A 72,089-nucleotide genomic window follows, 5' to 3' on the forward strand; every position below is an offset into this window, starting at 1 on the left:
CAGTTTGCTCCACACCTCACTTGGTGATATTTGTCAGGCATTTGCACACAGAAGCCTACGAACGGCACGCTATTACCTCCCTTACGTACTACTTTGAGTAGTTTTTGCAGAATCAGCTTTTCACCGCGTTGAGTATGGCACTCTTTCCATCGGAATTAGACACGCTCCCAAATCCAGCAACTTCACTTTAACTGCGTACGAACGGGATGCGGCGAGGGCCGACGCAACCTGCCCGGCCGTGACCCCCCGGCGCTGCGCCGTTCCTCGGAGCAAATCGTCGTCGGCGCGCGGCCGCAGGTGCTGCCGGCGGGGCGGGAGCGGACAAAGCGGCGGTGGCGGGGCGCTGCCCCGACGGGGCCGGCCCGCGGCTGGGCGGGGTGACCGCCCCATCCCTCCTCCGCGCTGCCGGGCGCGCACGCTCCCACGCGCGCCCAGTGCCACGCGCGGCGCTGCGCGGCAGGAGGATGCGGCCGCTGCGCCCCTGGGCGCTGCTGTTGGGCGCGCTGCTGGGCGCCGCCGCGGCCGCGGCGCGGAGCTACCCGCACGTCGCGGTGCTGGACGGCGCGGCCGCCTACCGCCTGCTGTGGGGCCGCCGCGGCAGCGCGCTCGCCTTCCGCCTGGAGGTGCGCACCCGCGGTTACGTGGGCTTCGGGCTCTCGGCCGGCGGCGGCATGGCTTCGGCCGACATCGTGGTGGGGGGCGTGGAGGGCGGGCAGCCCTACCTGCAGGTAAGGATCCGCATCCCGCGCCCTTTGTCTACCGGCCGTCCCCGCTCCTCTTTCTCCCCGCGCTGACGTCCCCTTCCCCGGCCCCGCTTCTTCTACCGGCGCACCGCTCCTTCCTCCCTTCGGTTTTTCCCATTGTTGCGCGCCTCTCCCCTCCTTTCGGTCCGCGCCCCGCCAACCTTCCTTCCAAACTTCTGCACGGTGTTGTCGGAGGTGTCGGATTTCCTTCATCCTAAAGCGCCTCAGCCTTCGCCCGTCGCCTTGGGCGCTCTTTCCGCGGGTGCTGCGAGCCTGGACCCGGACGGGACGGGAGCGGTTGGCCTGAACGGATACCGTCGGGGCGTCCGAGGCGCCGGCCCGGCTCCGTCCCTGTGACCAGCCGACACGGGCGGACGGTCCCGCTGCCCTCCCGGGCTGCTAACCTACCTCTCTGCCGTGTTCCTCTCCTCCTCACCTAGTGGTGTTCTGCCCTCGTTACTGAAAAGGGCTCACGGGTAACCGCTGGAACTCACCGCTTACTCTTTGGTAAAACAAGCTCGCGGGAGCCCAACCCCACGAGCGTAATTCTCTGGGTATTTTTCAGCGCTTGTCTACGTATCGCCGTGGCTGGGACGAGCGTGCGGGACAGCGGCTCACCCGCTCCTGGCGGAGTCAGTGGGGGGATGGGAGCCTTTGGTCCTCTCCCAGCGCCCCGGGCCCCATCCTGGGGGCTGCGTGGGGCCGGGCAGCGGGATCGGCTGCGGGGGAGCTGGGCTCGGCGTGGCGGCTTGTCACCCCTAATGACAGCTCTCTGAGATTGGATCCCACTCTGCTCCTATTGTTAAGAGGACAGGCTGGGAGATGTGTTAGGGCATTGAAACTGCCGCTTCTATTTCAAGAGGGGTTTTGTTTTGTTTTGTTTTGTTTGTTTTGTTTTTTTTTTCTCCTCAGTAGCATAGTAGCATGGATTTTTACTAACTTTTCCCGATGAGGAAACGAAATGCTTCATAACCTCTCTTTGCTGTTTGTCAAGGTTTTATGAAATCAAGCTTTTTTCTAGAAAAAGGGTGTCTTTTTAGTATATATATATATATATTCCTTATTAGTTTGCTATATCATGCTTAGGCAAATATTTGTCTTATTTAAGTTCAAAGTTTTTCATAGTAATTCTTCTCATATTTCAAAGTGAAGATCGATTTTTTTTTTTTTAATTTTTTTTTGAAAACCTCAGTCTAAATAAAACACCAATAATAAAACCCCCATTCTGGCCGGTGAGCAGCACAGCTCTCAGAGGTGCAGGGTGTGCGCTCACCGGAGCCCTGCATCACAGTACATGCACCTATTTAAAGAAACCCAGACTTTCTGTCTGGCTGATTCATGGACATGTTCATGTAAGGCAAGCCTTGTGGAAAGGCATCCAGAGCTGATGTAAAGGCACCCAGTGATGGAGAATCCATCACATTTTTTGGTAGCGCACAGCAATGGTGAGACTTTGCTGTTCCTTATTTCCAGTATACATTTGGCTGGGCCCAAATTCCAGCTATGTAATTTCTCTATTAGATTTAAAAGCCTACTCCCCAAATCCTGCCCCCATAAAGTTATTTATATGCTGTAATCAGGTCACTCCTCAATTTTCTTTTACATAAAATAAATAGATGCAGCTCTGTAAGTAGTCCACTGCATGACTAGGCTTATGAGCAGGAAGGAGACTGATTTTTGACACTTTCCAACAGTGACAGGACAAGGGGGGTAGTTTTAAATTAAAAGAGGGGAAATGTAGTCTCCTAAATTAGATGTCAGGAGGCAATGCTTTACTCATGGTGATGAGGCACTAGCTCTTCTGCCTGGAGAAGCTGCGGATGCCTCATCCCTGGAGATGCTCAAATCCAGGTTGGATGGGCCCTGGGCAGCCTGAGCTGGTGGAGGGCAGCCCTGCCCATGGCACGGGGTTGGGGCTGGTTGGGCATTGAGATCCCTTCCTTCCCAAGTCATTCTATGATTCTATGGCATTTTTTTCAGCACTCAAGCAACTTTTGGCTCTTTTCAGCACCCCTCTCTGGTTTTCAGCATCTTTAAAAGTGGCTCTTTTAAAGATTTAATTTACTGTCACCATATGACAAATAGAACAGAAAAAGAAAAGGAAGGACTGCAGTGATTGCCTCCTGTCACGGAACAGCTGATATTTGTTCTGAAACACTGATTTAACGCGTAAACATCTGCTAGGCAAAGTGCTATGAGTTATTATGTTACACTCTTGAGCAGATAGAGTGCAGAAGAAATCCCTTCTATCCCTGAAGCTTGCTGGTAACCTGTGGCTTTCACCATCCTCAATTCTTCAGTGCTAGGCAGTAAGGTTTATTGGTAAAGTGGGAAGAGGTCTTTTATGAAGGGCAGACTGCTAAAACACTTCTATGCTTGCCCTGGAAGAAGGAGGGGTGACATATGAAGAGGATGGAGCAACCCCCTGAAGAAACAAAATCCGTCCGGAGTGTTTTCTGGACAGGCATCACAGACTGATACAAAATGAGTACCTTGTCCTAGAGCCCTACTTTAGTAACGTCTGACTCTTCCCTTTACTGGTCACAGAGTAAACATTTTAAAAACACTTCATTTATTAGTTGCATATCATCATTGTTTACATTATTTATTATGAGAAGGAATTTCTCATAAATAATGGCCTTAGGAGTACGTAGGTTCGTGCCTAGCTGCACTCCATGAAGTACGTGCACTGTAAATGAAAGAACTTACTTTTTGGTTTCAGAAATATGTTTTTAATCCATGGTCATCCATTGGGAAATGTGCGTCGTGTCTAAACTCTTAGGAGGGTTTTTTTTTTATTTCTTTGAACATTCTGAGATGCTTGTTTATGGCCTGATTTTCAGAAGCCCTTCTGAAACACCTTTACAGCCTTTCAAGCGAGCATTAATGTGCTGCTCTCTGAGGAAAACTGAACCTCTTTCCCCCAACCTCCTTAAACTCTCTTCTCCTTTCAAAATAGGAAGTGTTCTTGAGGGGAAGAGTCCTCTCCTGGGAGCAAACAAACGAGTGCAGTCAGACTGCAGCCCTTAGCAGAGCTATGGCAGGTGCACCGCTTTGTGCAGCGGTGTACTGAGGTAGAAGGAGAATTCCAGAGAGCTTTTAGAGAGATGTTTCCTCCAGCATTTGTTCTTCATCCTCTCACAGCAAGTTGGTGCCATTCCCACCATCAGCAAGCTATGTCTCCTTCAGAAAATTGGATGACTGAAAGTTCTGGACATCTGAGATGGGATTTTATTTCTCGTTTTTTAATATGTTTGGTGAACTTAGGTGCAAAGTGTACCTGTTTTGTTTTGCTTTTCCATTTTGGAGCTGCATGTAAGGAATAGGAGGTCTGGGATAATGAATAAAAAGCAGAAAGATTTGAAAGACTTAACTTCACTTTTCTCTAAATACATCGAGGTAAGAAGTGGTACAAGCACCAGAGTGGTTTTTTGAAGAACTTCTGAATGATACATGAATTACACCTTGATTATCTCAGTCTTTCTGAAGCTTCGTATTTGGGACAGGAACACAGACTTACTTTGGGAAAGTGTAGAGGATACAGCATGCATGTGTGCATACGTCCATAGCATTGGTGTATTTTGAGGGAGCTGCCTGTACTGAGTTTAGGGAGGGAAAGAGGGAGGTGGAGGAGCGAATTAGCAGACCACACTGCCAAGAGCCTCGTGCTGTGTGTGGCTGAGGGCTATGCAGGTTTGGAGCAAACTTAATGAGAAGAAGTAGAAGGTACCGTTGGGATCTGATGTCAGACAGCCATGACCTGCCTTTAACTCTGCCGGGGTTGGCTTGGGTGGGCAGTTTGTACTCTGCAAAAGTTTTCCTGCAGCATGACTGTGGCCACTTGCAGCGTGTGCTGCTCTTCATGAATGTTTTTGGACAGCTTCAGCTATGGCATCGAGTGTTCCTTCCTTCTTCTTTTTCTACTTTTTTTTTTTCTTTTTTTTTTTTTTTTTTAATGTCCTTTGTGCTTATGAATTGACACAGCGTGCATTTTCATCGCCATGCCTTTTCCTTGGTCTCCACCCCTGTCTGGAATTGTGCATCCCCACCCACAGCACGTAGCTGCAGAGAGCCCCATTTTGGGGCGAGTAATCCTCCTTGATGAATGGCTATTTTGTGCAAGTTACACAAGAGAGTGGCATTGTTGGAGTCTTCTGTTGAACTTGCACAAAAATAGTCCCTCCTCAGGGTGAATAGGGACTGTGTGTCACTAAAAAGTACTTTATTATTCATTACTGCCCCGCTTGTTAACCATCACCCGAACTAAAGAATATCTGTTATCAAATGTATCCCATGGAGTTAGCTTAATTGCTCGTAGGGAAGTACTTGGAAGAGGTTTTAAGGGACAGAAAACAGTGAGCATTCTCTGTACTTAACGATATGCTGCTTTTAAGTGCACTCATGCCAGCGGCAACAAAAGAAGTGTTTAGAAAACAACTTGAAAGGCACCAAAAGAGAGATGCAAAGCGAGTGCCACGCTGACATATCTCAGTCGGCGCTTTGTTGGAGGTATTTCAAGCCTTCGGGCATTGTGGCGAGATTTCCCGATGACTAATGAGTCCTCTTGGCCTCGGTGCGGGGCTCAAAGGGACGCGTTACGAACGTCCCCTCGGGCCGGGCGCTTTGTGCTGCCCTTCAGAGGGATGGTGGGGAGGACAGGGCAGCGACAACCGGCGAACAAAAGATGGAGACCACTCTGGAGCTCCCGTCTTTGGCAAGGGTCGGGGGTCTGGTTCGCAAGTTGTTTTTTTCTCGTGCTTGTGGTATTTTCGCTTTCAGTTTGGATTTTGGCAACTCCAAGAAAGTTAATTTTTCCACTAGAGTAAGTGTCAGAGCTTCACAGCCTGGGCTGGATGGAAATGCAGCCACCGTGGGCAAAGCAAAGGCTTAAAGTAACAGGGGAATGGTTTCGTTCTCCTTATAAGCAAATATATAAGCAGGAGAAGGACTAGGAGAGATGTTCTGTGGCACAGATAGCAACTTTGGGAACAAGTATCATTAATAGTTGTGCTCCAAAATCCCTGCAGTGTTTAGAAAACTTCTAATAATTGAAGCAATTAAAGTAATTAAAACAAGAAAAATTGTGCTGTTTGAATGAGCTCCTGTATAAGGAATGTTCCTTGTGATAAAGTGCAGTTGTGAGATCGGATCGTGCAGCATCTCCTAGTTACAGGCTTTCTTCCCCTTAAACACATAGCTACATGTTTAGTCTAGTCTGTTTGTGTAAGGATAGTCTTTAATCTAGCTCTATAGCTTCTGATACAACTGGAAAAACACTTCTAAAATCAACATTTATTGTAATAATGTCCAGGTCTTTGGGACTCCTCTGCAAAGTCAAATTCTCCATGCTGACAAGCGATGCCAACTTCGCAACTGCTAATGCTTCTTACACCTGTGTGTGTCAAGCTGGAGAGCTTATGATGCTTCAGTGTTTTTCATTTCTGTGTATAGAAAATTATGTTTTTGTATCCCCCAGGAGAGCCACAGGAACCAGGGAGTGTCACCGCAGAGTATAGGCTGCTGGGGAGCAGCTCTGGGCAGACAGAAGAGTCGAATACAAGAAATACACCCAAGCATGTTCAGATGACTTACAGCTTGAGGAACAAAGATGTGTCTCTCAGTAAAGAATTGTTTCATCTGTAAAAAATGCTTTATTTTCTCAAAGACAGTGTAGGTACGTGTACACACAGATGGGGTATCTGTGCAAATACACAAGTGGAAAATGGGAATCTTTGTCTATCTGTGTGTGCATTTCAAAACAGATGCACCCCAGTTATTTGTTGTAGATAAAAATGTTCAGTCCTTGTTAAAGTTAGTAGTATAGTTGCATTAAGCACATTGCCATGCTGATTCCAGTGTAACTCAGCCAGTTGATGCAGCTTCCATGTGACAGAGAGCTGGGCTTCTCAGCAGGCAGTGAATCATCTCATACTCATCTGGTGTGTAGGTTAAAAAAAAAAAACAAAGACGACAGCAACAAAAAGTACCCAATCAATCAGTAACTTAACTAGGAGCAGTCAGTTCTTAGGGCCGTGGCTGAACTTGCTGATCCCACTTACTTTAGGAACTTCTTGCAACTGATTGATTGCTGCCACCAAACCTTTTGCTGAGGATATTTTTCCATTTGCAGACCAATCCCAAAATCAGATCAGTCAACTGGAATGCTCTCAAGGTGTTCTTATATTCTTATAGTGATGCATCAGTGATGCTTTCAGACTCTCACTTTGTGTTAGTTTTCTGTAGGTGGGCTCTGCTTTTCCCTGACATGGGAGTATGGTAGCATCTTTACCTTAAACTCAAGCTGAAATTTATTTGAGGTTGAAAAAAGGTTGGTTTTCTTATTTGTAAACCCATGCTCTGTTTGCTTCTTGCCAAATACAATGTAAAAACAGCTTTTTAAAATATATTTTTTGGTGGTTATATCCAGTGTGTGCTGGAACCACAAGCAGCAGGATTCCATCTGAATTAAACGCAACAATAAAAAAGAGAAATGCTAACCACAGCTATTCTTCTGGAAACCCAGAAAGGCATAGCTTCGTGCTGATTTCATTCAGAAGTTTTGGTCGATTCTTTTGCATCCTGTAGCAATTTATCCATCCTATTTAGACTAAGATAGATCTTCTCCTGCACCAACTTTTTTCTTGGTTGCAGCTTCCCAATTCCTTTGCTATACTCTTCAACCCTGTTCTTAGACACAGGTTTGGGCACTCTGGGAATGTTCAGTGTGAGTCGGCTGTAGACCATAGGTTGGGACTGGTTGAGACTTAGCTCATTTTTCCCCCGTTTCCCCTTCCTGGTTTGTCCCTTGGCTTGCTTCTGGCTGTTCCCACAGCCAGGATGGTCAGGAGCTCCTGGCTGAAGGGCAGCTCACAGAGATCCCAGAGACAGAGCTGTGCCAGAGCCCAGCTGTAGGTGATGGGGTCGCAGCCTGGGAGCTGTTGGCGGCTCCTTTAGGTTGAAAGGTGCTGTATATAATTTAGCATGGGAAATGGATACCATAAACAAAACGAGCTTGTACATTGTAAAAATGTGGGGAGGAAGCCTTATAAACACCTGTTCAAGTATGCGATGACAGCTGGTAGTGCTTTTCTCGTGAGGCTTCCTTCTGCAGCTGTGCTTACATTCTCTGAGGATAAAAAAGCCCAGTTGCGCCTATTTTTTACATCCTTGTGAAATTACCCTGACTGTCTTTTGCTGAGCAGCAAACAGAAACCATCTATGCCACAAAACATTTTCCTAAGAAAGTGAGCGATTCATAGGATCTGAAAACTGTGTGATGTGATCAGCCACACTTCTGGAAAAGAGCAAACAATGTGCAATATCAGGAAGATTTCTCTTTTCAATCTGTTGATTCAACTCCTAGGTACCATTAGGGATGATTGCACAACGTAGCCCAGAGTTCTAAATGCCAGTTTATGCAATAGAATTAATAGGAGTGCAGAAACTGTAAATGCTTCTAATGTAAACGTAAGTAAATTTTGAAGCAACACTTTGTTATTATATAGCATGACAACACTGTCAAGTCTGTTTTATACAATAACCAAAATAAGATGTTCCTGTCAGAAGAATAGTCATTTCCCCCTTATCTTCTCTCTGTAACTACTAATGCTTCTGTCAAGTTCATGAAAAACTTAGCAACTTTATCTTCATTTAACCATATAACATATATTTTGTGTATATAAGAAGTTGAAGGACCTGAATTCAAAGGCAAAATCAGTAAATAAATCACGTTTTCAGGTTCTTGCTAAGTATTTAAGAAATTCAGTATTAAGGAGTTGATAGTTACTGCAGATCTGTGCTGGAACTCCATGAAATTCAGAATGTCTTGCACCAGTTTAATCCTGCCTACGAAAGAAACAGGTTTTCTGACTGCATGGGGTGTTAAAACTAAATCTGTGTAAAAGAGGTGTCCATGTTAGAGTCTTTTTTTAATTTGGTTGGAATAGTAAGTTGCTCTAAAATAAGGCAAATTTCAGACCATCTGCAATAGTTACTGAAGTACTGTCATTCTGTTGATGGAAATGTCACCCTTCCTTCTCAACAGAATTACATGTGTGAAGCTTGTAAGTTTAGGTGAGGTCTGTATTATGGCAGGCTCTCACTGGGGGTATTTGGAACCATATTTGGTGAATGGAGCTAAATCCAACTGGTGACCTCTCAAGAATGGTGTTCCCCAGGGGTTAGTGCTGGGGCCTGTGTCTTTACTGTTGACCTGGATGAGGGCATTGAGTGCACCCTCAGTAAGTTTGCGGATAACACCAAGTTGGCTGCAAGTGTCGATCTGCGTGGGGGTAGCGAGGCCCAACAAAGGGATCTGGAGAGGCTGGATAGCTGGGCTGAAGCCAGTGGGATGAGTTTCAACAGGACCAAATGCTGGGTCCTGCACTTTGGCCACAACAACCTCAGTCAACGCTACAGGCTTGGGTTGGAGTGGCTGGAAGACTGAGTAGAGGAAATGGACCTGGGGGTATTGATTGACGCTCGGCTGAACATGAGCCAGCAGCATGCCTGGGTGGCCAAGAAGGCCAATGGCATCCTGGCTTGCATCAGGAACAGTGTTGCCAGCAGGAACAGGGAAGTGATTGTCTCCCTGTACTCACCTCTGGTGGGGCTGCACCTTGAGTACTGTGTCCAGTTTTGGGCCCCTCACTGCAAGAAAGACATTGAGGCCCTGGAACGTGTTCAAAGAAGGGCGACAAAGCTGGTGAGGGGTCTGGAGCACAGGGCTTATGAGGAGCGGCTGAAGGATCTGGGATTGTTCAGTGTGGAGAAGAGGAGGCTCAGGGCAGACCTTATTGCTCTCTATAACTACCTGAAGGGAGGTTGTAGTGAGCTGGGGGTCGGCCTCTTCTCTTGTGTAACTGGTAATAGGACTAGGGAGAATGGCTTCAAGCTGCGCCAGAGGAGATTTAGGCTGGACGTTAGGAAATACTACTTCTCTGAAAGAGTGGTCAAGCACTGCCCAGGGAGGTGGTGGAGTCACCGACCCTGGAGGTCTTCAAGGAACAGTTGAATTTTGTGTTGAGGGACATGGTTTAGTTAGAACTATTGATGGTCAGTGGATGGTTGGACTGGGTGATCTTGTAGGTCTTTTCCAACCTTGGTGATACTGTGATACTGTGATATTTAGATGCCCCCCATGCTGCTAAAGCCCAGACATCCCCTGTTTGACTTTTCGTGGGTGCATCCTCTGTGCTGTCCCTAGGCTTTGTAAATGACATTCAAAGCCTACAGAGGTACCCAGCTTTCTCCTAACAAAGATCTGAGTGGAGTGTGGCTGCCCAAATATGGTGTTTTGATTGGATTTGTACCACAGAAACAGGAATTTCCCTTGTTATGACTTTTTTTTCCTCTGAAAAGAAACATCTCTAGAGACGCATCTTTATATGTCCATAATATCTGTGATGGTACTGACCCAAATTAGTAGGGATTTAAGGGAGCCTCACTGTGTTACAAAAAAGTTATCTGAAGTATATGTGTCTTCTATTCTCGTGAAAGTAATATTTCTTTAAAAATAATGTGCTTTACGTAGGTTTAGCTTAGTGAGCATGAGAAAAGATGAGTGAAACTTCCAGCCACTTCTTGTTACTTTTCCTTTTTTGATAATGTTCTGTCATTTTTGCACAGACCTCTATGTGTTTCTTAAGGGTTTTTCAGCTCAGATGGATAAATTGACCAAAGCTTGCTTAGTTCGACTTAAAATCTGTTCTGTGAACAGAAAGAGATCAGAATGTTTCCTTGATGACGTGTCCTTCATTTGTTCTCAGTTTGGCAAACAAACAGTTTTCATGTCAGAGGTTGAGCAATCTAATCCTGAGCTGTTCAGAAATGTTCTTGCTATATTCTTTGATTTTATTTTTTGTGATGAACAGCTGGATAATTTTCAGCAGAAGGAATAAAAAATAGTGATAGAGGCAGTTGTTAACTTGTAAACAGCTTTTGGGAAATGTATTCACACTTGATTCCTCTAGTGCAGTCCGATTGCACTCAATGGACTTGTAGGGTTTGGGATGCAAAGGAATACCTCTAGCTCCCAGAAACAACGTGAATTTGCTTCCCAGATATTCTCAGCACCCTGATATTTGAGAGATGTTTCATGGGGCTGTATATCAGGCAGAGGAAGCAAGCAGAGCCAGCGACGTCATTACTCTGCAGAAATTTTCACATGGGAAAGATTAGCATTAGTCAGTCAGATTAAGATCTGCCCGCAGGATGCTCTTGGGCGAGTCGGGGAGTGAGGTGCTGCTGGGGGCTGGTGGTGGGCAGGCAGTGAGCCCCTGGCATCGCAGGGCCTGGGAGCCCCTTCCCCAGGGCACGGGGTGAGCCCACAGCGAGTGGGACTGCGGCACAGCTATCACCCAAGTGAACAAAGAGTTCCACCAACAGTCACCGTTTCAAGGCATACCCAAGCAAGTACCCTTCTTTACATCACTTCTTCCAGTTGTTCTTGCCCACTCCCTGCAGGCTCATAGAAGCTAGGGCTGTTCTACACATGGTTTTTATACTTGCAGATCACCCAGAAAATACTGGAGTGCACACATCCGATTTGGCTTCTCATTTCTGAACTGTCCTTCCTAGGTGTTTCAGGCAAAGACTCCCAACCTAATTCCACAAGGAGAAGCTTCTCTTCCATTTCTGTTCTGCAGTACTTCACTATCTGGTTGCTTATTTTAATACAAGGATGCTTTCCTCCAATTTAATGTAATATCTCAAAAAAGATACCACACCTTGGTCAAAGTTGATGGTCAAAAAGTTGCAAGAGAGGCATTTACTATTTTTAAGATGAAAATAGATGTTCTACTTATATAAAGGTGTTTTCAGAGGAGGGATGGTTTTTTGTAAAGACATACCTTGTCTCTGTCTGAGCTCTAACGTAGAGGAGAAGTGGAGCACTTTGTTCCCACAAAATATCCACCTTAGAATACCATCCCAGAACAGGTCCAGTATTTCCATCTGGAAAAGGAAATCCAAAGTTCTTTCTATGAACAAACATAGCTCATCACTACTCTTTTTTTCAGCACATAGCTTCACCTTCCATGCCTCCCTTTTCTGTTTTTGGTGGTAGTTTTCCCAGGTATGTGTTCCTTCATATAAGTATTCATTCACTTCTAGTTGCAAAAAGTGCTGACAGGAAAAGCATTACTCTTTTCAGTACCTTTAAAATTTGGATTTGTTTTGGAAGTGTAAAAATCAGAACTGTTTCAGTAGTTTTGGCAAGACAGAATATTTTTATCCTGATATAAATGCTCTGTGTTTACCCTTTTCTTCCTTGAAATTGTGTCCCGACTGAGATAATTTCATAATTTTCATAATCTAAAATAAAATATCTTAGTGAGGTGTTTGAGCATGAAGTTATTCTCACACCTGTAACAGGTGTGCTTGTAGTCTCTTGTACACAGAAAGATTTCTCAACTGCGATTAAGTTCAAGATTATGACTTCCAATTGATCCTTTTGTGAATTAAAATGATGTCAGCCACTTTTACCAGTGTCACGGTATTTGAACGTAACATTTTGTGATTTTTCAGCTTTGTTGCCTCTACTTGAGCAAATGGATATGAAAACTAAAAACCTCTCTAAAATTAAATGGAGGTTCAAGTAGCTTCAGAGGTAAATGCCTTCAAAAAACAGGTGTTGGTATGTTTTGCTAAAGATGCAACACAATTCATGGTGCCCACCAGTAACTGCCTGCCATCAGGGAGGAAGGTGGCATGTTCTGGAAAAGAAAGGTGTCTAACCAAGCTTAGAGGTTCTGCTCTAGACTTGGCTGCGCAGAGCAGCGCTCTCAAACTTCCTCTTACCCCAAGCAGTGCAGAAATAGCAAAAAGCTGTGCCTTGGCATGGCGGTGGAACAGGCCGGAGGAGAGGGAAGAGGATGACACTGGGACACGGCACAGCTGGCGGTGTGGCAGGAATTTGGGGTGAGGAAGTTAATGACCTGGCACTGCTGCACCGTTCCTCCATTTTACTGTACTTCTGCTGATCCAAGGATCATCTTTCTGAGCGTTGCCTCCAAGAGCAGCCACCCAATCCCAAACCACCAAACAAGCCCCAAAACCCTCCAGGCAAATTCTGTGTGTGCCAAGTGCTGTTCCTTCTAGTTCAGCTGTAGGATTCCTGGTTGTGATTGATTTTACTCTGGGAGATTTGCTGTTCATGGGGAAGGAAAAACAAACAAAAAGTTGGGAGAAAAGAGAAGGGCAATTCTGTTGGTTAGAGTATTAAGTGAACTTATTTCTCTCAGTAATTTCTACAAAGTCCACAACATCCCAGTTATGATAATTTAGGACTGACTACAACCTTTATTTCTGTAGTTATGTACAGGCAGTGTATGGTTAAAGTTATTCAAACCATTTTTTAAGCTGCTTGTTAAGGAGACCTGCTTTCCTTAAGATTTTTAATCAAAAATGTTTTTAATGTCGCCAAAACTATGATCCTTCAGTGTTTTACATAAAGACAACGCTTAAGGGTATTCAGTATTTGAGGAAAAGGTTATTGCTTGAATATTAGATTTTAATAATGGCATACCTTTTATTTTCAACAGGATTATCATACAGACGAAAACAGAGTACTGAAAAAAGACCCACAACAGGATTATCGCCTGGAATATGCCATGGAAAACAGTACTCACACCATACTGGCTTTTAGCAGAGAACTGCACACTTGTGATCCAAATGATAAGAGCATAACGGTGAGACACACTGCCTATATGTGAAGAGATGATATATTTAACACAGAATGAGTGTATAGCTGGTTATGATGCTGGCTACTAAAATCTCATTGGAGAAATTCTCTTAGGATACGTGCTTATTCAGCTCTCAATGCACTTTCCAAAGCATCTATTCTATCAAATAGCTGGATAAAATACTTGTCTAGATTTACTGAGTTCTTATATTTTATTTTCAACTTTCTTTGTTCTTCCACTTCAGTGCATAACGTTCTCTAATAAGTCACACACCATGTGAACCCAAGACTGAAACAGGAACCCCTGTTCCCTCAACTCCCATATCCCATGTTTGCAATCATTCAGGAGATGTCAGCTTGTGAAATACTTTTTAGGTCTTAGACTAATTTGTAAATGATGTTAAAGCTGGACTTTTAGAAAAGTTTGAACATGTATAGTTAGAATGTATTTTTTGTTTCATTTCCATATTAAAAATGAAGAGGTTGAATAATCTTGTGATACAGCTTTGTGATACAGCTCTTTCTATGCATGGTAAATATTTTTCATAGGAAATTCTTCTATTGTCCTAATGACTGCTGTGCTTTATAAGCATAATTTTAAATTATATGAAGTTGATTATTTTCATATTGGAAATGACAGGCTGTCATGATTTGAAAGACTTTTCATGCTTTGGCTTGTTTACTACTATTCATTTTGGAAGCATTGCAGTAGTAGTTTAACATGATTGTCATTTTCTGTGTTTTCACGATACATGCAATAACAACAGCATGAGCTAAAAGATAGAGCAAATGGACAGCTGTATAAACTGCCAGATTTCCATCTGTCAATGGTTCTGTGGTTTTTGCATCTGCTCCAAATTGTCTCAGCATAATTTAACTTTCTGAGACCCTTCAGCATTTATTATTTTGTCTCACTGGGTGATTATTGCAATTTGAGAATGGTTTACAGAGAACTGATCTGCACTGTAGCTGCAAACTGATTTTTAAGATGTAAATCTGCTCTATAGCTGAATGTCTATCTTTCCTAGTGTATAGGGCCAGCAGTTCACAGAAGGTGCCCAGACCTTTACACAAGCGAGCCGGGAAGCTGTTTTGGGAGGACAGCTTCTGACCGCAAGTCAGACGAGTGCCATGTCTAGAAAAAATGTTCCGTGTGCTTAGTTGGTTGCCTCTTTATGAGTCTGTTCTGCTGTTTTCAGATATGATTCAAATTTGCCACAATTCTGATGGAAGTTATGAAACAGATTCAAATTTTGTAGATCCACATTGAATATAAGCGTGATTAATTTTTGATAAAAATTTGTATCACAGAATCATAGAATATCCTGAGTTGGAAGAGACCTGTAAGGATCATCAAGTCCATCTCCAAGATGACGTGTCAGCCCATAAGAGCTTGCTAACATACTTTCTCATTCTCAAAAGTACAAAGACAAAATCCGCATACCTCTCAAATTCAAAATGATTTATTTTTTCTAAGTTCTTTGCAATTGTGTCAGTAGCTGTTTTCTTCTCATTATTGTTGTTCAAACGCATCATATATATCTTAGGAATTGTATGAACTATGCAAGAGCATATTGTTCCCATTCCTTATGTGTTTTTTTTTTTTTTTTTTCCAGGAGAGCACAGTGCGGGTAATATGGGCCTACCACCACAAAGACTTGGGAGAAGCAGGTCAGAATTACCATGGGTCTACCCGTGGTACAAAGAGTCTACGTTTACTGAACCCTGAGAAAGCAGAAGTCTCACCTGCCTCTTTGTCATACTTTGACCTGACCAACAAAGACGTAAGTTACTCTGTGTTTTGGGTTTGTGTGGGCTAAGGTGGCAGCCCAACATCTGAGCTTACACAGCAGGACAGTATGACTTTTATAATATTGTTTTCTTTCCCTTTTCATTAAGACAGGTACCCGTACCAGACAAGGATACAACATATTGGTGTCAAATGTTTAAGATCCCTGTACAACACGAGAAGCACCATGTGACAAAGGTGAGGGATTCTGACTGTGTGAATCCAGGTTATATATTTGTGCTTTTGTGTTTAGAGGAGTTCGGGTAAGAACGATGACTCTTCAGATTCAGTAATTGATTGGACTTTGAAAATTTGTTTCACCACTCATGGGTTAAACAAGACCTCTTATAGTCTTAACAAACATGGGGAAAAAGTATACGTGTGCTCCCAGGACCTGGTTCTGATGCACCCTTAAAAATCAGCACAGAGAGTGGCAGAGATGCTTTCTTTCACTTTTTCATGTCCTCTCTCCCTTAAGAAAATACTGTTGAAAGTTTTACCACTGTTCATAGAAGTGTTTGGCAAAAACATGCTTGTCTATAAATCTTGTTCCATCAAGTTTTTCCTATACATAAGAATGTTATGGATATCTTTTAAAGGAGAGTAATTTTAGATTAAAAAAAATAAAATGCAGAATTTTGTTAAAATAAAGGACCATGTTACATCATCTGAGCATGGAGTTCATTATCTTCAGGTGCATAAAAGTCAAATATTACAAAAAGAAAAAAGAAATGCATTTTATAGTTTATTCAAAAATTAATGTAAATGGTTCTCGCATTCCTCCCAAGGAGCAATATACTAGAAACCTAATCAAGGAACAACTTCTTATTCTTCAAGATTGCTTGAGATAGCACAGTGATATAAGTAATTAAAATAAATGTACAAGCCTTAAGGTGCTTTTTCTATTCATTCAACATTAATTGAATGCTTTGTAGACAGTAGCCTTAAAATTGTTGCATATATATCAATAAAGGTCAAAAGAATAGAGACAAGTGTTATTTTAGGCTTGCATGGGGAAAATGAAGAAGAAAAGACCATCTCAGAGGTGGACAGTGCAATTAGTGCATTTGTGTAACTAATTGTGTGAACCTGGCTGTTTAATCATGGCCCTCATTTTTATGTTTCTTTGAACTCATTAATGTATTCAATTTTATTATTTGTTATTGTCTGTCATGCTTCTCTAATGAATTGAGTAGAACTGAGATTTCAATTTAACTCAGATAATTTGATGTGTGATCATTAGCGTATGTCTGAGAAGTACTCATTCTGAAATATTGTGGGTTTCCTCAGTTTATCAGAATAAAGGTTAAAATTTCCACCTTCAGATACATTAATTTCATTTGAAAACTGATAGGTAGTTTCAACAGATCAGTATGAATGAAGAACAGATTTTACTTGTAATCAGGTATACATGATGTAAGTCCTTGTTTTCTGCTCTCATGTGACAGAGCTTTGAAGTCAGAAATATTGGAGTCATTATTTCCATGTTATATTTGGTGGACTATATACATGCAAGCTGTTGTGTTAATATGTTTTCTGGAATTATTTATTATTTATATTTACTGATTGTATTTTTAAATGTATTGCCTGACTACACATGCATGCAGGCACTCTTTAAAAAAAAACAATGCTTGAAGACAAATCATCCTTTTAATTCACAGATGATAACTTGATTAATTTTTAAGAAGAGTTTAATATTTTTTTACTATAATGTATAATGCATAATTTATAAGAATCACATTTTGAAATAAGCAATTTGTTTGTTTTAAAGTGAAAACGAGATTAGAATCCCCAGCAATTTTCCAACTACAGAAAAGCCAGCAGATATGGTTAGAAAGAGAAAAATGATTATAGAAAAGAGAAGCATTAATGTAGAAACATTTCTTAGCATATCTTTTCAGCTATTGAAAAGACAGCTTGTATTTTGTGACTTTTATATATATACATATATATAAACATATATAAAAATAGATACATTTATATATATATACATATATATGCAACTTCTGTAGATCTTAAACAAAGGGTTTTTGTGAAATTGTATTTATGTGCAATCTAACTAAACATTTTCTAAAGCCTACTGATAGACTAAGGATTGGGCTTATGGGTACTTACATTATCTGTGCAACAAAGATTGAATTTCACAAAGGAAAAGGCAGATGAATTATTTGACTCTAAATACCTATGTAGATGCTGATACTTGGTTCCATTTTGTCTGTAATATCACTTTCATACAAATCTACACATCTTATAGGCAGAAAAAAAGTTAAAATAGTACAAATTCATCTCTGATATAATTCAGTCTACAGAAGTCTTGTACAAGTGGCTTTAGCCATTTCTATGCTCCATTATGATTTTGTGGAACACCTTGCAGTTCAGCTTTTGCTGAGCAATGCATGTCAGCAGCAGCTTATGTATAAATCTACTGGATTGTCAAATAGGTTTAACAACCACAATCAGACTTCTTTTTTTTTTTCATCTTGTTCAACTGTTCTCTCTCATTCCTTTGGTCTTGCAAATTTCTTTGTTTTTCATAGTAATGTATTTTTTTAAATGACAGTTTCCTCAGGAAAGCACAAGATTTTAATGATGGCACATATTTTAGGAAAAAGTTAGACTTAGCAGCCAGGATAGAGGCTAAGACTTCAAGCCAAGAGGGCAGTTGTCTCTAGTTAATGAATGCCAGATTCTGAATTAAAAAGTATTTTTAACTTCCCTTCTGTTGTTAGGCAGAACATCTTCAAAGCATTTCAAAATGTCTACGAGCTAATGGTATACTAGCTAGATGAAGTGATGATGCTTGGTCTTAGGATGTATCTACAGTGGTTTGGATTGGGAGCTTTCACTTTTTCAAGTGAAAATCTTCAATTTGTTATTCCTCACTTTGGCATGGTTGCTGTCATTAAACAATTGCGGAGATCATGAAACTGAATAGTAAAGCATGTACCAGGAGGACAATGAAAGCACTCCAGGCAGAACCCATGAGAAACTTCTGATTCTGGATAGTGTGGATGCCACGATCACATTGTTTTCCTCTTCTGTCCTTTTCCTCCTTCACATTTTTGGTGTTGATGGGGGGGAAAAAAAAGTAAAAAGAAGAAAAAAAAAAGCAAACACTGAGCAGAGTGACTCTCTGAGCAGTGAGAAGCTGCTTGCAGATTTCCCAAAGTGCTGCCTTTGCTCTCCAGGGAGCCTTGGCACAGTCCTCTACCCGAGTGCCCACAGGGGTGAGCTATGATTGCATCAAAGGGCTTGTTGGAGTGGGTTTTGAAGGACTGGGCTTTCCCCTTAGCAGAAGATAAATAAATAACTAGCACAATATCTCGAAATCAATAGAAAATAAATTATGTAAGTTCTTACATGTTTTTTTTTTTTCTCTACATAATATTCACGCTACTTTCCAAGAACCTCAGGTAATGTGAAACAGAATATTTTCATTGACTGTTCTTGATCAAGCACTACATGACATGTAAATTCTGCAGGAGATAAGATTGTAATCTTACATTCATCTCATAGGTGGAATGAGGACGTGGCTGAGTAACTTCTCCTTCTGCTGCATTTTCCAATGGAGAACAGCCTCAGTATGATAATGGGGCACTCAGCCAGGTTTAGGATGGCTCTTTTAAATCTTCCTTTGTTTCATAGCTCTGCAATTTCTTCCCTAGGGAAGAGACTGCATCTTCCTACGTGTCTCTGCAGTGCCTTCTGCTATGAGATCTGGTGCCTTCAGGAACTCTTGGAGAAACAACTCACAAAGCTGGTTGTAAGGACTTTATGTCTCCTAAGAAATAAAGTGAATTAAGATGATTTCTCAATAGCTGGACATAACAGTGATAAGGGTTGTTCAGATTGCAACTGATACCAGCTACCAAGCTGTTTTTATGAGTCTGATGGAACACATTACTCCTCATATTCAAGCAGCATACCTGGTGGAGAGGTGGCTACTTGGGAAGTTCTTAAACTTCCAAAAGTTTTCGCTCTTCGTATGTGTTTGTGTTAGCAGAACCAGTTATCAGGGTAACAGATCAGTATTGAAAACAATGACATACAGAAGAAATGAAAGGGGTTGCTTGGATGTAGTAGCTGACAGCCATCTTCCTTCACATTAGCTCCTTGCAGGATGGCACCAGAGCAGTCCCAAGGTGCAGACACTGGCAGCCCTTTGTGCGACCTGGTGTAGGGAACCTGCTTTGGCAGGGGGGTTGGTCTCGATGATCTCTAGAGGTCCCTTCCAACCCCTACAATTCTGTGATTCTGTGATTTTGTGTAGCAGTATGCTCTGCTTCCTGCTACAGAATCCCCCTGCAGCTACTTGTGCATTGGCCTGTTCGGCTACTTTGAGCTCCAGGCTGTGGTATGCACGTCAGGCTTACTATCCTACAGGGATTTCATTTTCCTCACAGATGGGAGTTAGCTGTGAGCTTTCTCAGAAGCAGCTTTCTTAGAAGAAAAGCATTCTGTTTATTAGTCCACACTTTTTGGAGATGGGCTTTAGGATAGCTCTTGCTGGGATCTTTGCCGTGCTCTGTAAACGTTGTTTTGCTTGGTCCTGAGTGTGCCTCTTAATCATATTGCTGAAGCTTTCTGGATTCAGTGACTGCATCTGGAGAAGGCCTTCGGCTCCAAGAGGACTTCTCAGAGGGAGGGAGGGAGGGATTCATGAGTGAGACAGGCATACAGACAGACACACAGACAGGCATGCCCATGTACCGGCCTCCCCATGAAAAGCTGTCTATCTCCCTGCACAAGCTGCATAGAGAGCAGCTCCTGTGGGTGTGGTTAGCCCTACAGACAGACAGACAAACAGTGCTGTGCAGGGCTGGGAGCAGAGACCTAGGGAGGGAGAGGCACTTAACCGTGGGGCATGCACTGCAATGGTCCATTTTGAGTATCGTTAGCATTTTCCTTCCAGTCCAAAAAAAAAGAAAAAAAGAAAAAAAAGAAAAAAAAAAGTCAGTAGCAGCACACTCACTTCTGAAATGCTTTAATTTTTGTCTGTTTTTCATGATTTTTGATGTATGCATTGACACATCTGTGATTGCTTTTTTCTGCCTATTTGCTGAATCTGTGTTTTGCTTAACCGTGAGCTGGCATCATGTAGATGTTTACCAATGTCATGAAAGTGAAAATTTGTTTTACATTCATAAGAAACACTTCTCAGTATTTCAGTAAATACAGCTCTTGCTATATTTTTGAAACTTGCGTTTAGTGCTGTTTCTGCTCGTAATTCTAAAGATACAGCTCTTTTGTTGCAATCTTTACCTTTGGTGCCAATACTCTATGTCTTCCATTTGCTTCATTTAATCGTATTACTTATTAATATTACTGCCTCTGCTAAGATTTGTTGCTTTTGCTTTTTGTTATCTCAGGTGTCTGGTGTGCATTGCTGTTTTTCCCAATGCAATTTAAATAAGCTTAAAATGTGGCAATCCTCTACTGTTGCTAGATTTTCTGCAAGTTCTCCTGTAGTCTTTCTCTGCACCTGACATATTGTGTAATGGGATGTGTGAAGTTCTGAAAACGCCCGTTACTCACTGGTAAGGGAAAAGTGCGTATAATCTACCTGCCAAATGAGCTGTAATCAATTTACGTCAAGTTTTTCAGCTGCAATGTACAGCATGCCCATGCTAGTTTCAGCACTTTTTGTTTTCCCACTTTACTTTCTTCTTTGAAACAGACTATGTTTTCCTCAGGGAAAGTAGTTCCCAAGGCTTGAGGAGTGATAATCTCATAGACAAAGCATGCCTGACATTGAATTTCACTATTAAGAACAGGAAAAACACTTTATGTAAAGTAACAAATGCTATAGAGTACTTGGGTCATTTAGGTGTATCTACATACCTTTTCCCTTAGAACGGCTTATTTCCCTATAGTTCTGAACTCTCTGATTTATTTTTTTTTTAAATCAGCATTAGGAGTAGAGGAACACTGGCAAAAGGCTCAAGAGCACAAAATACTTCAGATTCTGTAGGAGAATTTTTAATGGAAAGCCCAGATTTAGAGGGCATTCAGAACTGGCTGTGAGGACAGTAGGTTGCATTTTGTAAGCATTTAAACTATTGAATTCCATGTTGGGGATTTGATGGTATCTTTTCAGTATGCCTCATGCATATTAAATTAAAATCAGCCAAGTTATTAAAGACAGAAGATTTCCAGTGATGAAGATGGGCTGCCTTTCATCTAAGTTGACCAATCTACTGGTCTGAGCTAGCTGCTGAATGCCCTTAGTAGTCAGTGGCAAAAATAGCTGTTTATGTCATCCCAGAGTAAATGTCTGAAATAGATGAGCTCAGACATCCCCTTTATGACTCAGTCTCTCTGCATTGACTAAGAAGAGAGAACCAGCCTGTATTACATACGTAGCTCTCAGATGGTTGAATCAGAGATGTGTCCCACCAAAATGGTCAGGGTTGTGATGAGAGAAAAAAAAAAAAAAAAAAAAAGACCTTTTTTTTTCAATTTGCCCTTAGGAAAAAAATGATTTTTCTCAGCCACAACTCTGTGTAATTTTTTGACACTGAGCTGAGTATATATGAATAGCGAAAACAGGCCAAACATATAACCAGAAAAAAACCTTGATTATTAAGCATGAGTTTAGAAGTGTAACATTGGGCATATTTTTATACAAGCACCAAAGTTTCCCATCTCTGATCCCTTCAGAAAAGGGACTTTCTTTTCAGTTAAAGAAGGGACTGTATTAGAGCACACCAGCAGCTGCCAGTTAATCTTCATGTTCAGAGCAATCTTCCGTTTCAGAGCAATCTCTGATAAGGAAGTAAAAACTCCAAAAAAACTTGTTGCCAAGGGTAACTTTGCTTTTTGACAGTGGAATGCTCTAGTAATACCAAAGACCCCAGTGTGGAAATACAAAGGGACTCCAGTTTAAGAGACTGATTGATTGAAAGCCAGAAGGGCAGCTTGTAGCCTTCGTACCTAAATGAGGGCACTGATTTTTAACTTGAGTGATACCAGACAGTAACTGCTTGTTGTCCTCTGGCTTGAACTTCTACGTTTTGCTAAATGTGATAGATAATTCAAGCAAATTGCATCATGCAGCCTGAAACAAACAAATGTTCTGTGTTGTCCCATATGTCCCCCTGCAAAGCAATTTCAGCCTTGGTAAATGAGATTGAGAATGAAATGATATCTTATGCTGCAGAGCTTGCAAGCTCTCTGTCCTTTGGTCTGGAGGGCTCTCTTCAAGCCTAAGTTGGGTTTGTAGTGTTACAGACTCACATATGACTGAACTGATTAGAAAATGCAATTTTCCCAAGCATCTCTCTCAGGAAATAAAAGAACTGCTGTCTTCTCTCATATTCTGCTGAATTATTTCATATGTAAAATTATTTCATACATTAATACTGTGATCAAAGATGAAATTACATATTACCACAGATTTTACTGTCAGACCAAACTTATTATTTCTTAGTGGAATGTATTCTTGTTTTGTGGTATTCTTCTTTCATTTGCCTTGTATATCTTTACAACAGGAAAACTTAAGCTATGCAGCTATTGCTGCATTAGTTATTTCATATTTGGTATGCAAAAATAATCTATTTCATTTCTGGCATCAACAAACATGAACATCTAGTTAATTTAATATAGTTTTTTCATTTTCTTTTTTTTTTTTTCTTCCTTAATTAAAACTATATCTGTCCATCCATCAGGCCAGTGTGTTCACTAGGCATGTATTTTCTGTTAAATGAAAGTTAGAATTTATGGAAGTTCTGGTTGCATATAAGCGTTAGATGAAAGGAACCTTAAGTATGACTAAAGGTGAGAATGGAGAACAGGAAAGTGCTGATTTTGTGAAATCTCTCTGAGATCCACCTCCGTTTCTGAGGTGCTTAGTAGAGAATTGCTATTGATTTATCCCACTATGTTTTGTACAGTGTCTTTTTTCCTTCCTCATCTTTAGCTTTGGTTTTAAAGTAATGTTAGGTAGCACACACAAGATAAGAAAATCTTGTCTAGCAAATGTCTGCAGTCATCCTTTCCACACTTCTTATAGTAGCAGCTAATAAAATATTTCCAAGAAAAACTGAGCCTCAGATGAATAGTTGTAAACGATCTTCTGTGCAAATGGTAGAACACCGGGTTCACAGGCATCAAAATCTGATTTGGTGGAGCTTACGCAGTATGAAGTGAGCATCTGGGTGGATCACAAAGCACATCTACTTCTGTCCTATTAGCCTCTTGACATTGTCTCTTATGATTAACTTTCTAATTCAGGTGAGTCATGTAGTAGCAGTATCCAAACCAGATTTTCAGTATGGCCATACTGAATGGAGCCAATGTAATTTATATGGAGAAGAAATTTCATTCTAACAATAGGAAGTGTTATCTTTTCAGGTCCCACCTCTCTCTCTCCAAACGTAGATTTAGTTACTGGTTCAGTTTTCAAAGAATAATGCTGGGATATCCCCTCCATTTCTGCTTCCACATCTATACGCAGCAGTTGCAGTTATGTCAAGAGCACAGATTCATGGACTCCTGGGGGCAAAATAATAATTACAATTAAATAATTATATCTTACATATATAATTATATAAATAATTATAATTAAATTAATTAAAAATAAATAATAACAGTGGAAAAATAAGTTAGTCAGACAGTAGCACTCCACCGTGTCCCCACATAGCATGTCAGTTGACAAAGATGACAACTGAATTGCAGTAGATAAATTAACAGTTTCTATTTGCACCATGGCTTAAGAAATTTTAGATGGTATAGAAATAAGTGGTATCTTGGCCTAATTAAAATTTAACAAACAAACAAATACACAACCCTAACCTGAGAAAATAATACGTTATAAGTGAGTTATTGTAAGTGAGTGCTCTTCAGTCTTCTTTCTCTTTCCCCTCATTTCAGTGACCTTGCCTTTGCTATCTCCAAAGTTCCTTAGACTGAAACTGTGTCTTTCTGTTTTGTAAACTGCCAGTTACAGTTGTGGTTTTTAGAGAATTATGAGAGTATAATTTTAATATAATATTCTTACTTAACTTTCAAAGACCATGTCATCAGAAAATTGCACTTGTTTCGTGACTTTATCAGGACTTGGATTAGGGTCAGAAAATGTGGAACTCATGATATTAATGGAGACATAACTTAACCTCTCACAGTACTCAACAAGATATATTTTACAAATCATCTCATGTCTGTCTGTATGTATGTAAAACCTCTAAATACAAAATTTAGACAGTATGAGCAACAGTTCCTGAGATGTGTTGTGCTGACTCAGGAAGCTGTGCCAAGTCAATGTCGGGAGACATGCATAGTTTATCCCCTTCTTTCATTTCAGTAGACTTGAGGTTCCAGAGAGTGCAGGCTGGCGACTGCTGAACTCATTCTGTATCCACATGCTTAAAGTCTTTCCCGTGTGCGTTCCTTTTCTTCACTTCTTCTGAATAGAAATCAGAATTTTGTTCACAGAAAACACGTTTACCTATGTCTGTATATGTCTGTATTTGTAAAACACAAAGCAGACATGCTGGAAATTCTCATGCATTCTTTGTTCAGTAAAGTTTCTTGTTGTTTCCCAAGGAGGAAGAGAAAAAGTTTGATGTTATTAAGTTGTGATCAAAGGGAAATTTTTGCAGTTGTACAGTAGAATTAAATCTTTTTCCATTGCTAATCTCAAAGAAACAACTAGACATCGCTGTGTATTAATAGTGATTTCATCAGAAAAGGGAATACAAGCATTACTTATATGTTTATCTGGGATAAATACAAATACTTTATAGACTATTCACCTTGGCTTTAGATCTGAAAAGTATTTGGTTACATATTACTTTATTATTATACTGTTTTCCCAAAAAAGTGGTGATGTTACTGATTAATTGATTAATTGCTGTTCTGTTTGGTGTATATCAGCTTTGTTGAGAGAGTCTGATCGTACTGAATACCACAGCCACTCTGCCCGTGTTCCTGTTGCTTAGGTGTGCAATGAATGTATTGCTGGAAAGCGTAATTGAATGAAACGTGTTTTTTCTTGACCCAAGCTTTTTATCAGATTGCTCCTCAGGGTTATAATTTTTAATTGTTGCTAAACGTGTTATCTTAAATCTTCAGACATTCCTCAGGCGGAAACAGTTTTTTAATGAATATTTCTTTTGAGGCATATTTCTTTTGGATTTAGTCTAAATTACTGTGTCTTTCAGATCTGAACTCTTTGTGAGTGGCAAAATTCCAGGCAATTCATTAGGAATAAGAATTTAGGAATAAACTTAATGGCAGAGAGAACAAGGAGCCCTAAATCCATCCCTAATTCTCATTTTGAAATGCTTTGTTTTTCATGGTTATTGTGTTGTTTGATTCCTTTCTCCTAATTAGAATATTTAAGTTATTCTGCATACTAACCTATAGAAATTCCAGCTGTACAGTGCAATCATTAGCATGTCTTTAATCATGGTAATATGTGAGAATGGCAGGAATTGTGTGAATTCAAAGGTACAGCCTCCTCTCCAACTAACAGGAACAGTAACTTTTGTCGTGAAGGTCTTATTCTCTTTCTATAAATATTCTGCAGCTTAAAACTGCAGTATGGTAATCAGTTCTTTATGTGGTATACTAATAAAACTTAAATAAGAGCCTTCACTGAACAACACAGACACTGAGTAAATAAATCCTTTCTTCTTTACACCAAGAACAGGAAATATCTGTTTTCTGAATAAGATTTTCCATTCATGTGGTAAGGACTTGTTTCTCCACACTGATGCTAGAATTTTTATGTGCTTTAAACCAACTAAAATAAAATGCCAACAATATAACTTAAATAAGTAAATAAACAAGTCAGCACTGTTATTTCAATTTTGGATTATATCCTGTATTTTAATCTTGCTTTGGGGGAAAAAAAACCAACACAGATATATTAAGGACAAATCATGCAAATTTAAATGCCTTAACTTGTATGGAACCTCTATTTTTGGTCTGGAAAATTTCCATCCTCCAAGGAAACCTTACCTAATCACATTATTAAGGTGGGGGTGGGGATGGTTGCTGTTGCCTGTGCTTTTTTCTCATTTGTATCTCTTTTGTCTTAAAATACAAGAAGCCAGATATATCAGTAGCATCACTAATTATATTTTCTCCAGCTTAAAGCTGTGAAAATAATTTGAATAAATATTTTTACATTTGGAAAACAATTCAAGATAAGCAATAATGCTCATACATGGAGAACTACCAGTGAAACAGGAACCGTGGCTTTGCTAAGGTTACTGCAAGTCATTCACCAAAACATACAACTTTTTATGTAAACAGCATGTTTAAATTCAGATCAAGATGAATTTAAAGGATTTTGTTAGTAATTACTGAATTTAAGATCTGAATTGTACAGTGAGAAAAACAAACAGACTCTTGGCTGCAGATGATAGGGCTGATCTCAGTAAAGGTTAGGCAGCTAGCCCATGCTTGATTGCAGCCTGTTGAGCATTTGAGGTATCTCTTTCAGCCCTAACTGCTCTGTGACATTAAATTAATGCTTTCTGACAGATGGGGTTGGGGGCTGGGAGGGTGGTCCCTGCATGACCTCAGGATTCCTGAACTTGCGGCTGAAAGTCTGCAGCAGATTAGTGCTGCAGATATGATGCTGACCTAGACAGGCTTTCCTCCTGACATGAGATAGCTGTTGGGGTTAAAATCTTGGTCGTGGACTTAGATTTCTCTCCTGGCTCTAGGGCACATTTCCAGCTCTGGGGCTTTTGCTCAGCTCACCTTTTAGGATGTGTGCAAGAATGAATGCTATGCAGAAGGCAACTAGTGTTTTTTTCTATCAGAAAATGTATATGAAAATCAAATATTGAGATTTTTTTTTTTTTTTTTTTCTGGAATACACAGAGTTTTTTGCCGAAAAAGACTCAACTTTATTGAGCCAAGTATTTCTACATGTTTGCTTTTCTGAAGAAAAATCATAAACCTTCAATGAGATGTCCTAGATAAATATTTGTTTTTTCCAAGACTGCATTTTTGAAGAAAAAAATTCGGAAAAATCTTGATGACATTTTGAACTTTTCTAAATAGGACAATTACTTAAATATATGTACATGGTATATATTTGTGTAAGTACAAATTCCAGAGTAATCAGTAGAAAGGTGATAGTTCTTCCCAAGGTTGAGTACAGAAAGCAGAGAGCAAAAACCTTGGCCTCTGTTTCAAAATTTCTCTACAGCAAACTCAGCCAGCCCTCAGTTTCAAAACCGTCACTTTTTGGTCTGAGTTTAATCAAGGACATGGCAATCTCAATAAAATAACCAACCACAGACTAGAAACAATCTTAGATATAACAGTGCCAGGACAAAATCTTGTGTGAAATTTTTATTCTCAGTTTTCAGATGATAGAAAAATGTTTTTCCTCTGTGTTGCCAGAGGCTACATTCACACGGTGTTATATAAGGCTAAGGCAGACATTTACAGTGGCAATATGCCATGCCATAGTGTCTTTCAGTTAGTAGAGGTGACGGTAGGATGCTTGGTGCTTTATGATGTTCTCCAGAGGGAACAGGAAATCTTAGTAGCTTGATAGTTGTGTTGCTGAAGTCAGTTTGTTGAAGACTCTGGGCTGAAGTGCATCTGCTCTTTTCTCAAGCCCGTTCTCTCTCATTTTCAGTATCTCAGCCTTAGTTGAGGATTGCATACCTTCTAATTTGTGGCACATTTCCTGGCATGGTTTTTACTACTGCTGAACAATTAATGCTCAGGTACGGTTGAGGCAACTCTATCACCAATTTTTAAAGAGTTTAGCTCTATGAATATATGAACATGGCATCACAGGTAGATTCAATGCTAAGAATTGTCTGTGGTTGGTATTTATTAGCGTACATACGGCTATAGGAGATTAGAATTCACCATATGATTATGTAATAGATTAATGGAAGCAGAATTTATAGGAACATTTGAAATGTAAAAATAAGTTGAAACTTGCTTTTGAACCTGAAAAACTAAAATTACTTTTTTAAATGACATTTCTGTGTAGAATTGTCATTGGAACAAGACCAAAAACCTGTTGCCATTTTTCATATATTCATAAATACAGCATTTTGTTTTCTTAAGTTCAGTGAACTATATTTTGTAAAATGGACACTATGGAGAGATTTTGGAGATAGTTTACTGATTTTCATCATTCACACAAACAGGCACGAAGAACAAACCACAGCTGTAACATCAAAGTAAGCAAAACAAATAAAAAAAGGGAAAAAGAAGAGAATAAGCAAAAAAGACTTCCAACTTTCTGGAGATATTTTTTCCTTGCAGGAAATGTAACTAGATTATGCTCTTGGGAATGCTGTTTGCATTTTCATCCTGTTCAATGTGTCTTACATTAGAATCTTGACCCTGCTTATCAGCAGCCTGAGATGCAAGCCTCTGTTAGAATTTTTGCCTGCTTTTTTTTAAAAAAAAAAAAAAAACAAAGACATGTTGTATGTTCAACTTGTATAATAGGTGAAAGGATAATAGAGAACAGAGAAGAGAGGAATTAAAAGTTGAAGTTGAGTAATGCAGGCATTGTTTGTTCATGTGTTGTAGACATGTTGACTAGAATATGGTTTCTGTTAAGTGAACAGTGGGAAACAAAAGTCTTGACTAATTTAACTTGATAATGAATTGAAAATTTTTATTTTGTATTTTGAAAATCAGTATTTTGAGAAGTGCTGGGGGATATAGTAATTACACAAGGAGCTCCTTAAAACCTCTCGACCTGCCCCATCAGTCATGCTACTCAAACTCCATAACCATAACCCATAATTTTGATTGTAAAAAGCATTGTCTTTATTTTGCATGACATCTCCTTCTTTGGGACCCTGATTTGATGTGGTGGGTGAGTATAGTACATCTATTGTTTTTTACCTCTGTCAGAGGGAGTCAGGTTTGTTCATGTATGTCAGTGTACTCAGTTAGAAAGATGTTTCATCCGAGCTTTCAGAAAAGGTAGAAAAGATCTAAAAAGCGAATTGTTATGAATAATACAAGAGCAGCTTCTTTTTGCTGGTTTCATGAAAAGCAGGGGAGGGTGATTTTTGGGTGTCTGCTTATTTTTCACAGTTCCAAATGCTTTCAGCAATTGGTGGACACAGGGCTTTTGTTCACTGAGCCCCTGGCAGTTATGAAATGTCAAGCAGAAAATGCACTTTGCCTGCAGGTGGAGAAGTCACTGAGGTGCCTTGGCAGTAGTGCACTGCCTCTGCAGGCTTATTCATGGCATGGCAAAGAGATGAACCCTGACAGCTGGTTCTTCCTTGTGTTGCAGCTACAATTAAGGCACCACAGATCAACATAAAAGAATGGAGTAAAATGGGAAAACTAATGTTTTAGATAATTATATGCATATTCACTTTAAGTCTTTTTAGATATTTTCCCTCACTGCCTTGGCTAACAGGAGGTGAAAATGAAGGGCTGACTTCCATTTTCACTACAACATTCTGATTTACTCAGGTATTGATGGATAAAAGTGTCATTTGAGTGTCCCCTTACACTACAAGTACAAAGTAACCAAGCCCGTATATAAACAAGATATCAATAAAAATGAATTCCTTAAATCTGTAGAGTTTATTGACTACTATATAATATTCCAACTTTTATCACATTTTTTTTCTGTATTTCTCTCTGCCCTAATTTGCCATAGTAAGTTACTGTCTTTTCATGAATATTATAAAAGTAGCATTATGTCCCAAGACAAGCGTACAAAATAGTTATAGTGACTTACAGCATGGGGTCATCATTGTTGCGTCTGGAGACCTGCAAAAGTAACCCTTAGCTTAGTTTTCAGTTCGGTGGTTTGGGGATAAAATACTCCCAAAACCCCAAAAAATTTATGCTTAAAAAATTCAAATAGACGGAAACTTTGAATGTGTGCATAAAACAGTACACATTTTATAAATGAATGCCTGTTCGAGACTGATATAGAGCCATTTGTATTGGTAGTAGCTTTGTAGAGATGAGTCCAACTAATTGTGTTATCATTCATTGGGGCTGCAAGTACTCTGGAAAGAAGGCCACCCTCATCTAGATATTTAATTGTAGATACATACTCTAGTAGCTGATTTTAAATCTGGGACTACTTATGTGTACTTTTAAATGCATTAGTGGTTTGTTAGATTTGGCGTCATGTTTCAGGAACTCTGTCATTGTTCATCATCCTTGTTTATAAGGCAGGCCAGAAAACAAGAATTCTGTTTGTTGAAAAAAAAGTGAGATTTGGGAATTTCTTTTCTGCTTGGAGCAAACTAAGCTGTACAGATGATCTTGTGGAAAGAGAAAGAGAAAGAGGGTGGCAATTTAAAGAACCTTCTCACACTATAAGCTACAGTGACAAATGGCTGAGTAAGTAGGGCAGCACTCACCTGGGGTGTAGAAGTGGCATGTTTAAATCCCTTTTCCAGTCACTAGAATAGGGGGGAAAGATAAATGCTTTTAATATTATTTTCTGCTGAAGTTATTCCACTAATTAACCATAGCTATCTATTCACTGGGTCAGAGAAAGGGAACTTAGCACAACAGCAGGATTTGCTCGTCTTCCAGATCTCATTTCAGTCAGAAACAATGCTTGTGAACTTCAGGGAGGTGACCTAAGTGAGCAGTATCTACTAATGAGATTTTCCTACATTTTTTATAAGGTTTTTGATCCACTCCTAGTAGTTTCTATTTATTTATTTTTTTTCTCCTCTCTATTTGTTGAAAAAGAGAGAAGCTGGTACTCCTCTAACCAAGTTATTATAAAAATGTATGAAAGGTCTAACTTCATTGCTGCTTTTCATTATTTCTTGATGCATCTGAAGAATATGAGATGTCCTACAAGATACACTGGAAAGATGCTCAGGGATTGTTTGGTTTTTGTTTTTCTTTTCTTTACTAAAGAAAGCTGAACAAAACTGTCTTCTGTTTTTATTTAGGTATCTGACACTAAGAAATCAATGACAGGATATGAGTTTCTAATTTTGATGATGTCCCATTGTTCTGAGAGGAAGTTAGTTTTAAACAGCGACTGTATGCACAGCAGGTGTTGGGATCTTATAGCAGCACACAGAGCTATCAAGTGTTTGGACAAAAATATTCTTTTTTTCTTGGTAGATACAGAGATAGCATTCCCATTATCAACTCCCTGACTAATCCATACATTATGTGGAAATTCTGAATTCCCGTGATATATGCTGCTATTTAATGTATAAGGTGCCATGATATGATTCTTCAGTATTTGGATGAATGTGCATGTATATGAAAAAGCAGAGGAAAGAAGCAACATCAATCTGAATGGACATCTGAATCTCTGTCAGTCAGCCTCACATAGTTGAGTATTAATTCTTATATCTGATGGGAAAACTGACTCTTAACATCTTTTCAAAAATACTTTTACTCTCGTGGAAAAGTAATTCATGAGAATTGTATTGTTAACTAAAATAGGGATTACTGAAAACAGTACTGAAGATTTCTTGTGAAACATTTCAGTTTTGCCATTAGAACAAAACTTTGGTGTGTCAATGCAAGTTGGCACCCTTCCATTGACTTCTGAGCAGTGAAGTGGGTGGTTTGGGGTTATGCACTTCTTGGAAGACGTACACATACTCAGCAGCAGCTGGACTCCCCAAGTGCATGACTTCAGTGGTACTTTGTGGATTTATATCAACAAAGGTGGTCTTGATATGCACTTCTGCCTGTCCTTCCTCTTCTGTAATTGCTTCAGTGGTTTGAAGAATATACAGAGATAAATTTCTGTGACAATATTGAAAATGTTTTAATAAGGTAAGAAATTCTTACCCTGCTCTTGTACCTGGGATTTGTGTTCAAAATAAATAGGCGCAATTTTAGGATTTATATATGTTTTTTTTGTGTTTGTTTTTTTTTTTTCCCTCTGCTTAAAATGCCTTTGCTAACAGTAATGCTAATCCTAACAGTATTAAAATGCAATACTGCACAGGTACCCGCATCTTCAGTGCTGCATTGTTAAGCTTTAGATTTCTTGTGAAAATATTTACAGAGAATGTTCAGCTTACTCAACTTGAAAGTTGATATGACAGATTGGGATGCAGTCTTTGAAAATAGAACAAGAGAAAAACTCTTTTCATTTTAATATAGTTTTCTATATGCTGATGTTTTGTGGAATATTATCTTTCTGAAAAGCAAAGTAACTTTTTTCAGAAGTATTCATGGTTGCCTCAGGGGTGTCATCACTGACAGAGATGATTTAACATCATCCATCCAAAGAGAGAGCAAGCACTGGTATTTGTGCTGGTGTATGGAAATTTTGGGCTACCCTAAAGTTCAGTGGCCAAATTATACTGGGGGCACCCCTGCACACCCAAGAACCCTCCAGCTCCTCACTGCCACAAGCAGACTGGAGCATCCAGCCTCTGAGGAATGTCTTAACAAAGTCTTTACAATTGAGCAAATTATAAATTCTACATTTTCATAGATGTCTAAAAAATTTGAAAGTCCATCTTGAGCTGCTGAGAAATGTGGGGTTATACCTCCAGGCTCCCCCTAGATGTACAGAATTAATAGGCAACTTTAGTTCAAAGTAGTTCAAAAGAGGCTGAGATGGGGCTGAAAAGCTCTGCGCAGTTCTGATACCAACCTGGTTTAGCTGAGCAGACATTCAGCTGGCTTATATCCCAGGCATGCTGGACTGTGGCTAAACAGGGCTGGACAGACAAGTGACAGTACAAGGGGTGGGAGAAGAGAGAAAAGACAGATGGCAACATAGCTTTAGTCAGGACACAGGTTTTCCTTTCTGTTCCCTGTTGATGCACTTAAATGAAGATGTTTTTAATGCTTGGAGTTGGAGAGTGCTGAAGTAGCATCTCAATGTAGCAACAATCTAACTTCGAGGCTTCTCTTTCAATATAAGTGCACAATGTACTTTGTAGTTCTATCTGTACACTTGTATTGAAACAATCATATCTGAGATACATTTTCTTTTCTTTTTCATTCTCCCTTTGACAGGTTGAGCCGTTGATTCAGAAGGGCCATGAGAACCTGGTGCACCATATCTTGCTCTATCAGTGCAGCAGCAACTTGAATGACAGCGTACTGGACTACGGGCATGAGTGCTACCACCCCAACATGCCAGACTCCTTTTTCACATGTGAGACGGTCATTTTTGCATGGGCCATTGGAGGAGAGGTAGGAATAGCTATCAGTATGCTGCATGAAGTGGGCATGAGGAGGATGTGTATCACAATGAAGCTTTCTTCTAGTAGTGATTTCTTTATCTGTCTTTTTTTAACGTTATACAATCAATCTCTAAATGCTTCACCACCAAGTCCTCATCTTGTTGGCTTTTTAAGTGCTAGATACAATGAACTTTTTGAATGACAAGCTTAAAGTGATGAAAAAAGCATAGACCAAATCTATGTTTTAAGTAAAGAAAGATGACTGGGAGCATGGAAGTCTGTCACCATATCATCTTGTCCTATACAATAAAGGAATGCACTGCTTTCATCAATGAAAATAGATATCTGTTATCTGTGGAGAATGGCAGAATTAAAAGCACTGTCTGTAGGTGATTGCATCAAAGGCTTTGCTAGACATAGATCTATTTCATTTTGCACCCCAAGAGCACCTTGATTGTAGTACTGCCCAACTGGGGCATAATATTCTGAAATTTCCTTCCCAGACCTAAAAGTCATCATTTCAGTCTTAAAGTGATTGTGTATTGCTGCAAAGCCAGCACAAGGAGTGCTTTGATTGTAGCAGTGGGATGTATCTACTGAAAACATAGTAGATGCCATATTAACCCAGACTCTGATTTCAGCTTATTTCACATGCTAAGTTAAACTGTTAATGCTTCCAGCTGACGTAAGACAGCATTACTGCCAGATGAAGCATCCCAACCTTTCTTTACCCCCTTGCTTCACTGTTTGCAAGCTCAGACTTGACATGGGAAAAGAGAGGGACTGAGGAGATGATGGAGTCTTCGCTTGCCAGCCCGCAGTCCAGAAACTGTTTCTGAGTGCTGCAGTGTGAGAAAGCTGGAGCTGCTACATGTACAAACTGAAAGAAGCTTAATCCACTACGAGCATTATCTCTGATGTACACTTTGTGCATTTTTGCCATCAGCTATGTTCTGACCTACTACTTTCAACTTTCTTAATCTGAGTGAAATAAAAAATTTATATAAATAACTTATCATTTGACTACTGTTATGGAAGCTTTTGCGAGAATGCTCCTCTTGTTAAAGATCCACACAGAGCAATCTGGAAGATCTGGGTTACACTCGAGTCTACTGGAGTACTCAGTGCTTCAATTTATGCTTATGTAGCATGAAGATCATAATATTTATAACTATATACTAAGATTAATTCATGAATGTCCATCAAGAATCAGAAAGTTAGAATCTCAAATTGCATATTAAAATACTATCTGTGTAACATAAAATGGGGAGATTCATTCCTCATGAAATGAGTACGGTAAATGAGTTCACCTATAAGATACTGGTGTTTTGCTTTGAATCAGGCATGAGCTTCTGAAACAAATCTCCCAGTTATTCCCCTTTAACTAAGCTCCTTTGTTTGTAACTTCATCCTTTTGGAGAGGATGAAGTTAAATTTAATGTTTGGGAGTGAAACCAGCACTTCTCAATGAAAAACGGAATTCAGTGCATAGAGGCTGACTGTAGAGATTGTCCAAAGAAAGTAGACTGGGGACAGTGAGTCCAGCACAACCTGTTGCACTGTACAGCTCTGTTTCTTTCTCACCATGTGGCTCACTAATGTAAATGTTGCCACAAAGGCAATTTTTATTGTTGAAATCATTTAGCTTAAAATACATTGATTTGTACAGGAAAAATAATCTAATTATGAATGACCACTGTATTCCCTGCAAATTACTGCTTTTGTAAACTAGAAGCATTTAAAACAGACTCACTTCTTCATAAGGATTTTATTGTCGGACTAAATATTTAATGATGCACTGTTTATACATCTCAAATGGCATTTCCATTTTCCACTCAAGCAATAAGGAAAGAATAAATAATCACAAGATCATAAGATAATGCAGAGTGAAAGGGACTTTGGGAAGCCTCTAGTCCAGCCTACTACTCGAAGCAGGGTCAGTCGTGAGGTCAGACCAGGTTGCTCAGGGCTTTATCCTCTAGCAAGCACAAAAACTATTAATTTATACTAGCCGAGTTACTTAGTGCATGCAGTATTAATAAATATATTATGCTACAATGTCACATTCAGAAAGTTTTAAAATAAATGACATTAATAAATTGTATCATTTACATGATTGTATCATTGCAAAGCAGTAATTGTATTCATATATAAAAAATGAACTCTTAAACATGGGAAAAGTTCCTTTTCTCAGTGTGCATGTGTTGATTCCAGGGCTTCACCTACCCTCCCCATGTTGGATTATCCATTGGCACAGCAGCTGACCCTCAGTTTGTTCTTATGGAGGTGCATTACGACAATCCGACATACACTGAAGGTTTGTACCCTCATGTTCTGTAAAATAAGCAATACTGGAAAATGTACTCATTGTATCACACTGCAAATAGAACAGATGAAAAGCTGAGGCTCATTTTCCCCTTCTTGATGTTTTCTGACTCTCAGTGTTTTCCTCACTGCACTAAGAAACATAGCCTGAAGAAAGTGGGGGATTCAGAGATACAAAGAATTGTGGACCTGGTGAATACACCTTTGATCAAGACATTCTTTGTGTTATCTCTCTCTGTATTCTTTGCTCGGAAATCCAATCAGACTGAGAGACAGCAGCACATCAACCAGACTGCAAGATAGCATCACAGAGAACAAGCTTTTTATAAGCTTTGAAGTATTTTTTAATACATCTGCTTCAACTGTGGGCAATTTCAGAAAGTAAAATAAAAATTCAGATTGTTGGCCATTCATTATGTAAAAACAGTCTGTCTTAAATTATAAGGTTCACTTTTATAATGTTATTTTTTAATCTTCACCCTAAAATTTATATCTAGAAGAAACAAAAGGAAGTTTTGTTTTTCCTTCGTGAAACTGAGACGCCCAGTAAATCTAGAATACTTCAAAGCTGACTTTTGAAAAGTTCAGTAATGTTTTCTGTTTTTATACAAAAATTTGTTGAGCTTCTATGCCTATGGATATTCTGATTACTGGAATAAATGAACTGGGTAAAATCCATTGCACAGTGTACTGATCCTTTACAGCCCTACGCATTTAAATAAAATCTTCTGTGTTGGCTGGGGCATTCCATCTTACTGCTATTTCCCCTCTTCGTGATGTCTGGGAAGAACTTTCTTAAAATTGTTTTATTTAATGACAGACTTTCATCCTTCAACATGCATATTCTTATGTGATACAGTAAGCTTATTTTGCGTCCTTGTCCCTGGAGACACTCAGGATCAGGCTGGAAGGGGCTCTGGGCAACCTGATCTGGCTGTAGATGTCCCTGTTCATTGCATGAGAGTTGGATTGGATGATCTTTAAAGATTCCTTCCAACTCAAATGATTCTATGATTCTATCCTTGGTAGAACATGATTTCCCATCAAATATTACCTGAAAGCTCAACACATCATGTGCAGAAAACCTCTTTTCAAATTGGACTGTGTTCTAAACTCACTTTTTTATTTTAATCGATTGTGCTGTATGATTTTGTCTTAGCTTAAGTGACACGTACAAAATCTGGGAATCGGGAGTTTTGTTTCCTTTGTAAGCAATGGGTGCAGCTTTGCAATGTTGAGACAGTCCCAAGTGAACACAGAGTCTCCCTGAAGATCTGGGAAAATTCAGAGATTCAGAGAGCAAGGTGTGTGTGATCCAGGTGGTTTCTCTTCTCCCTGGAAAAACACACAGTATAAGATTGTTCCAGGAGAGGCGCTGCTTGAGTGTGGGTGGGATTCCTGAGTCCTCCCACCCATCACTGTCACCAAATCACCTTCACCATTCTTTTCCCATTTCAGGGTCTGTGTTTTCCCAGTTTGGGTCTTGTGGTTAAGCCAGCAGCCTCACCTCTGCATGTGGAGCAATGTTTGTCTAAGTGACTCAGATTCATAATCAGTGCTGGCTCCTGGTCAAGCTCAAAAATGTATGAACTGGTTCTAGCTTGGCAGATTCTGAATGCTTCTTTTTCAGCAACACCCACTTTTAATTTGAAAGATGACTTTTTTTGAGTCTGTTTATCAAAAACTCTTAGATATCATAAAAATTTCTGGCATTTAGACGTTAGCAGGAGGCTTAAGGGGGGAGCACCACGAAGGAAAAATTCAAGTTGATGAAAGTACAGATAGCTTCAGAAAGAGAATGAATACAGATCCCCAAATGAATTAACATTGAGATTTGAGACAGCGTATATTAACTGAAATATAGTGATTTGTATATTACAGATGGTCTCGTAGTTCCCTACCATTCGTGATTGTGCATAGCTCATAGCATTTGTTCCTTAATTTTTATGAACTATGCTGTCTCAGGTGTTACAGTGGCTGGGTAACTTAGCACCTCCTGTATCCCTCTCTCATTTGTGTATCTTAAAATAGCCTGCTGAATTTGTACTGATGTAAAATTTGGTTTCAACCACTACTATGTCTGTTACTTTTTTTAGAAGACTGATAGAGGAAGCCTCTTACCTTCTCTGAGAGACTTGGCAACATTTTTGCATTCTTGATTTCAAAGCTGAAATTTGAAAAAGTGCAACAAACAGGAAGGTAACAGATGAGATAACACAGAATTTAGGGCTTGTGCAACACAAAGCTGTCTTTGTTTCTGCTTATATCTTGCCTCATAAAAATAGCTAAGACAAGATAAATAATTATAATACCTTAGTGGATGGAGACAACATAAATTCTGAGTAGATACACAAACAAATGAGTACGGCCAAACTTCTAGATGAATGAAGTAGATTCATACTATTCTTACTTTTAAAGCTCAATCTTCTTACAGCAGTCCTTTGCTCTTTAAACTACTCTTGTAATCAAGAGAAATCCTTGAGGAGAGGATTAAATTCCAATGCAGTTCCCTTGCCTTCTTTATTCAGCGTGGTAATATTATATTTAAATTTGTGATTTAAGAAGCTTTTTCTCATATCTTTAGTTGATGATCTCTTAATTGGAAAGATTGCAAAAAGGATGTGTTTGGTCATCTGAGGTATGCTGTGATGTGACAGGCAATCCAGAACAAAGGAAAAAATATTATTATTGCTGGGGCTTAAGGTGAAGGAATAGATAAATTCACAAGGAGAAGGTAACACGAGTCAAATATTTCAAGGAAAAAAAAATACAACACCTTTAAGCTCTGCTTTAAATATTTCATTTTAAAACCATACTTGGCAACTTCTGAGGTTTTATCATTTCCTTGTATTGTTTCTTGTGCCTGTAATCTACTTTGTTTTCTCCGATACCCATGCTGGGTAAGTTAAAAGAAGGATCATGAGGGCTCCAAGCAACACACATTTTTCATTCCTGTTTGAACACTGCAGATATCAACATACCATCTTTAACAACCCCCTTGTGGGCTACCACTGTTTACTGCTTCCCACATATGGTTTGATTCATTTTCAGGTCATTGAGGTTGATTCTTCAATTTTATTGTAAAAAAAAACATAGGACAAGCCTTGAAAAATGAGAAATGATTGGATTTTTTTTTTTTTTAAATACTGATTTACTGCCATGACTGACTGTGTTATTTTGTTGCAGGCTTGGTAGATAACTCTGGTCTGAGGCTATTTTATACTCCAGTTTTAAGGAAATACGATGCTGGTGTTATTGAAGCTGGTCTTTGGGTCAGCCTCTTCCACAATATCCCACCGGGCATGCCTGAATTTGTGTCAGAGGGTCACTGCACGTTGGAATGTCTAGAAGAGGTACGTGTCCTGTCTGAAACCAGTGGCTTTTATGCTTTGAATTACTTTAGGACAGCCTCTTTATCTCCTTGGGAAGATTGATAGTTGCTGGTTAAAGAACTGGGTCAAGGCATCTGCTACATGCTGCCCTCCAGAATTTCGAGTCTTTAATCAAGGTGTTTGGGATGCTCAGTATTGCTTTACTGATCTGAGTAATACTGGATGATGCAGTGCTTGTGATAATTTAGTTCTGTGTTCAGTATATAAACATACATTGCTTTCCATGGCAAAGCTGTTGGTAGCCTGAAATCACTAACCTAGGAGAACTGTTGAGAGAGAGTAATTAAGATATATGTGTGTGCAAAAGGCTTCTAATAGCAAAGTGAAAGTCTGAAAAGTGTAGTTAGACCAACCAGCAAAAAAAAGTTTCAGATGTAAACGTACAGTATTTCACTACCCATTGGCTTGAAGATGGGAAGTATGACATATTGTAATTGTAGCCTCTTAATATAAGGGGCTTCTCTTGGCACATTGTTCATTCACAGCTGCATATATGTATATAATAATGGACATCCATATTCAGTAGCATTTGCCAAGAACACTAACATAATGTGTTGGTTTTGATATAATACTCTTAAAAGTCTTAATATACTGAGAATTATTGGCAATTCAGTTGATTTTCATAAAAGCTGAGTGCATTAGGAGTGAAAACATGTTTTTGTTAAAATAAAATAAAAAAACATCCCCAGGACAAAATCAACGTTTTTGCATATTAAACCATTATTTCCCATTCTGATTTAATTTTGCTCCAAGCTGCATTTTGCTGTAAAACATGAAGTGCACGAATGAATATATCTTCACTCTGCATTACACTACCTTACCTCTAGGCATACTGATGGTCTTGATTTCCCCATGGCAGGCTCTAGGTGCTGAGAGGCCTAGTGGGATTCATGTGTTTGCGGTCCTCCTTCACGCTCACCTTGCTGGCAGAGCCATCAGGATGCGTCACTTCCGTAATGGTGAGGAGCAGAAGCTGCTTGCTTATGATGATGAGTTTGACTTCAACTTCCAAGAGTTTCAGTATCTGGAAGAAGAAAGAACCATCATGCCGGTATGGCACTCTTAATTCTTTTCCTGAAATTGCTTAAGAGATCACTTGCCTAACGTTTACTCACACTTAGGATTAATTTTGCTACAGAATTCCTTTGATGTTTTGGTCCTTTTTCCAGTTACTGTAAATAGATGAATGCATTAAAGTTGTTGTGTCTCATGAGTATCCACCTGGTTCATTACAGAACTGACCTGGACCATCGGTTCATTCATTGGATGTGTTTGATGTCCACAATTGCTCGATTTGAGCTTTGCTATTACAAATGCTTGAACAAAGCAGAAAATAAAATCACAGGTGTTCCTGGTTGCGCCTTTGTTGTGCATCCAACCAGATGAAGGATGGAAACATCACCATGGGGCTTTAATGAGCCCTTGGAACTAAGTAGCACATCACAAACATTTGTGCACAGCAAGTATTCACTCTTGCAAGTGTGTTTATGAATCAGCCAAGTTTTTTCTTTGTTTCACATTTTAATTTATTGTTAGGAATAAAATTATAAGCTTGTGTTCCGCATGAGATTTCACTGAGTAAACAAAATTTTGGGGAAGAAGAAATCATGCGAGTCTATCTGCTGTTTTGTGATATTGTAATATACTTTTTTAAAAGTCCGAAATATATTTATATTACAAAGCTTCAAATTAAACCAGTAGTTATCCCCCGGTATTTCATGAAAGCAATCTTTATTTTTTGAGTGAGTCATTAACTTAAAAATTATTCATTCATCTCTTTTTAGTTCAAGCAGGCACCTATTTTTGAAGCTGTGGCCTGACGACAGAAAGCTTATCACTACAAAGGGCTGGATACTCCAGTTCCAACTAGCAGAGCAGGTGGAGATGTGTTTGTTGTGGTGCACATGAACAAGCCCATTACTTCATGAAATTGGTTGGATGCAAAATGTCGGACAACTGCATTTTAGTTATAACTGGAGCTGTAAAGGCCATTGGAATGACTGAATTTCAATTGTAGCCAGGATCCTCATGGTTTGATCTTCTAGGGTTTTTTTCAGCCTCTTCTTACTCTGTGGGATATTCTGACATTTGTCCCTGAAACTCAATAAGCTAAAATGTTAACTTCAGAATGTAATGTCTCGATGCTCAGGTGCAGCATCTATTCTTTGAAGTCCAACTGCTTGTACTCCACGAGGACTTCAAAGACAAACTGATGTTACCTCCTCCAGGAAAGAAATGTTGAAGAGTTTAGGAAGAGGGCTGGCAGAAGATGACAGGTTTACAAAGACCGTAATACTTTCAGGAAAATCCATGTAGATTATAGAGGAAGGCCTCTTAAAATTCAAGAACAAAAGGGAGTAGACAGCAAAAAGGCTAGATGAGGTATTTGATAGTATCATCAACATAACAGACAGCTAAAGTAGAAGCTAGAATTCTTTCTCTGAAGTGAGTCTTTTCCATGCCTTTCAATTGTTTTCATCTCATGCAAAAAATACCAGTATTATTGTTCATATACCATTCTGGTGTAATTCTAACCAAGACTAATCGATTAACTAATAATGCTAATAATAATATAAGAAAAAAAATCATAGAAGTTCTTATTATTCTCTCCTGATATCTCTTCTTTAAGCTGTGGAGTCCAGATGATTTGTTTTTCTTTGTATACTAGTACCACCTTCTGAATTTAGAACCAAAAGATCTAGTCTTGCAAGTGGAAAACTTTTAGTGAATATGATCCAGCTTCAACTAGGGAAGCCAGAGTTCTCACTGATGCCAGTTGGCTTCTCGCCATGAGGAGCAGTGATGCTGTGCCTGTTCAAGATCCCTCAGAAGGCTCAGGCTTCATTTGACCAATGCAAGGTTGACGTACCTTTTTCTGGTAGCCCAGAACTACAATTAGTAGTGTAGTGACCTGGCAGGAGTAAAACCCAAAGGGAAGGAGAAATTCTCAGCCTTTGGGGGTAATCTGATTTCTTCCAGGAAGACTGATACAATGGGTGATAAGGGAAGATGATAACAAACAGAAAGAAACCAGAGCAAGTAAGCCTCTGGCATCCTTGTGACATGAAGTTGCCCCAGCATGTCAGATTTTTGAAGTATGTTCTATATTCTTCAGTATTTTTGTTTCTGTTGATCATCATAGTGATTTTGAGACACGTGTTTGATTAGGTACAGGGAACAAAGGTCCTGCCTTTTTATTTAAAAACACTGTCAAGACAGCAAAAAGTTAATTGCACGTAGTTGAGAAGGTAAGTGTTCAGCCCTTCCCATACATATCTGTCAATGCAGCTAAGTCTTTGCCTGCCACTCCTCTACTCGCAGACTTGGCAGATAAATAGCTGTTATTGTGATGTGGAAAACCTTATTTTCCTGATTTGTCAAGTAATTCTATAGAAGTTGGCAGGATAAATTAGCCTGGGAAAAGATATGCAAAGTAGCATTGGAAGAGTTTTGGAGAAAGAATCATGTGTATGCATTGTCTACTTATATATTTTTCCTGAAAATAGGCTTTTAACTGTGCACTTCCATTGCTGTTTGAAAAAAAAACCCTCATAAGAAGGCTCTGTTTAAACCCATGGGAGATCCTTTGAGGCTCTGGGCTAATATGAATGTTAAGTGCCAAATTTTGGCATAGAAAAATTGCCTAATTCTCTGCTCTTTTAAGTGCTCATATCCACTGCTCTGATCCTTTTTTCTTAAGTTTTTGCCATCATCTGTAGTTACTTGAAGTTAGCATTGATAACTTGAATTTCTTAAATTGTCTGTTTCAGGGGGATAATTTAATCACAGAATGTCACTACAGCACTATGGACCGAATACGCATGACATGGGTAAGAAAATCTTTTTCATAAGATGCAGTTAAAAAGTGTGAGATTACTTGGTAATTTATGTGTGTACTTAATTACACAATCACATGCCATTTCTTAGGTTTTAAAGTCATAAGGACTGTTATGATTAAAGTCTGATCTCTTGCATAAAGCATTCATATGACTAGTTTATAAAAATAAGCAAGCCATTTTATAACAGATACTGAAAAATGAGTGCTTTCTTCATAACATGCATTAACATGTAAATTCTGCATATTCTAACGAATTATGTTTATGGACTTGCTACCTGTTTTTCACTGAAGTTGTAATTATGAGTTTATTTTCACTTATGCCATGACGAAGATCAGACTACTTGCTTTTGTACCTCAGGTAGGACTGAGGCATGACAGATAAGGTGGCTGGGAACAGCCACATCATTGTTTTACCTTTCTCACACAGCAGCAAAGTGCTCAAACTGTTACTTTGAGCATGCTGGCAAGGGGCTGCAAAGGGGCTCCCTGGCAGCTGCTGTTCCTGTGCAGGGCAGGAGGAGAGGGTGTTCTACCTGAATGCATTTGCAGCTGATGCAGCAGATGGACTGCGCCAGCTGACAGTGAAACCAGGGAGTGTTGCCAGACCCATAACATGTATGGGATGGGCACAGCTGCAGGCATCATCCTGTGCTGAGCTGATCCCTCATCCTCAGAAGAGCCTGGATCAGATCTCCAGGAGTTGAGATCTGTTCAGTAAGGAAGACCTCGTTATGACACTCAGAGAGCACAGGGATAGCTCTTGCTGAATCATGGCTTTGCTGTGGGCATATGTAGAAGATGTATGAAGAAAAGCAAAATAGCAAGAATCAAGCCATTTTAGTTTTTGTTGTGCTAGCTGCATCTTAGTTGAGTGAAATACCAGCATAGAAACAATTAAACACACTCAAGACGATGTGAGTGGTGAAGCACACCACACTGATGTGCTTCCATGTTAAAGCACTCTTCATATAGAAGTAAATCTTTTAGTAAAGATTATCATTATTACATTATTATTATATTATTAATATGGAAGTAAACACATTAGTAAATCTGTGGTTTGAGCTCTTAGCTTACTTTTGAGATGAGAAATAGCTGAATGCTGTAATTTTAGTTGTATGACACCTCACAAACTGATACGTGTAATAGCATGTAGCAGGGCACTGAAATAAATATTTCAGAAAGAGCACAGATTAGAATACTGGTAGGGAAAGAATTTCATGATGCTTGGCATGAAGTTTTAAAAAATTCAGCAAAGCAGAATATGACAAAATGGAGCAAACTAAAAGATTGTCAAAACTTTTATCCTTACACTGAATAAACTCTGCTACTAATGTTTATTAGTGGGAGGCAAGTGGTTGGGTTTTAATTATCCAGTCCTGTCATACTTGTCCTGTTATCCTGTGTGGTGACTGCACTAGTTCTTGCACCTTAGTTCTTGCATTTTATGTTCTACATTCCTATCACTTGTGGTTCTGTGAGACTAATGGAAGTGTGTCCACAGGATTTAGGGACACATAAAGGTCATAAACTTGTCCATACTTACCTATATTAATTTTAAATTAGATTCTCGGTGGAAGACTATTTCAGAGCATGTTTCTTCTGAAAGCTAAAAATCTTACTTATTATTTTATAATAAGTAAGTTAATGCTCCTTTGTTCTTAAGTCTATATAGTCCATATAGAAACATATTCCATCCCAGCTTCCATTTTACTAGGCAGAGCTCATGCAATTTCTTATTAAGAGGACTAATTATCCTATTAGATTTTTCCTACACCAGTTCTGAATCATGGTAGATATAAGTATGTTCGAGACAGCCAAAAGTAAACCTGAACTTCTCAGATCAAACTTGAACATAACAGTGGCTTGTTTTATTGAGCGTTGTTCCTTCTGACATCTCTTCAGTTTAGGAGTTGTTGCTTGAGCTTGCAGTGTATTTTGTAATTCATTACATAATAATTTATTGTTACCTGATCACCTAACATGCAAAGTAAACCTTTTGATTTGGGCCTCCTGCTACACATTTCATTAGCATATAAATACTAACCAGTGTTTCTATCTGTGGAGCTCCATTGCTACCTTGATTTAAAGAAAAATCCCATTTTCAGGGTGGTCTGAGCACCAGGAATGAAATGTGCCTGTCGTATCTGCTCTATTACCCACGAATCAACCTCACCCGATGCGCAAGTATTCCCGACATCATGGAGCAACTCCAGTTCATTGGTGTTAAGGAAATCTACAGACCAGTCAGGCAAGTGAAATGTTTGTGAATATGTGCAACCTGTTGTAAGATCACTCATGACACTTTATTTTGGTGAATAACCTGTGCTCTGCAGCTACTTGTTTCTCTGGCCAAATTGTTTTTTATTATGTTTTTTTTTTACTATTTGAGAAACATTTTCTTCTGTTAAAAAAATTATTTTTCTTGCAGGAGGTACCTCACCACCAACCACCTAGAGAAATAAAACTTCATATAAATATCATATTAATGCTTCAAATGTATTAGTTTATCAAGACATATCAGTGAAACACTGATATGACTAAAAGATATATAGATAATTTTGAAAAAGTTGGACTTCAGGAGCACTAGCATTGAATTAGTCCATGTAGATCTGCTGACATTAATTCTGCTGAAGTTGATTCACAGCTGTTCTGACAGTGTCATCACTGAAATGCACCACTCACATCCACTGTTTGGTATCCATAAATATTCAGCAAGAATCAATGAATGTCAGAGGGTGCCAGTTTTTCCAGATGGAGAAATTCAGTGCTTCATACTTCATACACCTTTGCTTCATACGCCCTTCCATGTCAGATGCCATTTGGTTAGACTGGTCCTCTGCTGCCATCTGTCACATGGCAACAAAATTTATTGGAATATTGGCTGGAGGGTTCAACTTCTACTGCCGTAGAGCCAACATCTGCCTCTGAAGTCATGGGCCAGCATAATAAAATAGGAGATATTTCAGAGCAGCCCTTGTAGAACCGATGCTCACATCTGGAGCTCACCACTGTTTCAGTGACACTGACAAGAACACATAAAATGGGAAAAAGTTCTAAGTAAGAAAGAAAATGGAGGGGATGAGAGAATATTAAATTCACGATAAGAGATAAAATGGTAGTTAAGCATCATGAATGGGGAAAAAAGAGGCAACTGGAGTTTTGAAAGAATTACAAGTCAGAAGATGGTATGCAAAGTAAGTTGAGAAAAAAATGGAGATAAAGCAGTAGAAATCTAGCCAAGAGGAAGAAGAGGCTTTTGGTTAACCACTAACTGCAGAAGTTGAGCAAACACTGTCTTCTGAGACTTTGATTTCCACTTTTGAGGGAAACAGATCACTGCACATTTTTGAGAGGTAAACAGGATTCCATCAGAAAGAAAACCCCTTAGCTCCATCATCATTTTTTCTTTCTAACAGAAATAGCCCACAAAATGCTCAATATTGCCCAGCTGCTCAGATTGCATTTTGTTGCAGGATCTGACTAATTCAGTGTCCACTGTGCAATTCAGTATCTGTAATACGCCCTATGAAGACTCATGCAGTTCAGCTGGCATCTGGCTGCTGGCCTGCAAATTTGCAGAAGGTATGGCATGGGGAGAAGGTTAAATTAGGCATTAGAATTTATTCAAGTCAGCAGAACTCTTGCTGGCCTTCATCATGGAGTCCAAGGCAAAACCAGCACACTTCCCACTGAGTTGTTGGATCTAACCTTTCTGCCTTGTGATGTCACTAGGTTAAACTGCACAGTGATGTTACTTTCTATAGCAAGGGTGATTTTCTGAGTTAATAAAAAGTTTAGGTTTTTGTAGATGGGAAGAGGACCACAGATCTAAAAATCAATGAGTAGTGCATTATTTTAGATTTAAATGTTCCTTTTAATGCTCAAAATGAAAGCATCACAGCAGAGAATCAGTGGTGTAAGTAACTGTAATCATAGTTTGAGGATGTCTGAAAAATCATAGAATCACAAGTTTGGAAAGGACCTACAAGATCATCTACTTCAACCGTCCTCCCATCACCATTACTACCACTAAGCTACTAAAAAGCTACTAAAAGATCAGTTCCAAAATGAACAAAATACAGAAAAACAAATAATATAAAGCGGAATGCTTTATTAGTGGTGAAGGTGGAATGCACTTGCAAAATTTCTTGCAATAAACTAAGGTAACAGATTTTAAAATTAAATGGATAGACGACTAGCATGGCCTTTTATTTAACTTTTATAAGTTGGCTTTCCTTATGCAATATGTCTGCATAAAACCATATAAAACTTATCGCAAAACAATTTAATGTACAGACTTATTGGTCTTTGTTCTGTAGTTTATATCCAAGACTGGATATTTTAAAGAAAGTCAGAATGCAGCCAGTATCTACTTCATTTTGACGCTACTGCTATTTACAGTCTCTCATAATACAGGGAGAGCACAGTTTCTAAGATAATCCTAGGAAAAAGACTCTTTCTGAGGTTATAATGAAAATATTCTAACGAATGTATGCTGTCTTGAGGGTTCATTCATGATAACTGTATTTAAGAAAAAAAATGCACATTTGGCCTGGGGAAATAAAGATGTTTTGAATAGAGTATGTATGCAGACTGTCTGCTGCAAATGTAAGAGTAATTAGAAGAAGAGATTGTTAATGTCTCTAGTATTTATGACCTAATCCACAATTCTTTTTCATTAAGCTCTGTTAGCCTAAGGCTATATGACCCGATGCTCATCTCTCTTGTGTCAGTTTTACACTGGAATTGCTTCACTGCCTCCTCTAAAGTCTCTTGACTTAGACATAAAGGCAACTGGATGCAGGATCAAGGCAGTGGTGGCACACTTCAAAACTCAGTTTTTCCCTCAGTCTGGTGGCATGGACAGCGGTATAAATAATGAGGAGTTGAGATTAAAATGATTGGGCTACAATTGTGTAAAATAGATGTCTGATTAAAATCACATCCTCCATGCGTAGATATTGAATGAAGCTGAAATTGGCATAGGCAGCATTTTATCCAAAGAAATGGGAGACAGTGTACTACAAGATAAATACAGGCCTGCCTAAAATGTTTTAAATGTATAATACACACTTCATCCAAAAAAGAAGAACAAAATATTAGGTTAGTTAGATTAAGTTTCTATCACTCTATTTTTTGCACAAGGTGTATCTGACTTTGTTTTTAAAAACTTGCCCCATTCACCATGCTTTTTCCTTTCATTTCACTTGATTCAAACGAAAAGAATGAAAAAAAAAAAAGTAGAAAAGCTTTTCTTTAGCTATTTTTTTGTTTGCTCATTATTAAATTTTATTTTTTGTTATTACTATGTTTGAGTTTTCTACTACTAAATGAAAGATATGAGATGTCATTTCTTTCCCTCCTCCATCTCAGGGAGGTGGTGGGGAATGAGACTAAGCCCACTTGTTCGTGGAGAGGGTTTCTAAACGTCAGCTCTCCTACAGCAGCACAGCAGATCTCTAACCTACCTCTTGCCAAAAGTTCCCTTGCAGCCATAGCACTGAGACATGCCAAAAGAAAACGTCCAAAACACTGGATATTTTCATTCAATTTTCTGGCAGCATTGTCAACCTAGGAACCTTATGCTAGGCTGAGGTTTATTATCTGAGTTATGGCCAGAACTTGGCAGAGCAATTTGGAAACAGCTTTCTAACTGCTTTTACAACACTGCCTGTCAAGTCTTGCAGAAGGCATGATTTATTTAACATTTATTTATTTATTTATGTATTTATGTATTTAAGTATTTATTAGTGCATTAGGGGAACTTACAATAGAAAATTTGCTTTGGATTGTCTGTGTATTCAGTTTGTAGATGAGAGAATAGCAATGTAATTCTTAATTGAAAATCCTTCACTTCTAAAAGCGTCTGGCAGCAACTCCTAAATTGATGACAAACTTTCTTAGTTCTGTTGAACTCAGTGACTTCAACTGATTGTATCAGTTTTCACTAGCAGAGATTTCAAATGAGTTTTATATATATATATGTATGTATGCATATTAATAGCATGTTTGTTTTCTTAGTAAGTTCCCAAAAGTAAATTCCCTTATCAGTTCTGACTTGGTGGTGTTTGTTTATGTTTTAAAATTCTTTTTATCGATTTTTCTTCAGGACTTGGCCTTTTATTATCAAGAGTCCTAAGCAATATAAAAACCTATCTTTTATGGATGCAATGAACAAGTTTAAGTGGTCCAAATCAGAGGGTCTCTCCTATAACGAGCTTGTGCTTAAACTACCAATGAATGTGAGATGTTCAAAAACGGATAATGCAGAATGGTCGGTAAGTCTATTCCCATCTAAGTTTTCTAAATGTTAAAAAGGAGGCAACTATGCCATGAAACAGTATTTGACTGAATATGAATAAGTACTTGGCCTCAAACTGTTTACATGTTCACTGAAGATCTGCAGTAAAAAATTATGAGAATGTTTTCATGAACTCAAGATCTGGAAATGTTTATAAAGAATAGAAAAGTTGGAGCTTTGAGCAGGTTTAGGATTAATAATAAGAGTATGGTCTCTTCTACTGTATCTAGGACTCAGATCAAAGAATAACCACGTACTCAGATAAGGCGTCCATGTTGGCATCAAGTTTCCATTGGCTTCCTCCACTGTCAGGGACTTATGTTAGAGTCTTGTAATGGAAGATTCAAAGTTTGTAAATCAGATTTCTTCTCTTAATCACTCTGTAGGGGAAATTGTATTGGCTACATAAGGAAGCCTCAAGAATCTGATTTTTTAATTCAGACATCTAAACCACTAAAATCTATACAGAGTCTTCCAACATCTCTCACTTTTCTGTTGGTATTGTATCTTAGAGATATCTGTAGTAGTGGGCCACAAAAATGCATCAAGCATTGCCTGTCTTTTTGTACATTCTTGGAAGATTTTTAACTTCGATGATTTTCCTTTCCCTGTACTTTTGATGAAAAAAAACTGTAAGATAAAAATAATTTCCCATTAATTTATTATTTATTCTAAATACTATTGGTATATTACCGAGACCTCTGGGAAAAACTCTTATAATTAATGTTGATACATAACTACTAGCATGATAAAGTATCATCCACTGGAAAACATGCATTGCTCCTTGAACTCCTTTACAGATTCCAAATTCAAGATTTGATTTTACTTTTTTGACTTTTTTCTCCCGAGAAGGGGAAATTGTCTCATTGTGCTACTTTGTTTCCTAATTGATTTTAGGCTGCCTTAACAGAGCTGATGCTAAATACTACTCATGAGATAGGTCCTAGGAAATCCTCACTCTGCAGAAAAGCTTCTGTTGCTTCTGAGCTGTCACACAGTAGTTTCAGGTAGTGGAGAAATTCCCTTCCAGCAGCAGTGTTCTCAGGTCTCTCCAGCATTGAGCTGTTCTGCCCAATGGAGGTCAGTGAAATACTATGAGCTATAAGTAATCAAAGAGATTCAGATATATGTTTTTTTTAATATTTTCTCCACTGCAGACTTTCTGTGAAAAGTAGGTATTGAATACATGTGGTGATAGAACAAGTGACTTCATTGGTTTGGGGTAAGATTCTTGACAAACTGCTAGCCAGTAGCAACTGCTTAGCCACTTTTTCACTGATTATTAGTGAGAAAACATATAAAGAAGATGGAAAACACTCAGAATTTTTATCAAGAGGGGATAGGCTTCTTTATTTTTTGAATGATTTGCTTTCAGGAAAATGCTGTTCCACTTTATCTTACAGGATGAAGGAACAGTACTTAGGTCTTAACATCGTCAAACAGTGAGTTCATTGGAACCGGCAGTACTTAGCTCTCTTTATCATTAGTTTCCTATTTTGAATGACTCAGGCATATTCTTCAAAGCTGAGATTAGGACTCTTTTCTTCCCTAAGTGGTGATATTACATGTAATTGGCTGTACTCATCAAAATCGGAACCAGATTTAACCTGAAAGGCTAAACAATCGGTGAGTTGTCACAGGAAGGTAAAAACTTGAAGTTGAGGAAGTGAATTGAAAATACCTTCATCCTGCTGTAGGGATAGCCTAATGATCAGTTTTAGCTTTGTGTTGTATTCAGTAGGAATAAGTCAGTATTTGGATTATTCTTTCTCTGTAGTGCAGGATAATTGCAACATGGAGAAAAACGCCACGCATAATATTGTACAGGTGGACATTCAAACCTTCAAAAATGTTTGTGCCCAGGGGCTCACTTTTCACAGAACTTCTTTTCTTCAACATAAGCCTGACAGTGTTTCTTTTAATTCAGGAATTAAACCGTGTAAGCGTGGAGTAGATTTAGGAAATTCATAACTAAGCAGTGCACCAAAATCTCTCTGATTCCATGCCAAAGCCAGGACAGACAGGTAGATGCCATACTCCATAAAAATTGCACTGAGTTCTAAGAGAAGAGTAAAAATGCCCAATATATAGAAGCATGACACAGCTCTGGGTGGCCCTGCTTGACTCGAGAGTTGAACCAGATGGCCCCCAGAGGTCCTTGCCAATCTCAACCATCCTGTGATTCTCTGGGACTAAAGTGATAAAATGTGTGCCCATCAACTGCCTTCTACATGTAAGTAAAAGCTTTGTATGTGCAAATGAATACTTTCAGATATCATCCAGTATCCCAGTAGCATCTTCCAGAAAGATGAAAACAAAAATCAAACCAGCCAGAAAATCCCACAAAACAAAACAAAGTCATACAGATCAATCAACAAAAGCCTGACCTTGTTTATTGGAGTGGATGCCAGTGTATGCAGCTGTTCCCAAGCTGAAAACAATGGATCCACACACTGGCTGATCGTTTGGCGTGTAATATATTTTTACAGAACTTGATGTCTTCACAGTAAGAGTCACAACTGCAATACAAAACTAACAACAGATTCTCATGCAAGCTCTGACAGATTTCTAATCTCATATGATTAAACTGATAATTTTTCATTTTAATTGCAGTTCCAAGGCATGACAGCTTTTCCTCCTGAAATAGAGAGACCGTACAAGACAGAACCAGTAATATGCAGTTCATCTTCCTGTTTACCTTGCAGTTTATCCTTCACTCTGTTGTTTGTGGTACATGTCACATCCAGTACCATAGGAAACTTTGGGCCCTTTGTACAATAATTTTTATTCATTTGTGTTCTGTATGCCATGCAAGTTCTGATGTGTTTGCACTGTTGCTGTTGTAGATTTATTTTTTTACATATTAATAAACTAAATTTGCTAGTTCAAAATAAAATGTGTACTTCCTTTGAAAACTGCCGTTTACTTGTTTTCAATGTAAAGTATATACAAAACACAGTAGGTACACTGGCACGTTGCATATTGAAACCTTTTCACATACCATTTTGTTACACTTTGTCCTGGCTCTTCACATCATGTTTTCAAAACCAACTATGTATATGGGTGAAATTAATAAACTAAAAGAAACTTAGTTAACCACATTCCACCTGGAGTATGCTGTATTATTTTGTCTTGGTTCTTGACACGTGCAGGGTAAGACGTTATTGCTATAAACATGTATTTGGATATGTCTGACTGGCACCTGCAGTAAAGCCACAGGGAGGATTTATTCAGGGGAACATTTCTAGGAGCAATATATTGCAACTGGTCACTCCTCCTAAGAGAAACAAGTTGCCACAGTTTTTAAATGCATGAAAATTGGGACAAAACCCCAAACCTCCCCATACAGATTCCTGTACAAGGAGTCCCGGGCTAACCAGGGGTTTCTCTCCTCCTTTCTTCTCTTCATCTTTTCCTCAGTCCCTGACAGTTCAGTGTTTCTTTTTTCTTAAGGTAGTGGGTAGGCCAAGTAGAGCTTTGGTGAGGCTAGCACATCCTTGTTGTACACAACTTCGATACAGCAGCAGTGGTGAAGATCAGTCTCAATGCCAGGCACTGGTATGCACAGAGAGGGGAGTCCAAGTCTGCCAGCAGTTATTGTTAGCACATGCCAAGCATCCTGATATGCCAAACTGTTGATAAAGAGCTTATTTTTTTGCATACCGCACACCTTGTGTATGACTTTTTTTTTTTTTTAATGTGAAAATCTGTGTTTTCTTTATTCAGATGTTGTTCAGCAGAGAAATCTTCCTAAAAATACCTAATTATTAATAGTTTCCCAATGAAATTATGCAACACACTGGAAAAGAACTTCATCCCTAAGCCCTCATTTCTATAGGCATGCTGTAGCTTCAGTTATATACATTTTCCACAGTTCAGCCTAAATGTTACTGGAGTTCAGCTACGAAAATAAGTTTTTTTGGATGTTTAGGGTGCTTCCCTAACCACTGCAGCACCAGCACTACAACTAACCTCTGTAGACATTATTACATAGAGATTTTGTTAAGCACATTCTATGTCACTGAGCACTGTGCTGCAGTATCCTCAGTCCATAGAAGATCAAGAACTCGGGTGAACTGATTTTCTGGGTCATGGGATGTTAACCACTAAAACCTGCACTTGTTTGTGAAATTAAATTTCTTCATGAGAGTAGTCTATTCTGATGCAAAGAGCTGTCATATCAGAAGGAAAATAAGGAGGGAATTTGGAATCTGTCTTCTTTGTGTTTGAGTAGTGAGAAGGAAAGCATCACAAAGCTGGGAAAGCTAATTTGTGGATAGCCAAAATGACAATTAGTGTGAAAGTCTTCTTAGAAGAAAAGCATTGAAGATACTAATGCCTGAAGTAGAGATGAAAGAATTAATCAATGTTAGATTAAATTTCTAAGAGCTATAGCAATCTCATTATGAAATGTATGCATAAAGAGAGTTTAAAATCATCTCTGAAGACAGGCTCATAGGGCCCGCTAAATCCTCCTGATGCTGCAATCTGCACTTGGAGTAGGAGAGCAACTCCCACCAAATCCTGGGGAGTTTCTTTATCACTGTTGCGCAGCTGCTTCCTCTGGACTACTAGCATGAGTCCTATGTAGACTTGACTTGTAATTAAGATAAAGCAGATCTAGGGTTACTTTCCATTCACTTTGGCTATTCTCTGATTTGGTGCTATTTTTTTGTCTATGGGAATTTCTTTTCCATGGGTACCCATCCTAATAACATGTGAACAAATGGGTATTTGTTGTTGCCACTGAGTGTGCCATGAGATGATGTAAAGCATGTCTGTGAGAATTAACTGCCACTGTTATCAGCAATTATATATACTACATATACTCCCTTATATACTAAGGGTTCATTTTTACTTAACCTACAACTGTTTTATAACTTCTTGAGGAACAGAAAAGAAAATCTTGCTTCACAGGTAGATAAAAATAGAGACTGGTGATAGACTTCTGGGATACTTGCAGATAAGAGATCTAAAACAAATAAAAGCACATTACATTATGAAAGAAACTTAAGAAAATAAATGCTGAAAGTCTAAAACCGAGCAAAGCTCAAAACAAGGATAAAGTGTGAAATGCTACAAGTTAGCTCTATGCCACTGAAGTAAATATAGGTGGTGCAAACAGTCACCAGATCACACTGCACATGAAAAAGTTCTAAGGCACAGATTTCTGTGGTTTACTTTCAATATTGTCCTATGCTAAAGCACATGCTCTTGAACTGTATAGTTACCCAAAGCTTTCATAACAGTTAAAAGTAAATAAATAATTTCCAAGTATACCACTATGTAAGAAAAGATATTGAGTACACACCAGGAGATCAATGAGTTAGAGCTAATGAGCGTGAAACAAGTAAATAATACCTTCCTTGGAATTTTTGCCAAAATTTTCCTGTGTGAAGAAATGCATTATGAGTTTCTAGCATGAAACTAAATATATAAATAATGCATTGGGCTGGAAGTTACATTCTGGAACAGCAGCTGAAAGTCCCTATCTTCTTGAATCAGATTCACTGTATAATGGGCAAGCTGCCCATCACCTGTATGTTGTCTGCCTGTTTGTCTGTCTGTCTACCTACCCAATTTATACTACTTAGTTCCCTTTGTTTCTTCTTATTATTTTTTTTTTTATCCATTATGGAGCTTCCATTTTATGAGCATGTGGCTCAAACAACCACTTGAGGTTTTGGCTGTTTATCATGAAACCATGATTCAGGAATACTGAGAAGATAGCAACTGGAGTTTATGTAACTCCTTGTACCTTCTGGGGATTGCATCTCCTCTGCCAGTTCCATTGCACAAGCCCATGTCCATCCACTGGTCCCTGGGGTGTGGTGACCTCTAAGTTGAATGTGTGTAGATCCACACACATACCAGCAGCAGAGCAGTGGGTGTGCAACTCTGCTGGGCTTTATGCATGCCACTGGGGAGGTCTTGCTTAGTAAATTAGCCTGGTTGGTTAAATGGTGGGACAGTGTGACCATATTATCCCAGATGCTGAAGAGGCATAAATTCAATAAATAAAACCCAGTGAAAACACTGGCCTCATTCTCTTCTTTCCTCCCTTCATACAGAATTGGGCTATTTATAGACGAATTACTGCTTCTAGCATGTTTAAGAATTTCCACTTCTGCTCTGTGCCTCTTGTAGAAGCTTTTTGATAGAACCAGAGGAAACTAATCCTGAGATTTTCAGTAGAGAAGTAAGTGGGGAGTAAAAAATGACAGCTGTGACAGGGATTTCTAGGCTGCTTCCTTCATCCCCACGCTGCAGGAACCCCCAGGAGCATCAGCACCCCCAGGAGCATCAGCACCCCCAGAAATGACCAGCATCCTTCAGTCAGACTGAGCCAGCACAGGCTGGCCAAAGGGGGGGTGCATCTGTGGGTTTCCCCTTTCCTCATCACCTGCAAAGTGCTCGTGGTATAGGTGCCTCCAGCAGCCTGCATGATAGCCCTGTGTGGACAGACTGTCCCCAGAAAACAAGACTCCACAACCAAGAGGTGGAGGGAGGGTTGGAGAGAACCACTGATCACAGAGCAGGGCTCACTGAACTTCCATGCCTTCTAAAGCTGTTGTGCTAAGTTATTTTAGTCAATTCACTACTATTCATAACATATTCAGGAATGGCCTCATCATTTTATGGGCATATGTACGCAAACTAATAAGCAAAAGCTCTCCTCAAACACAATTTTTAACTCTCCATTCACAGCTGTCTTTTTGGCATTGAGCCTTCAGGGCTAAAGGGATTGAAGTCTTGACCTGAAACTCTGGGGATGTGCAGCTAGCCATCTGCTCTGCTTGCCCTAGGATGCCAAGGATCACCCAGGATTAGAACTTTTTAAAGCATTTAGTTACTGGTGACTGTCTTGGGCTCTGGGAATACCCTGCTTGTAGATACTTCAGAAACAGAACAGAACAAAACAAAACAAAAAGAAAAAGAAAAAAAACCCACATCCCATATGCCACCTACCTGTCCCTTAGGCAAGTAAATCTTTCATTCACAGCCCTGGTCTATGGACCAGAAGTACTACGGAGAAACTGAAAATGTTTGAGAGCTGTTGAGTAACACGTTAAAGTCACCAACCTACCAGAGTCATCATCTCTTGTGGTACTGGGTACTCAGTGTTTATAAAACTCCAGCACATGGGATCTAGAAATGAATTAAAAAAAAAAAAAAAAAAAAAAAAAAAAAAAATTCCTAACTCTGAAAAAATTGCAAAATGTGACTGAAATACGTGGATTAAAATTTTTGTTCAGAACATCTAAGTCAAATACAAGCCAATATTGTGGTTTCTGAGGTGTATGGTACTCTACCTTTAGACTTCAGATAAATCTTCTAATTTCTCTCACTCATTTCTCTTACAACTTCTCCCTAGCACCTTCCCATATCTCTGTTTGCTCCTTCTTGTCCTGTTGTCTACTTACTCCTCATTTCTCCACTCTGCATGTTTGCTGTCCCTGCTTACCACAACATCCCCTTGGTCAGTTGCCTTCTCCTGTCAGGGATGAACACTGGGAGGAATTGTCTGAGATGTCTCTGAGGACAGCCTGGGCTCCAAGCTCTTCAAAGTAATGGCAAGTGCTAACCTTCATGAAGTGGAATAAATTTAGAAATAATAAGACAATTTTTTATATTAATTCTTGTAAAAAAATGTGGATTCTGTTCCAAACTCAGACTGCTTATTAAGTCAGCTGTTTTGTAAACACAAAATTGAAGGTTTTGCTCTGCCCAACATAGAGAAGAATTAGTTATGCAGGTCTACTGTCTTGCTTTCCTCTCTCCCTGCCTCTTAACTGTATGTACAAACAATTGTCTATTTACTGGAACAGCTATCAAATCTCAAGCCAAGAGCTTCGTGCACTCACTTAGAATATAGGTATGAACATAGTGTATGTTTGTATATCAAAACTAGGAAAAGTATTTTCCCAGACTGAATTTTTACTTCTGTGGAAACTGTAGTTTGTAAGACAACTGTAAGTTTCACAACTGTGAATATAAGGTGATTTAACATGTCTAAAAAGTATGACTTACTACCCATGTGTGAAAGCAAAATTTTTAGCATCATGACTTGTTTAAAAAAAAAAAAAAAGTCATGCTGAAATTCAGTACAAGTTCCTCCAGACCACTGAGCAAGAATTACACATACTGCCATTTGAGACATCCCCCATGATCAGATGTGGTTCTTCCTATTACCCACTTGGCTTATGTTATGCACACAGATTTCAATATTGTAAAGCTTTTTCAGTCACACTGCAAATTTTTTAAAGGTACAAATGTGTTTGTTACATTTGTAATTGCTTCCCTGTTTATCCTACGCTTCTGTGGAAAAAGACAATATGAGCATTACCTATGTGAGGTAGCAGTCATAGAGGACCATTTTCTTCTGTATAACACATCAGTGCCAACATTAAATGGTGAGCTGTGGTTTTTATATGTAGTCATTATTATAACTGTTCTAAAACCTACTTTCCCTTAGTTTATGTTACTGCAGAAGGCAGAAGAGAATGGTAACTCCTGCTTCCAGTACCTAAGCCAAATCTTACTGCTCACAAGACTGCCTGTGAAAACATTCAAGGCTACCACAGCTGTGGTATACATGCAATATACATGCGATATACATGGGAGCACGATTTTTTTTCCTAAACAACTGTTGTACGAGTAGCATTTCCTCCAGCAAAATATGTTTAAAGTCCTTGCTGCAGTAATGGTGACCTCATGTTTCTGTCACTGGTGACACCTGTACTGGCTGTGCACTGTGCAGTTGAGAGGCTCTGCTGTTCTTTGCTTCTTGGCTATGCTGAGGAGCTCTGGAACTGACTGTGGCCACTAAGCTGCCCCATATGGCTGCCCCATAAATTTCCTTGGCCATCTATGCACCTGATAAGGACAGAATAATATACATTTTTAATATACACGCAGAATTTGGAAATGCTGTGTTTTGATATATCACAAGAGCTCTGAACTGAAGAAACTGTACATTTGGATTATATACATTAATTTAAAAAATGCATGACAGCTGAATGTACAAAGTATGTTTTTGTAACAGTGAAAACAAGTGTAGTTGCTCTAATATACAGAGAAAAAGTTAAGTACACTATAAATACTTGCCTTAGAAACAAAATCTTCATTATAATGTACTTTGGATATTGCACAATTAGAAGGTTGCAGAGTGGTGTAGACATGGTTGATTAAATGTTTGTTGAAGTGTCCTTTTAGAAGTTCGGAGATTTAAATTGTACTGTTGACATTTTTAAGAGGCTCTGTTGAATTAAATATGCATCTTCTTAGCCAAAAGCAAAGGAAACATTAAAAATGTAAATGAATGACTTCAGAAAGAGGAAGGCTGGCATGCTGGGCAGATGGAAGCAACTACCTTATCACCACTTCCTCAGAATAAAATCACTGTGTGATTCCTTTATTGCTTCCTTGTCTGGGAGAGTCCAGGAGAGACAAAGCAGGGCTTGTTTTAGCTAGAACAGGCAACAGCTTTCATCTCCCAGTCTTATCAGAATTAAACTATTTCCACTTAATTTTAATTTGAATAAAACTATTTCTATTATGATTTAATTATTAAGTTCATACCCAGATCATACTGTAGAAATTAACTTTTATTATGCTGTAGGCAGCATATAGGTAGCTATCTAGATACATACCGCAGCAGTTCCTAGCTTGCAGAGCATGCTTTTTGGGAGAGAGAGTTGCCTTGATCTTATTCAACTTACTAATATGCAGTAGAACATATTTTCCATTCAACTTGCACAGTTTCCTTTCTATTTTAAACCCCAGTTGATTTTATAACGTTTTTGTTGTTGTTGCTGTTGTTGTTTCTTTCCGAAAGAGAGATTTAGGAGCAAAAGGGATTGTACCTACTGAGATGATAAAGATAACTGCCCCTTTCTCCTAGCTGTCATGCTTTCCTATGTACTGTTGATTTTACCCGGGATACGTCAGAGCTCCTTATATGATGCCAAGCGTTATTCTCTCTTCTTACCTTCAAGGCAGCTGAGGTCTCTGGTTGCTCTTTGTAGCAGAGGAGGCCAGCACACAACATGGGTATGTTCAGCTCTCCTCTGGCAGTATTTCATGTCAAGTAACATTTTGCACAAAGCCATACTAAAAAAAAAAAAAAAAAAAAAATACTTCAAGCAAATGTCATTTTGTACTTGCTACTTTGTGTGCAGCAGATTATGTAGTACTGAATTTGGGATATCACATCTCACCTAGGACAACAAAGTGGAATTTTGTGGAATTTCACTAAAAAACAGCTTCACTGCCACATTGAGGTGAGCAATGAGAGACAGAAAACTTAGTTTAAAACGCAAACAGATTTTATAAATAATCCTTGAGATTCAGAGAGTTACTGGCAAATTAAATTGCTTTTTGTGAGACTGTACTCTCCTTTCCTATTTATGTCTCCCATGGGTTACACATATACCACCCTGTAAATGCTTTCAGCTTCTTCCATTCCAGTGAGCAAGAAACCAGCTGGGAGCTCAGTGTGGTTCTTTTTCTAATTAATTAGCAGGCAGTCTCATTACAGATGGTTTAAAATTCCTTTATAATACAGTAGCACAGCAATAAATAAATAAATATAATGCTATCTTTTAGTTTTACAGGCGGGGACGCACATTTTCTCAGTATACTGTCATTATTCAATCATAACTTACTTTCTCCATTCACCATGATTTTTAAGAAATATTACAGCATTTTTCACTGTAAGTTTCTAATGTCTTGAAAGAAAAACTGATTAAATCCAAGCTGATAACTCCCTCCCTTACCTACTCCAGGAATCAGAGAATAAAAAGCTCTTACAGCTTGACACAATGCCATGAAGAATATAACTTTACAAAGGAGCAAGAATAATGTGACAATCTCAAATGGCTTCTGGATTTAAATGTAGGTTATCAGTACAAGAGAAAATGCATTAAAAATACCTACTTCATCAAAGAAAACAGCCCTTTTAAGAGTTTCCTATTGTTTCACAGAAGAATTCTCTCATATCTGGAAGAGCATGTCTTGCAGTGCATTTTTCTTTTTGATTTGTCACTTCAAGATACTATGACAGGCTATTGTCAGGGGATTTCTTAAGATATTTAAGGAGATAGGATTTAAAAACTAGTTCAAAACCTATGCAAAAACTTGTGAGGCATTTCTGGGGAATACAGCAAATTTCTATAAATATCTATGTCTCTTAGACATCAAGTCACAAGTTTTCTATATGCTATGAATTCCATAAAAGCTGCCGAAATGTTGACGATCATTTGTGGCATCATGCAGTAAAACTGAAAGAAGCTTTTTCCAGATTGTTCATCTCTGGGGAGACTGTAATTGAAATAGTGAACCTGGAACATTTTTAGACTTGACAGGCTGGATTCACTGCCATTGTAATGTGGCAAGAATCCATTTATAGAGCTATATGAATCTACCTCATCCTTTGGCAGTAGAGGATTTGGACTATCAAGGATAGCAAGATGAAGAAAAGCAGGTCAGAAAGTTGAGAAGGGCACCTTGGGAAATAGACAGCATAGGAATTTTTTAAAGATAAATATCCAGCTGAACATACGGCTAAAGGTTAACATTTTTTGGCTTAGGTGGGGAAAACAGAGGCATAAGGAGGAGGGGATAATCTCTACATAGGATGTCTCTGTTGTTGTTACGTTGTATATTTGTTTTTACTGAAAGGCTTAAAAAACAGAACAAACAGGTTCACACCTAATGTTCTGAACCAAGCTTAGAAGTCCTAGTTTAGTAGCCACCCATATCACCATGTATGCGCACAGTTAGACCAATACACCCTCCAAGCCTCACAGGACAATGGTAGGCAAATTTGTGAAAACATGCATGGGGGAAGCTGGATATCACAGAGATAGAGGACTGTGAGAGATCTGTAGAGAATGTACTGATTTGAAAGAGGAGAAGGAATTATTAAAGGGATTTTGGGGACAATCAGGCAAACTAAAACTATGGAACACTGGAAAAGACTATTAGCCAAGCCTCCCTGTACATGAAGTCTGTCCAACTGTTTGTTCATCTTATATGTGAAGTTCTAAGGTCTTTACAGTCTGAAAAAGGTCATCTTAGATTTGACAGAATCTAAACATTCTCTTATTGGCAAGGGTAGTCTGGTAACCACCTAAGAACACTTATTTGTAAATGAAAAGAAAATGATTGTTCTAAGCATGCATTATGCTTATAACAAAAGTCTTGTTAAAGGACTAGTAGTACCTGTTTGCCCAAATTGATACTCAGAAATGGTTCTTTTCTAGTTCTTCTTTTTTTTTTTTTTTTTTTTTTAATCTTTTATTAAAGAATTCATGGAGTGTTTGCCTGAAGATTTGAAACAGGTTGGAAATTTTGGAAATTGCAAGCTGGAGAAAATATTTAGTATTGGAAAAAAATATATATTAAAATTGCTAGTCAACCCCAAATCAAGAGCAGATTGTAAATTAAATACTACTGTAGAGAGTCTTCTCCAAAGTCTTGCTTTTGCTAAGAATAACTCTTTCAACATATTCCACCAAAACTGGGATTTTTTGACTTTTTTGAGTAACGGGGAAAGTAAGATGTGTTTGCCTGTAAACATTAGTTGCTATACTGGGAATTAAACTCATATATTCAAGTTTAGTTCCCACCTGTTTTACTTTTGCAATTTCCTGGCTTCCCTTCTTTCATTTTGATTCAGTGGTCTAAGATGGAACTTTCCAATTCCTCTGCTACCTCGTCAGGTCTGACACAAGATCTGTTTTCATCATCTTTTTAACATTAGAGTTTTCCTCTTCTTTTGTCTCCTGAGGAAAAAAAGCCACAAACTCTGGCTGGCGTGAAGGATTTATTTTGCTTGTTTATCTCTGAGGTCTATGATAAAACATGCTTCACCTGCCTGCACAGCCAGGAGAGGAGGAACTTTGAAGGACTGAATCCTGGACTTGGTAGCAGGCAGTTGGTACCTTCCAAGTGTCGTGCTGTGGGTCTGCCCTGTATGCCCACCTCCTAGCCTTCAACAGCTGCAGCTGAGACAACCAGGCAGGAGAAACAGACTGGCCAAGCATAAAGGCTTGTAAAATGCTAGCTGTTCACACAGTCATAGAATCATGAGGCTGGAACAGACCACTAAGATCATCTAGTCCAACCCTCGACCCCATCACCACCACGCACACTAACCAATGTCCATTCATGTCTTTTTTTGGTCCCATATCAGCGCTTGCAAAGGACAGAGGGCTCTTTCCCATGAGCACAAAGAGTCCAGAAATTCTTTACCCCTCTTCCACGTTTTCCTCTTCGATTTTTCGTTAAAAAGAGAATCAGACTGATAATAACAACTGCTTATTGAACAGCACTCTCTGCTGCCTCCTGCGAGCTTTGCACGCGGCAGCCGCCTCCGAACGTTTAGTGGCTGAAAAGGCCGCTTCCCGGAGTGCTGGAAGTGCCCTCTGCTGACGGGGAACCCGAGCGGGTGCTGTTAACATGTCTCCGCCAGCCCTAAATCCTGCCGCCTGCTGTCCTGCCAAGGGGGAGTTTCGCTGTGATGAAAGAAAGGCGTGAAAAAGCAGCTAAAAAAGCAGCACTCGCTGTGTGAGTAAAAACAAAGCCCACCCCACAGCAGCTAAAGCAGCCTCTTTAAACTCCTCGTTCAAGGTTTTTTTAACAGAAAACAGGCAAATCAGGGTAGCTGAGAGCGTGGGACAGCCCCGATTGGAAGGCAGATCGAACCAAATATAAATACGACGGACCTACGAAGCAGAACTACGAAGCCTAGGCCCTCTGCCACCTCGTGATGGCTTGACGGCACAGCCGGGCGCAGCCTGCAGGATCGTCCCGTCGCGCTCTCTGTGCCGTGGCCCGCAGCGCGCCACCATTTCCCGATCCTCGTCAGCCCCCGTCCCTGCTGTGCCTGAGCGCACCTGTAGCTGCCGGCCTTCCAGAAACAGCAGGGGGTGGAATAGGGATGTAAATAGCATAGCCTTTCAGTCTTCACCTAATGGGGACTGTTAAAAGATTTGTTATTGGTTTTATCTGCCCATACGCAAAGCCGGGAGCTGAACTGATCCTCGCGGGTCCCTTCCAACTGAGGATGTTCTGTAATTATTTGCATCTTCGTCTTTCCGTTAGCAGAGTGCTTACTCTGCTTGGGGAAATACCAAGTTGTATGGTTGGGGCTGCCGAGTCTAGCAGCCCGAGAGGTGAGGCTGCCACAGCTGTGTGCCCCCAGGTCCAGCCAACAGCCTGGCTGATTGTGCATCCCCAACAGCACACCTGTGCACGCACACAGTCTACAGGTATATGCACATACAGGTGGCTGACCTCACAAATCAACAGCCACAGTGACGCTGTGTGAATGCAGACAGCACACGTGGCCTAATCCTGTTCTCTGGGCTTGCTTAACTTGGAGAAGAGAAGCTCCAGGGAGACCCCATTGCAGCATTCCAATACTTGAAGGGAGTCTACAAACTGGAGGGAGACCAGCTTTTTACATGGTCTGGTAGTGATAGGACACGAAGGAATGGCTTTAAACTAAGTGAGGAGAAAAATGGGCTAGATGTTAGGAAGAAATTAATTGGGCTAGATGTTAAGAAGAAGTTCTTTACCCAAAGGGTGGTGAGGCACAGGCACAGCTGCCCAGAGAAGCTGTGGATCCCCCATCCCTGGAGGTGCTCAAGGCCAGGTTGGATAGGGCCCTGGGCAGCCTGAGCTAGTGGGGGGCAGCCCTGCCCATGGCACAGGGCTGGAACTGAGTGGTTTTTAATGTCTCATCCAACCCAAACCATTCTATGATTCTATGATAATTCTATCGTTCTATTCTCTGGCAGTTCAGGGTAAAGGTCCATTAGCTTCAAATCACTGCATATGTACCAAGCTATCTCTCTGATGGCAGGGCTGTGGCACACAACATGCAGGTAACTGGATTTACAATGCCTGAGGTCTCGCTGCTCTGCACCATTTGCTCATGTTATGCACACACAGTCTTGGAAAGCAATCAGGTGGTGGAAGCCTGAGTATGTAGAAATGCTGATTTTTTTTTCCCTAAGTGTCAACAATCCTATACCCAAAGGCCTACAATGCAATTGCTTCTGAAGAAACATCTGCAATTTTTGGCCAGTACAATGTGTACCAGCTGAGGAACAGCCTGGGCAGCCAGCCTGAAGTGCCTTGCTTTGTACAGTTCATTGCAGCAGTGGCTGGAGCAACAGGTCTGATATGGAACACAGCACCTCATGGAGGCTCCAAGGATAGGTCTGCAGTGTGCTCACTCTGAGCTGACATTTCCAAACAAGAGCTTGAGAAAGAGCAGGTAGCTCACTGTGCCTGGAGGCTGTCAGCTCCCACACAGATCTATATAGTAGTGGCAGATGGGGAAAAGCAGAAAAAGATGTGTGACCCAAAGACAGGTTTGACAAACATCTGCTGGCAGTCTCTCCTAGTGGGGAGAGAATACCTTGCTAGCTGGTTTGCTGCAAATATACCGGAGTGTGCTCTAAGTTAACCTGTAGTACCTGAGCAGCCCTTTACTTCTAGCCTCTGTGCCATCCAACACAAGTTTTCATGCCGTATTTCAGACGAGAGGGGCGCTTACATGCTTTTCCAGAAGAAAGCAGCCAGAATGTTTTGCCTGCATGAAAAACAATATATTTTTAACTAACCTCTTACTTGGAAATGAGTGAATCATTTCAGACTGAATTTTTCCATAAATAATGCAGCCTAAAGCAGACTTCAGATGTGAAAAAATGTCCAAATGAAGAAATCGGAAAAATTACACTCAACCAGGATCTGTAAATTGGAAAAGCTGGGGAAACTTTAGTAATAACTGATAGCTTAAAGCAGTTTTATAATAGTCATTATACTGGAAAGCTGAATAATTCAGCAAAGATTGTTGTTATTCTCATCTTTTTCTTCAATGCTAGTTTTTATCTTTCTTTCAATATATTGTTGTGGAGAGATCCACAACAGTACTTGGGATAAATTATTTTATTATACTTTTACATCTCCCTTCAGAAGCTAATATAAAAAATAATCTTCCTTTTCTAGAACGTTTTTATCACGCATGGGAGAGTTAGCAAGATTTTTCTGAATTGTGATAATTAATAGTGAGTGTTATCAAGCACTTAGAATTCAGCATTTTTGACAGGTTTCTTTGACTTAGCTCAGATGTTTACTCTTCACCTGTAAGTTTAAATGTCAGCAAGTCCTGTGCTTATTCTTTCTTCATTGTTTGTTTTAGTTATGAAAAAGGAAACTTTATAAATCACCTGGAAAATGACATTAGCAGTTATAATTTGCCTCCCTTCCTTTTCCTCTCTGTTCTCAAGTAATCATATTATAGAAAAGGATAAATGCAAACTATACTGTCAACTTCTTTTTTTAAGGTAGTAGGTGATGGAAAAAAATACTTGGAAAATATTGCATATTGTTTCTATTGTAACATCTCTCCCATGGGAAATGCTCGTGTCTGCTCAAATAGCATCAAAATAGTAATAAATGAGGAATTTTGGAGGTGTGCGTGGTACACATAAATCCCACAGTCAGTCCTGAAGTGAGCATCCCCCTACTTTCCTGCCACTATACGCAAGGGCAGCTGCCTTCCTTCCATCCTTAAACCAGAGCTTGGATCAGAAAAACAAAGCTAGCTTGTTATTAACTCCAGAGCTGAGACAGCAGGTCTGCAAGCAAGAGGGAGGTTTTTTTTTACTCAGTTCTGTACATTTATTCAGTAAATTTGGACTGGGATTTGGACTGCTTCCTGTTCATCTTCCCTTTCTGCACTCATTCCTACACTCTGGTAGGTAGGTGACTGGATACACAGGCTCTCTCATCTCCCCATGCCTGTTGCCATACTGCAGCCAGTCATGGAAAAAGTATGACTGGGCATCACATCAAGGGTAAAACCAGCTCATGACATCAGAGGTGTGATCACAAGAACAAGATCCCCATTCAGAGTGAAAAACAGGGGCAAAGTGTTCCATACAGAGCCTAGCTGAGAACTATTTAAAACAATGAAACCAAAAAAGATTAATGCTACAGGTATCAGTAGTGAAAAGACTGCATTCTCCTTCCTCCCAGAATGGATCTTTGATGGTAAATGAAGTATTCCTGCTGGCACCAGTCAAGCTAACTTGTGTCATGCATCAGTGCTATAGTATGCCTTGCTCAGAAAATTTCAGAAATAATACAGACATCTGCATTATTTAAGGCAAAAATGGAAACCATGAAACACGTAACAAAGTGGTTCGGTACAGCAACAGAAAGTTAAACAGCAACCAGACTGGATGAGAGCATGCAATCATTCTGCTCACTGTTTTGACTTTATGATTCTCAATATTTTCCTCTGGAAATGTGGGATCAGTGTATCTCTGCCCACCTCAGCATGAGAAGCATCACTACAGGTGCAAGGGGGCAGATGGAAAGCGTCCATCTTCCTGTAACTGCAGCTTCCCTGCAGACAGTCTAGCATCTCTGAGCTGAACGGAGAACCAACAAGTGTGGCAAAAGTTATGTTCAAGGAAATTTGTTTTGAACAGGTCTTATTGAAATTTTATACATCACCTTCCCTGAAGATAATTATGCCCTTTTGGCTGTAATATTTTCCCCTTTTTAAGCTCAGATTCTTTCCTTTCTTTAGGCAGACCAGGAAATGTCATTTTCCATTGGAACCACTGAATTAATTGATCTCATGACTGTTAATTCACACTTTCTTCAGTCAACCTGGAAAAGGTTGTTTCCTAGGAGTTGTAGAGGCTCTCAGGGCTTGTTTTGGAGTCTTGTGTTTGTGCAGATCGTGCTTACTGACACAATGCCATCTTCCAGATCTCTACAGAGGTAGTCACCCTCCAGGTTAGTAACACAGTTGTACACTATGGTTGGAGTTTGTCAGGAAGAATAGCTGAGTAAGGTGCCCTGGCCGCTGCTGATCAGCTGTGTTTATCTAGACTGAATTAATAAATATGACCGAGTCAAGATGGTGAGTCTGCTGTCTGTGGCTGCTGGCCAGGAGATCCTTGGTAAAGAAAGCAGCTCAGTGACACAGGAAGGCAAAAGGCGAATGTTTGCTGTTGGTACACAACTGCTAAAACAACTTACGCAGATCACATTGGGCTGAACAGTCAACAAGGTTGATCCGATGACCTAGGAAAAGACTGGTATTCTTGTAGAATACCTGAAAAACAGAGGGATTTTTCTTCCTGTTTTCATCAGACTGCAGTTTGAAGGGGGAAAAAAAAGCTGCAAAAGCAGACTGATGGGAAGAATATTCTCTTTATACAGTGATGGATAATTTTAAACATTTGCAAATGCTATCTCTGTCTCTCTCTTTCTCTACCTCTCTTTTTCTCTCACTTCACAACACCCACACTTTGTGGACAGACAAACATACGCACATGTTGTTATAATCTCCATTATCTGCAGGATGCTGTTTCTCTCACCATATATCACAGTGTGGTACCAAATGACAGGCTTATTGTAAGGGGGTACAGCAGCACACAGATAGTGCTGTCTGCTAGTGCCCTTGGCTGCAGCTTTGGCTGACAGATAAAGAGACAACTGACATGTCTAACAAGTTGTCAGCTTGAATCTCTCATTGCTTCCTTGAAGTTTCTTGGATGTGTATTGTGCACCTGAGTGCACACTAAGTCAAGATGTTCTCTCTGCATCTTAGCTTACCCAGACAATTCACAATCTTCCAGTGGATGAGGGAAAGGCTGTTGATGTGGTCTATCTAGACTTCAGCAAAGCCTTTGACACCCTGTCCCACAGTATTCTCCTGCAGAAGCTGGCAGCTCGTGTCTTGGACAGGTATACTCTTGGCTGGGTAAGGAACTGGCTGGAGGGCCGGGCCCAGAGAATGGTAGTGAATGGAGCTAAATCCAGCTGGTGACCGGTCACGAGTGGTATTCCCCAGGGGTCAGTGATGGGGCCTGTTCTCTTCAATATCTTTATGATATCTGTATGATATCTTCAATATCTGATGAGGGCATTCAGTGCATCCTCAGTAAATATGCAGATGATAGCAAGTTGGCTGCAAGTGTCGATCTGCGTGGGGGTAGCGAGACCTTACAGAGGGATCTGGACAGGCTGGATAGCTAGGCTGAAGCCAATGGGATGAGGTTCAACAAGACTAAATACCTGGTCCTGCATTTTGGCTACAATAACCCCAGGCAATGCTACAGGCTTGGGGGAGACCTTATTGCTCTCTATAACTACCTGAAGGGGGGTTGTAGTGGCCCAGGAGTTGGCCTCTTCTCTCATGTAACTGGTGATAGGACTAGAGGGAATGGCTTCAAGCTGCACCAAGGGAGATTCAGGCTGGTTGTTAGGAAATACTACTTCTCTTAAAGAGTGGTCAGGCAGTGGAATGGGCTGCCCAGGAAGGTGGTGGAGTCACTGACCCTGGAGGTCTTCAAGGAATGGTTGGATTTTGTGTTGAGGGACATGGTTTAGTGAGAACTATTGGTGATCAGTGAATGGTTGGACTGGGTGATCCTGTGGGTCTTTTCCAATAAGCAATAAAAACAATAAGGTCTCCCTTGAGCCTCCTCTTCTCCAGACTGAACAATCCCAGCTCCTTCAGCCACTCTTCATAAGGCCTGTGCTCCAGACCCCTCAACCAGCTTTGTCGCCCTTCTTTGAACCCGCTCCAGGGCTTCAATGTCTTCCTTGCAGTGAGGGGCCCAAAACTGGACACAATACTCAATGTGCACCCTCATCAGAGCTGAGTACAGGGTGATAATCACTTCCCTGTTCCTGCTGGCAACACCGTTCCTGACGCAAGCCAGGATGCCATTGGCCTTCTTGGCCACCCAGGCACGCTGCTGGCTCATGTTCAGCTGAGCATCAATCAATACCCCTAAGTCCATTTCCTCTAAACAGTCTTCCAGCCACTCCGCCCCAAGCCTGTAGCGTTGCCTGGGGTTGTTGTGGCATTTATTCTCCCCATTTTCTTGAGAGGAATTTTGGTATTGGCAGATGTGTTGCTTCTCCCAGTCTGCATGCTTAAAAGCATAGGCAAGGAGAAATGGTAATAATTTTTTAAAACTCTTCATACTGTCGCAGATCTTCAGACTGCACCACTGATTGAGTCTCATGAGGACTACAGACATATATAACATTTTAAAAACAGCATATAGAGTCTAAATAGAATTTTTTCATATTTATAGCAGCATGCATTATTTTGTAAATCTGTCATTCTCTCACTTCACGCAGATATTAGACATAATTAAATTTTTTAATAAACAAGTCTTTACTTAAGAACACAAAATCTACTTGTCTTCTGTCCCTTTATCTAGCTGTTAAGCCTTGAAAAGTGCCTTTTACAGACCCATAGGAAGTTCTAGACACTACAGCTATGATCCTTGTGGGTAGTCTTCCTATGGCAAAGGACAGGAATGAAGTTACGGACACGAAGATTTAGGCTCCTGAAAGCAAAGATTTCTAAGGTAGTGTCCTTTGAATTGCCTCCCAAAGAAAGAAGAGTGGGGGAAAAAAAGAGGTAGTAGATTTTCAGAAGGAGGGTTGTTTCCAATTCATGATGTATTTCACGCACTCTAACTATAAGTGATATGGGAAGAATTAACTTAATCCGAACCAAGCTGTGGCCCTGAAAAAGAAGATTGTAAATGAGCTTTTAAGCTACTGAACATAGGAAAGCCAATAGATATGGGAGAACACATGCTTCAGGATGGCTGGGGAAGGACAGTTTGCTGCTGGCCAGTTCTAGCTAACAGAAAAGTTTATTATCATGAATGGGAGACTGCAGGTTAGAATAGCTTGTAAATTTGCCCAAATTTGTGTTGTGGATGCCATAAGTGCAGCCAAGAATCTAATGGCTGACAAATAGGATTAAGCCAGAGATAGTGATCTGGTGAGATACAGCAGAGCATGAAAAAGTCTTGCAAAAAAACTTGCAGATGTCTGGTTTAGATGTTCTGATGGAAACTTGATCTGTGGAAAACAAAATTATAAATAGTATCTCTCTTACGTTGTATGGCAACACAAGCAGTGATTTGTAGCTATTCCTCAGGAATAATTTGAAAACAGAAGTAATTCCTTTTGTAGTCAGTTTATGCAATTCATGGCATATGTTTTTTACACAGTCTACTGCATACTTGGGCTTAAAGTGGACCAAGTAGCATTTTTTTAGACCAGTGGGATATTTTGTTTCATCTTATGAAATGTATGCTCCTTGTGGTCACAGAGTGAATGTTTTTCAGTTATCTGATACTGCAAAGGGAAGGTGAAAGGGTTATGCTGTGTGGAGGGAAGCCTTGCCTCTAGTTACTAGAAAAAAAAGAGCAAATGACTTGGGGTCAGGATAGCATTAGATGTGGTGCACTCTTGTGTATCTCAGACATTTTTAGGGATCACACCTGATGTTGACTCCCATGTCGAATATACCTCTGGGAACATGCAAAACTGAACCCTTATGACTCTCGTTAAGACCTCCAGGTTGCATCTCAAAAACCAAGACAGAAGAGAAGTGAATGGTCTCTCCTAGGACTTCTGTCACTTCTTCCCTGAAATACTTGTGCATATAGATCTTCATCCAGAGGCAGCTTACCACTGACCAGAAGTTACCTCCTTCCAGTGGTGGAAACCTGTCCAGATCTCCTCCCATTCACAAGTACCCACTTGAGCCCTTCCTGTCCCAGCTGTGGAAAAACACCCGCTCCTTGGCCAAGAACACCCAGCTCACTTGGACTTTCCAAAAGAACCAACTCCAAGGCTGGCTATGAATGTGAGGAATGGACCGTAAACAGTACAATACTGATGTGATTGGCCAGGAACCAAATTACTCAGAGTTCTCTAAGAGGCTGCTGTGGGATACACCTATACTTCCACTCGGATTATTGTCAAAATATGAAGTATACTTGCCTACCCTGGGCCTCAGTACAAAGTGCATCCTAGGTGATTGATTTCTGAGAAATGTAATATTGGATTTGTGATAATGCACTATGGGCAACATACAAAATATTTATGTTTCAACTTAGAGTCCAAATCTGTGAAGTAAATATTTGCTCTCTTGTATGTCTGCGGGATCCTGCCATAGAGAACACTATGTGCTATAATATGTTTCAGAGCCACTCATGGCAGGACTTGAACGGACCTTTAACTGCCTGTTTGGTATGGCATTTCTATTTAGAATTGCTTCCTCTGCTCTACTTACTTGAAAAATGCTTTGTAATGTATTTCTGTTGACATGTGATGTATTATATAAACTGCAAATTACATACTGAATAAAATTTAACGTATTTTAAAGGTTGTAATACTACTGTACTGAAACTTTCTCAAACACGTCAAGTTGATGTCAGGTCAGAGTAGTTAAAGTTCAAGCAATGTTTAACTGCAGTGATGGAAAGAAGACAGGTCAGAGTACAGATAGGAATGCAGCTCATTGATCAACCATGCATATATTTAGAAAGTTTTACCTCAGCAAGAAAATATGTTGTTAGTGTTTTTTTGTTAGATATGCAGTCTGTGTTGCTTGTCATTAAAAGACATCTCTCAGACTTTCACTGTGAACTATTAATATTCATTAAAATATATTATATTATTGTAACTAAAAGATATTATATGATGTACAAGATTCCAGATTGTCTGATATTATGTATTACCAGCATACACTCTCTAATAGCATATTAAAAGTTAGAGACTGAGTGTTCTTGTTGAGAATGTATTCTCACCATATATTTTACTGTCACGCAGCTTAGGTTGTTGAGTGTGAAAATTTACTAGGGAAAGTAATCAAGAAGCAATTCAGACCATGGGAAATCTATGGCAAGGAAGACCCCAGAGCTAGGAAATATTGGATTCAGCTTGAGTTTTCTGTGTACATCCTCACTTGAAAGTGCCAACCTCTTGAGCCTACGGATGGTATACGTTTTCTGTCTTAGAAAGACAGCTATCTATTTCTTTCTACAGGAAGTTACCATTT

The 72,089-nt window shown here is 39.6% G+C and overlaps 1 protein-coding gene across 1 annotated transcript; it reads left to right on the plus strand.

The window, feature by feature from the left end:
• The first annotated feature begins 377 nt into the window (after window positions 1-377).
• Window positions 378-52,272, plus strand: MOXD1 (monooxygenase DBH like 1). The gene is made up of 12 exons (XM_085217282.1): window positions 378-728; window positions 13,286-13,432; window positions 15,042-15,209; window positions 15,329-15,412; window positions 33,146-33,325; window positions 35,530-35,632; window positions 38,827-38,993; window positions 39,892-40,083; window positions 42,803-42,862; window positions 44,976-45,118; window positions 48,980-49,148; window positions 51,785-52,272. Exons 1-12 carry the CDS (start codon window positions 465-467, stop codon window positions 51,950-51,952), a joined length of 1,845 nt encoding a protein of 614 aa, XP_085073408.1. The 5' UTR covers window positions 378-464; the 3' UTR covers window positions 51,953-52,272.
• Window positions 52,273-72,089: the final 19,817 nt, after the last annotated feature.

Source organism: Meleagris gallopavo, chromosome 2 (assembly GCF_905368555.1).
Source record: "Meleagris gallopavo chromosome 2, MGAL_WU_HG_1.1, whole genome shotgun sequence".
In the NCBI taxonomy this organism is placed as follows: domain Eukaryota; kingdom Metazoa; phylum Chordata; class Aves; order Galliformes; family Phasianidae; genus Meleagris; species Meleagris gallopavo.

Excerpts from the sequence above, each read along its gene's own strand:
- MOXD1 (XM_085217282.1), top strand. The coding sequence starts at position 465 with ATGCGGCCGCTGCGCCCCTGGGCGCTGCTGTTGGGCGCGCTGCTGGGC. Across the intron at positions 13,433-15,041 it reads CAAATGATAAGAGCATAACG|GAGAGCACAGTGCGGGTAAT; the intron begins GTGAGACACACT and ends TTTTTTTTCCAG. Across the intron at positions 35,633-38,826 it reads CAATCCGACATACACTGAAG|GCTTGGTAGATAACTCTGGT; the intron begins GTTTGTACCCTC and ends ATTTTGTTGCAG.